Genomic DNA, 68,816 nt, shown 5'->3' with positions numbered 1-68,816 from the left:
ATAGTACCCTTTACCCAGTGTGTATGACGATTTAAAAATCTTTCATGGCAGTATTTTAGACAGCTGATTTATGCAGTTCAACTCTTGTGAAAAGAGGAAGTGCAATAAGTTGACTACACAAATATTGGGACATATTTAAGAGGAAGATGACAGATGCATTATGAGAGCTCATGTTTAATCTCCATACATTCACAACAGGATCTGAACCAGAGTATGACAGTCACTGTGTCGCTGATGTTTTTCACCAGAGGAAGTGAAAGCTCAAACAGTCTACATCTTCCAGCTTAATAGAACTCATATGGTGGCTATAACCTTTAAAATGTAGGCTTACCTGAAACTCGAGGTTATTGGTCATTCCCAATAATTGATGACTGCTTAACATACTTGACTTGTTTTCTGACACTTTTGGCAAATGAAAGCAACATCTTTGTATAACTTAGAGTATAAATGCATATTGCATACATAACAAAAATTCTTAATATTAAAGTAGTCATAAGCTGAGAGTATTGACACACGACTTGGCCTTTACCATCCTCTACATTGGACTACTTTGAATTATTTCAGTTGACCACCATGCCCTCTCATTAGATTTCAGAAAACACTAAGGTCTTTGGGTATGTTTGTGAAAACAAACATCAAGTCCTTTTTCTGGGGGAAGCAATATGAATGGCCCAGCTGGATAGTACATGGTAGAAAATATTTGCCATACAAACCAAAGTCCCTGAGATTAAGCCTTGGGAGTTCTGATGGACGTTGGAAAAAGACAGCCAAAGGCTACCCTACGATCTCCAAACATGAGCGACAGTACACATATGCCCACACCCCAAACAAACACAATAATAACACATTAAATAACATAAGAAATATTAAATATACTCTTTTCTTTTATAAATATTTTTATTTTCTGAGTATTTAATATAACGTATTTTAGTCATATTTACCCCTCTCACTCAAATCCTTTCAGATCTGTACCCACCTCCTCTACTCAGTCAGTACCTCTCTGTCTCTGTCTGTCTCTCTCTTGTATTCCTTTCAAATTAATGTTTAGAAATAATTAAGAAGCGGATAAACAGCCCTCTGCACCCAAATCCTATGGGAGGGAGAGCTAAACCTTCAGAGAGGTAGACACTCCTGGGAAACCAGAAGAGACTACACTCTGCCCACATCTCTGACTCCAGAGGAAAACACCAAATGCCATCTGGAGCCCTGGTGCAGAAAAGCTCCTGGAAAGGGCTGCACACATCTTCCTGGTTGCTGCCGCCACGGAGAGCTCATAAGCAACACCCCGTGAGCAAACTTGAGCCTTGGGACCACAGGTAAGACAAACCTTCCAGCTCCAAGCGACCTGCCTGGTAAACTCAAGATACAGGCACACAGGAACAGCTGAAGACCTGTAGATGGGAAAAATTACACGCCTGAAAGCAAAACACTCTGTCCTCATAACTGGCTGAAAGAAAACAGGAAAACAGGTCTACAGCACTCCTGACACACAGGCTTATAGGACAATGTAGCCACTGTCAGAAATAGCAGAACAAAGTAACACTAGAGATAATTTGATGGCGAGAGGCAAGCGCAGGATCCCAAGCAACAGAAACCAAGACTACATGGCATCATCAGAGCCCGATTCTCCCACCAAAGCAAACACAGAATATCCAAACACATCAGAAAAGCAAGATCTAGTTTCAAAATCATATTTGATCATGATGCTGGAGGACTTCAAGAAAGACATGAAGAACTCCCTTAGAGAAACACAGGAAAACATAAATAAACAAGTAGGAGCCTTCAAAGAGGAATCACAGAATTTCCTGAAAGAATTCCAGGAAAACACAATCAAACAATTGAAGGAATTAAAAATGGAAATAGAAACAATCAAGAAAGAACACATGGAAACAACCCTGGATATAGAAAACCAAAGGAAGAGACAAGGAGCCGTAGATACAAGCATCACCAGCAGAATACAAGAGATAGAAGAGAGAATCTCAGGAGCAGAAGATTCCATAGAAATCATCTACTCAACGGTCAAAGATAATGTAAAGCGGAAAAAACTACTGGTCCAAAACATACAGGAAATCCAGGACTCAATGAGAAGATCAAACCTAAGTATAATAGGTAAAGAAAAGAGTGAAGACTCCCAGCTCAAAGGACCAGTAAATATCTTCAACAAAATCATAGAAGAAAACTTCCCTAACTTAAAAAAAGAGATACCCATAGGCATACAAGAAGACTACAGAACTCCAAATAGATTGGACCAGATAAGAAACACCTCCTGACACATAATAGTCAAAACACCAAACGCACAAAATAAAGAAAGAATATTAAAATCAGTAGGGGAAAAAGGTCAAGTAACCTAAGGCAGACCTATCAGAATCACACCAGATTTTCGCCAGAGACTATGAAAGCCGGAAGATCCTGGACAGATGTCATACAGACCCTAAGAGAACACGAATGCCAGCCCAGGTTACTGTATCCTGCAAAACTCTCAATTAACATAGATGGAGAAACCAAGATATTCCATGACAAAACCAAATTTACACAATATCTTTCTACAAATCCAGCACTACAAAGGATAATAAATGGTAAAGCCCAACATAAGGAGGCAAGCTACACCCTAGAAACAGCAAGAAACTAATCATCTTGGAAACAAAACAAAGAGAAGAAAAGCACACAAACATAACCTTACATCCAAATATGAATATAAAAGGAAGCAATAATCACTATTCCTTAATATCTCTCAACATCAATGGCCTCAACTCCCCAATAAAAGACATAGATTAACAAACTGGATACACAAAGAGGACCCTGCATTCTGCTGCCTACAGGAAACACACCTCAGAGACAAAGACAGACACTACCTCAGAGTGAAAGGCTGGAAAACAACTTTCCAAGCAAATAGTCGGAAGAAGCAAGCTGGAGTAGCCATTCTAATTTCAAATAATATCAATTTTCAACTATAAGTCATCAAAAAAGATAAGGAAGGACACTTCATATTCATCAAAGGAAAAATCCACCAAGATGAAATCTCAATCCTAAATATCTATGCCCCAAATACAAGGGCACCTACATACGTAAAAGAAACCTTACTAAAGCTCAAAACACACATTGCACCTCACACAATTGTAGTAGGAGATTTCAACACCCCACTCTCATCAATGGACAGATCATGGAAACAGAAATTAAACAGAGACGTAGACAGACTAAGAGAAGTCATGAACCAAATGGACTTAACAGATATTTATAGAACATTCTATCCTAAAGCAAAAGGATATACATTCTTCTCAGCTCCTCATGGTACTTTCTCCAAAATTGACCATATAATTGGTCAAAAAACGGGCCTCAACAGGTACAGAAAGATAGAAATAATCCCATGCGTGCTATCAGACCACCACAGCCTAAAGCTGGTCTTCAAAAACAATAAGGGAAGAATGCCCACATATACGTGTAAGTTGAATAATGCTCTACTCAACGATAACCTGGTCAAGGAAGAAATAAAGAAAGAAATTAAAGACTTTTTAGAATTTAATGCAAATGAAGGTACAACATACCCAAACTAATGGGACAAAATGAAAGCTGTGCTAAGAGGAAAACTCATAGCTCTGAGTGCCTACAGAAAGAAACAGGAGAGAGCATATGTCAGCAGGTTGACAGCACACCTAAAAGCTCTAGAACAAAAAGAAATTAATGCACCCAAGAGGAGTAGAAGACAGGAAATAATCAAACTCAGAGATGAAATCAGCCAGGTAGAAACAAAAAGGACCACAGAAAGAATCAATAGAACCAAAAGCTGGTTCTTTGAGAAAATCAACAAGATAGATAAACCTTTAGCCAGACTAACGAGAGGACACAGAGAGTGCGTCCAAATTAACAAAATCAGAAATGAAAAGGGAGACATAACTACAGATTCAGAGGAAATTCAATAAATCATCAGATCTTACTATAAAAGCCTATATCCAACAAAACTTGAAAATCTTCAGGAAATGGACAATTTCCTAGACAGATACCAGGTATCGAAGTTAAATCAGGAACAGATAAACCAGTTAAACAACCCCATAACTCCTAAGGAAATAGAAGCAGTCATTAAAGGTCTCCCAACCAAAAAGAGCCCAGGTCCAGACGGGTTTAGTGCAGAATTCTATCAAACCATCATAGAAGACCTCATACCAATATTATCCAAACTATTCCACAAAATTGAAACAGATGGAGCACTACCGAATTCCTTCTGCGAAACCACAATTACTCTTATACCTAAACCACACAAAGACACAACAAAGAAAGAGAACTTCAGACCAATTTCCCTTATGAATATCGACGCAAAAATACTCAATAAAATTCTGGCAAACCGAATCCAAGAGCACATCAAAACAATCATCCACCATGATCAAGTAGGCTTCATTCCAGGCATGCCGGGATGGTTTAATATACGGAAAACCATCAACGTGATCCATTATATAAACAAACTGACAGAACAGAACCACATGATCATTTCATTAGATGCTGAGAAAGCATTTGACAAAATTCAACACCCCTTCATGATAAAAGTCCTGGAAAGAATAGGAATTCAAGGCCCATACCTAAACATAGTAAAAGCCATATACAGCAAACCAGTTGCTAACATTAAACTAAATGGAGAGAAACTTGAAGCAATCCCACTAAAATCCGGGACTAGACAAGGCTGCCCACTCTCTCCCTACTTATTCAATATAGTTCTTGAAGTTCTAGCCAGAGCAATCAGACAACAAAAGGAGATCAAGGGGATACACATCGGAAAAGAAGAGGTCAAAATATCACTATTTGCAGATGACATGATAGTATATTTAAGTGATCCCAAAAGTTCCACCAGAGAACTACTAATGCTGATAAACAATTTCAGCAAAGTGTCTGGGTATAAAATTAACTCAAATAAATCAGTTGCCTTCCTCTATACAAAAGAGAAACAAGCCGAGAAAGAAATTAGGGAAACGACACCCTTCATAATAGACCCAAATAATATAAAGTACTTCGGTGTGACTTTAACCAAGCAAGTAAAAGATCTGTACAATAAGAACTTCAAGACACTGAGGAAAGAAATTGAAGAAGACCTCAGAAGATGGAAAGATCTCCCATGCTCATGGATTGGCAAGATTAATATAGTAAAAATGGCCATTTTACCAAAAGCAATCTACAGATTCAATGCAATCCCCATCAAAATACCAATCCAATTCTTCAAAGAGTTAGACAGAACAATTTGCAAATTCATCTGGAATAACAAAAAACCCAGGATAGCTAAAGCTATCCTCAACAATAAAAGGACTTCAGGGGGAATCACTATCCCTGAACTCAAGCAGTATTACAGAGCAATAGTGATAAAAACTGCATGGTATTGGCACAGAGACAGACAGATAGACCAATGGAATAGAATTGAAGACCCAGAAATGAACCCACACACCTATGGTCACTTGATGGAGCCAAAACCATCCAATGGAAAAAAGATAACATTTTCAGCAAATGGTGCTGGTTCAACTGGAGGGCAACATGTAGAAGAATGCAGATCGATCCATCCTTATCACCCTGTACAAAGCTTAAGTCCAAGTGGATCAAGGTCCTCCACATCAAACCAGACACACTCAAACTAATAGAAGAAAAACTAGGGAAGCATCTGGAACACATGGGCACTGGAAAAAAATTCGTGAACAAAACACCAATGGCTTACGCTCTAAGATCAAGAATCGACAAATGGGATCTCATAAAACTGCAAAGCTTCTGTAAGGCAAAGGACACTGTGGTTAGGACAAAACGACAACCAACAGATTGGGTAAAGATCTTTACCAATCCTACAACAGATAGAGGCCTTATATCCAAAATATACAAAGAACTCAAGAAGTTAGACCGCAGGGAAACAAATAACCCTATTAAAAAATGGGGTTCAGAGCTAAACAAAGAATTCACAGCTGAGGAATGCCGAATGGCTGAGAAACACCTAAAGAAATTTTCAACATCTTTAGTCATAAGGGAAATGCAAATCAAAACAACCCTGAGATTTCACCTCACACAAGTGAGAATGGCTAAGATCAAAAACTCAGGTGACAGCAGATGCTGGCAAGGATGTGGAGAAAGAGGAACACTCCTCCATTGTTGGTGGGATTGCAGACTGGTACAACCATTCTGGAAATCAGTCTGGAGGTTCCTCAGAAAATTGGACATTGAACTGCCTGAGGATCCAGCTATACCTCTCTTGGGCATATACCCAAAAGATTCCTCAACATGCAAAAGAGACTCGTGCTCCACTATGTTCATCGCAGCCTTATTTATAATAGCCAGAAACTGGAAAGAACCCAGATGCCCTTCAACAGAGGAATGGATTCAGAAAATGTGGTACATCTACACAATGGAATATTACTCAGCTATCAAAAACAACGAGTTTATGAAATTCGTAGGCAAATGTTTGGAACTGGAAAATATCATCCTGAGTGAGCTAACCCATTCACAGAAAGACATACATGGTATGCACTCATTGATAAGTGGCTATTAGCCCAAATGCTTGAATTACCCTAGATCCCTAGAACAAACGAAACTCAAGATGATCAAAATGTGAATGCTTCACTCCTTCTTTAAATGAGGAAAAAGAATACCCTTGGCAGGGAAGGGAGAGGCAAAGATTAAAACAGAGACTGAATGAACACCCATTCAGAGCCTACCCCACATATGACCCATACATATACAGCCACCCAATTAGAGAAGATGGACGAAGCAAAGAAGTGCAGGCCTACAGGAACCGGATGTAGATCGCTCCTGAGAGACACAGCCAGAATACAGCAAATACAGAGGCGAATGCCAGCAGCAAACCACTGAACTGAGAATAGGCCCCCGTTGAAGGAATCAGAGAAAGAACTGGAAGAGCTTGAAGGGGCTCGAGACCCCAAAAGTACAACAATGTCAAGCAACCAGAGCTTCCAGGGACCTAGCCACTACCTAAAGACTATACATGGACTGACCCTGGACTCTGACCCCATAGGTAGCAATGAATATCCTAGTAAGAGCACCAGTGGAAGGGGAAGCCCTGGGTCCTGCTAAGACTGAACCCCCAGTGAACTAGACTATGGGGGGAGGGCGGCAATGGGGGGAGGGTTGGGAGGGGAACACCCATAAGGAAAGGGAGGGGGGAGGGGGATGTTTTCCCGGAAACCGGGAAAGGGAATAACACTTGAAATGTATATAAGAAATACTCAAGTTAATAAAAAAAAAAAGAAATACTCAAGTTAATAAAAAAAAAGAAAAGAAAATAAATGTAGCAAATACACAATTGTAAAAGAAAGTAAAAAAAAAGAAAGAATTAAGAAAATTATGTGTGTACATGATAAACAATGAACACGTAATAATTAATAATCAGATAAATAAAAATGGCATTCTAATGTCCTATAAATTAAACCAAAACATTAATTAACAAAGTAATACTAAAGAAAGCATTTATTACTTAATATTCAGAGAATAATAAAGATTGTCCATGCAGACATAATTTAACGTGTGTATTACATGATACTTATATAGAATATGATCATATATCTGGACTTTTCAATGTCTAGCCTGTTTATTAGAAGTACTGAATGCATGCTATATTACGTTTGTCTCATTAAGATACAGAATATAAATATGCAATAGTATAATTCCAATAAAATATTGAAAACATAAATGATGTTCCTAATATTGCTTTCAAAAGAAAATTACAAGGATCCCCTCAAAGAAGAAAATGTATAATATTAAGGTAATTTGTAGACTAACATCACATGACCTAAACAAATCAAAGGAATTTGTAACAGAAGCATTAAGAACACAAAATAACCTTACTTACATGCTTAATGAAAACTACAGTAGAACGTGTGCATGAATGAGAAAGAGGGAACAGAGACTGCCTCTGTATTTGGGGAGAATTCTCATGTGGGCATGGCTGGGTCAATATGCAAATCTCATGAAGCAGTGAAAAGTATTGACAGACCCAATTCTTACGTGAAAAATTTACTAACACGACTTAACTATGTAAGGTGAGGGAAGGGAAAGTGATTGTGTAAACTATGAAAATGTACGCCAAGGAAAAGTTCATTTCAACAAATGAGTAAATTTGTTCACATGGTACAAGGGAGACCATGAGGAGAAAAGAAAAAATACCAGGTATAACAACCAGGAGTCAATGTACAATCAGTTGAAATAGCAGGGCATAGCATTAAGTAACAGCTAAACCAACAGGTAAGCCAGTACGTAATGAATAAAACATGAAAAGGAGTTTATTCAGTGTCTTAACTTACATGGCAAAAAGTCAAAGCATTTACTTTTATTGAGGAAAAACAAATATTAATATTGAGGTGTTTTGTAGCAAAGCAAGGCTCTAACAGATTTCCTGATGTGTGATGGGTAGGGGCGGGGGGGAGGGCTCAAATACAAAGTTAATAAAAAAATAAAACATTAGCAAAAAGAATAATGGTTTGACCCTTGGGTTGAGCAAAATAATATGCTTTGTGATTCGAAAATAGTATCACAATGTTATGCTATTCAAACAGTAATATAACTGAATCACATGATAAATGCTTTAAAACAGAAAGATGTCCATTTTTTTTATTAAACGTTAGACCTCATGATTTTGTATGAAGTATTCTTTGTGAGACTGACCAGCCTGTGCTAAAAATAAAAACAAAAGTGCATAAATAATATTTTATATTTGTTTCTTATGTTTAAAGCCCCAATAGCAGAATATAGTTTCTGGAAGAGTTAAATACATATACAAGACCCACAAGCAAGAATCACTCACTGTTCCCAAAGCATGGATGGAAATTCAATTAGACTTCCTTGTAAAGCCAAGGGAGATATATTCTTAGAAGTATCTTACCTAACAATAGCTTAATTCAAACTTTACCACATGGAAAATAATATGCCTTTGATGCTTTCTGTTGCTGTTGAATGAAGAAGTATGATTTTCCTGCCCTGACATTCAAAGAAGCACTTGGCATGAACACTGCCTCTGAGTGACACAGCCGCCTCACTCAGGCTTTATACATAAAGCAATGTGTCCAGCCTTATAGTGAAATAAAACCTCATTTCTCCAGTTTGGCTCTTGAAGATCTACTCTTGGAAAAGTCAACAAGTTATGTCTTTCAAGAAATGCTACTTCTTAAACCAAACCCCCGAGATCTGTATTTGGACCACTTTGTCTACCTGTTTCAGTATTATAAGATGCTAGAAGTCCATAATGCTACACAAAGAAATCATGTCACCACTGGCAAGTGCACACTGGGCCATGTCTGAAGCTCATAGTCATAGAAATCTCCATATCTTTGCATTTCTCCTGAAGTCTAATGCCACCATAATTTCCTAGACTGCTGCATGCTGTACATAGAGTCCACCTTCATGGAACTTGGGGTGCCTGACTCACTAGTCATGCAGAACGTATCAGCTTTCTCTATGAGACATGGTGAAAGAACTAAAATAAAAACTTCATAAAAACTGCAAAAGAACAGCAGATAAGGGGACAGGACAGAGCAGGCCTGAGATGTGCCCGGCCAAGCCTAAAAACAAGGTCAAGGGATTGTTCCAGGAACTAGCAGCCACCATCTCCACTGAGTCGGGGGCCATCTGGACAGGCAACTCCCTGTTCCCCTTCTGCTATAGCTAATAGGTACCAAACTCCCTGCTCTACATATAAAGATACGATGCTCTCCTATATTGAGAACTCACCAGCCCACACGTACTGCTTGCAGATGAGACCTTGTACCCATTTCCCTTGCTGAAAACCACGCTGAATCCCCTTGCCTTCCCCTATAAAAAGCCTTAAATTTCGAGTCTTGGGGTCAACTCCTCTGTCTCCTGTGTGAGATACGAGCCGTCCCCGAGCTCTGATAATAAACTGCCTCGTGTGCTTTACATCAAGAGCCTGTCTCTTGCGTTTCTTGGCGTAGTACAATCCCGAGACTGGAGTGGGGTCTCCCGACAGGGGTCCTACATTGTGGGGTCTCGTTCGGGATCTGTACGACCCCCAAGAACCCGGAAGACCCCTTGGAGGTACGTTGGTGTGGGCCTTGTATGTTTGGGAGCGGTGCTGCTGTGTGTGTGTGTGAGTGTGTGTCTGTGTCTTGGTTTTGGTTTGTAAAAGGGAATGGACGTGGAATCCCACTCCGGTTTGTGAAAGGGAGTGGACGTGCAATCCCACTTCGGTTTGTGAAATGGAGTAGATGTGGAACCCTGCTTCAGTTCCTGAAAGGGAGTGGACGTGGGTTCCCGCTCTGTAAGTTACTAGCAGCTGTCGCTGTGGGCTGTAAGGATCCAGAGGCTGTGGAAGGAGACGTCCTAGGACCGCAGGCTGAAACCTTGGAAGATGTTCCAAAGGTGAGAAATAGCCAGGAGGACCTGACTGTGACTTTTCAGAACAAAGGAGACAAAATACTCCTTCTTCTGAAAAGGGAATGGACGTGGAAACTTGCTCAGTCAGAGGTCGCATTTGGCTGTTTGTTTAAGTCCAAGCTTGGACGGGTGTGTTTGGACGTGTTGTTTATGTCTCTTGTCAGTATTCTATTTGTGTTCCTACTGTTTCTTACTATGGGACAAACTGTGACAACCCCTTTGTCTTTGACCACAGACCATTGGACTGACGTTAGGGCAAGAGGATGGAATTTGTCTGTAAAAGTTAAGAGAGGACCTTGGCAGGACTTCTGCTTCTCAGAATGGCCCACATTTGGGGTGGGCTGGCCATCCATAGGGACTTTTGACTTGCCTACCATTAGGGCCATAAAGGTCATTGTTTTTCAGGAAGGACTGGGATCACATCCTGACCAGCAGGCGTACATCACGGTGTGGGAAGATTTGGCACTATCCCCACCTTAGTGTGTCCAGCCCTTCCTCCCTCCTTGCCACCCTGGCCCTAGGATTCTGGACTTCCGGAATGGCGACGCGGATGAGAAACCGAAACTGCAGCCTGCAGAAGGACAGGGACGAGGCTCTTTACCAGCCCCCATTCCTAAGATTTACCCCGAGATAGAGGAGCCCCCTGAATGGCCCACTTCCCCACCCCCACCATATCTCCAAGCTCCCCCACCAGAACCCCAGCCCTCAGCCCTTCCGGCCCCTTTACCGGCTCCAGGGGAAGGGAGGGGAGGCCCCTCGACTGGGACAAGAAGCCGACGAGGAGCTGCCCCAGATTCCATGGCAGCCCTTCCCCTTAGGGCGGTTGGGCTGCCCCCAGATCCAGATGATCCAACAGGTCTACAACTTCTGCAGTATTGGCCTTTTTCTTACTCTGATCTCTATAACTGGAAAGTTAATCACCCTCCTTTTTCAGAAAATCCTGCAGGGCTCACAAGCTTGCTCGAGTCCCTGATGTTCTTGCATCAGCCTACCTGGGATGATTGCCAACAGCTTTTGCAGACTTTGTTCACCACTGAGGAGAAAGAAAGAATTCTCCTTGAGGCTCAGAAGAATGTCGGAGACTCAGCTGGGTGTCCCGTCCAGACCCCGGCTGAAATACATGAAGGATTCCCCCTGGCACATCCCAGATGGGACTACAACACAGCACAAGGTAGGGAAGGGCTCTCCAATTACGGTCGGGCTCTAGTGGCGGGTCTCAGGGGCCCTGCATCCAGGCCCACTAATTTGGCTAAGGTAAGAGAGGTCATGCAAGGGGCAACTGGGCCCCCTTCGGTCTTTTTGGAAAGACTCATGGAAGCTTATCGGAGGTACACTCCTTTCGACCCCATGTCTGAAGGACAGAGGGCCTCCGTGATTATGGCCTTTTCAGGCAGTCGGCCCCTGACATTAGGAAGAAATTGTAGCGAATTGAGGGATTACAAGATTATACTATAAGGGATGTGATGAGGGAGGCTGAGAGAGTGTATCACAAGAGAGAGACTGAAGAGGAGAGACAGGAGAGAGAGAAGAGAGAAAAGAGAGAGGATGAGGACAGAAGGGATAAGAAACAGGAGAAGACTTTGCTACAGTGAAGAGAATACTGGCTACAGCCAGAGAATACTGGCTACAGTGGTAGACAAGGATAAGAGAGATAGGATTAGACAGAAAGGGGACCTGGGTGACAGAAAATGGCAGGGGCCAAGGAGACCCAGAAGAGACATACACAACTGGAAAGAAACCAATGTGCATATTGTAAAGGCAGAGGGCACTGGGCTCGGGAATGTCCCAAGAAGAGACAAGGGGAAAAGGTGCTGGCCCTAGAGGATGACGAAGATTAGGGGAGACAGGGCTCGGCCCCCCTCCCCGAGCCTAGGGTAACGTTGCAAGTGGAGGGGATCCCCGTGAGTTTCCTGGTAGACACGGGAGTGGAATACTCAGTGCTCAAGGCTCCTCTAGGAAAGATAAAAAAAATGAAAAAACCTCTAGTGATTGGGACAACGGGACAGAGGTGCTATCCCTGGACTACTTCTCACATGGTGGACCTAGGGAGAAACTTAGTAACTCATTCATTTTTGGTCATCCCAGAGTGTCCTACGCCCTTGTTAGGAAGGGACTTATTAACCAAGTTAAAAGCACAAATAACTTTTGCCCCATCGGGTCCAGAACTATCATGGGGAACGGCACCACCCCAAACTCTAGGATTGTCTTTACACCTAGGAGAAGAGTATCGGATTTGCCAAAAGAAAACATTGCCTTTGGAAGAGTTGCAAGAATGGCTGGAGTGGTTTCCCCAAACATGGGTAGAGACAGGGGAGATGGGGATGGCGAGACAAGTCCCCCCTGTCGTGATCAAGCTCAAATCTGGAGCCACTCCCATTAGAATCAGACAGTATCCCATGGGGAAGGAAGGTCAGGAGGGCACCCGCCCCCACATCACTAGACTGCTCCAAGAAGGGATCCTGGTCCCTTACAAATCTTCTTAGAATACCACTTTACTACCAGTAAAGAAACCAGAAACAAGCGATTACAGCCCAGTACAAGATCTCAGAGAGGCTAATAAGTGGGTACAAGACTTACACCCTACTGTGCCAAATCCTTACAATTTGATTAGCACTCTGCCACCCGAGGGGGCATGGTATACGGTGTTAGATCTTAAGGATGCTTTCTTTTGCTTAAGACTACACCCTAACAGCCAGCCCGTGTTTGCTTTTGAATGGCACAACCCTGAGAATGGAAGAACCGGACAGCTGACATGGACCAGGTTGCCACAAGGATTCAAGAATTCACCCACGCTGTTTGACGAGGCCTTACATCGAGATTTGGCCCCCTTTCGAGCCAATAATCCACACATAACTCTTTTACAGTATGTAGATGATCTTCTTCTGGCTGCTGGAACACACAAGGAATGTAAATGTGGGACTCAAGGCCTCCTGGCTGAGCTGGGTGAGTTGGGGTATCGGGTTTCAGCACAGAAAACACAGCTGTGCCGCACTGAAGTGACCTATTTGGGTTACACCTTAAAGAATGGACAACGCTGGTTCACTGAGGCCAGGAAACAGATTGTGATACAATCCCGACCCCAACCACTCCTCACCAGGTAAGAGAATTCTTGGGAACGGCAGGGTTCTGCAGGCTTTGGATTCCTGGATTCACTACCCTGGCAGCCCCTCTCTACCCCTTAACTAAAGAGAAAGGAGAATTCATTTGGACTAAGGAACATCAATTAGCTTTTGAGACTCTAAAAAAGGCACTGCTACAGGCTCCGGCCCTGGCACTACCTGACCTTAAGAAACCTTTCACCTTATACATAGATGAGAGAAATGGAGTGGCGAGAGGAGTCCTCACTCAAACCCTAGGTCCCTGGAGACGCCCCGTAGCTTACGTGTCAAAGAAACTGGATCCTGTGGCCAGCAGATGGCCCTCCTGTCTCCGAGCAATAGCATCCATCGCTGTTTTGGTAAAAGACGCTGACAAACTAACTATGGGACAGAATGTGACTATAGTGGCACCCCATGCCCTTGAGAGTGTTGTTCGACAGCCCCCAGACCGGTGGATGACCAACGCACAGATGACTCATTACCAGAGCCTGCTACTGACTGAGCGGGTAACTTTTGCCCCTTCTGCCATCCTTAACCCCGCTACCTTACTACCTGAAGCTGATGAAGCCCTCGTACATCGCTGTAAGGAGATACTGGCAGAAGAAACTGGAACTGGACCAGATTTGACTGGTCAAGCTTGGCCGGGGGTAGAGACTTGGTTCACTGATAGAAGCAGCTTCGTGGTAGAAGGTAAGCGCAGAGCCGGGGCGGCGATAGTAGATAGAAGGTCTGTCATATGGGCCAGTAGCCTGCCTGAAGGGACTTCAGCTCAAAAAGCAGAACTTATTGCTTTAACTCAGGCTTTAAAGTGTGCAGAAGGGAAGACTATCAATATCTATACTGACAGCCGGTATGCCTTTGCAATGGCTCATGTTCATGGAGCAATTTACCGGCAAAGAGGATTACTGACTTCAGTTGGAAAAGACATTAAAAATAAAGAAGAAATCCTTAGCCTACTTGAAGTCACCCATTTGCCCCACAAGGTGGCGATCATTCACTGTCCAGGACACCGAAAAGGAACTGGACCAATAGAAAGTGGGAATCAGATGGCCGACCAAGTGGCTAAAGAGACAGCTCAAGGGCCTCTGACTCTAGTAATTGGAACCTCATCTCCTCCAGGAGGAATCCTAGAAAAACAGACTCTCACAGAAGAAGAGGGGCTAGAATATTTAACCACTATACATAGTCTTACTCACTTAAGAGCCAGGAAGATGGTGAGGCTAGTTAGTAAATCCCCTTATCACATCCCTCAACTACAGAAAACTGTGGAAGACCTCACAAAGAACTGTCGAGCATGCATGCTCACTAATGCTGGGTCTAACAAGATCATGGAGGAAAACGCCTGCAGGGGGACAGACCAGGGACTTATTGGGAAATTGACTTTACTGAGGTAAAACCAGCCAGCTTGACTAAATGCACTCGAGACTGTGAGAAAAGAAACCTACGCTGCAGGCGATTTGTTGGTGCCACATCAGTTTGAAGTGGGGGATGCTGTACTAGTGAGGAGACACCGAACCAGAAACCTTGAGCCACGGTGGAAAGGACCCTACCTGGTGCTATTGACCACTCCTACGGCTGTAAAGGTAGAAGGGATCCCCGCCTGGGTTCATGCCTCCCATGTCAAGAAGGCTCCCCCTGGAACTGATCAAGATGTATGGACCCTGGAAAAGACTGATAATCCTCTTGAGCTGCGTCTGCGCCGCAGAAAAGACTCTGAGCAGTGATTTCAATCCCCATTCCCCAATTTGCCAAACTTGGGAGCTCTTTAATGAGGAGGGAAATGTCGTTTGGTCAGCCACCGCAGTTAATCCCCCTTGGACCTGGTGGCCTGATCTTTTATGCGATCTCTGTAAGCTAGCAGCAGGATCACTCTCTTGGGACATCCCCGATCATACCGATCTCCTTCAACCCCCAGCTGAGGAATGGTGTGTCCCAAATGGAATAGGAAGCACATATGGATGCCCAGGACAATTCTACTGGGCCAACCTCCGGTCCACAGAGTTTTACGTTTGTCCGGCCCAGGGACGGGATAGGAACTCCTGATATAAGTGTGGAGGAGCATCTGATTTTTATTGTGCTGCATGGGGTTGCAAAACAACAGGGGACGTTTACTAGAATCCAACTTCTACTTGGAACTTAATCACAGTAAAAAGGGGCAGGGGCTATGATGGGCCAAACCAGGGGGAGAGGGACAGTTCTAAGTATCCGGAGAGTGGATGTGCACATAGCAACAGCCCCAACGGGCCTTGCAAAGGTAAATATTGCAATCCAATACTTATAAAGTTCACTAACAAGGGGAAACAAGAACGTCAGAGTTGGTTAAGGGGAAACAGTTGGGGTCTGCGCTTATATGCGCTGGGAAAGGACCCTGGACTGAATTTTAGGATCAAACTAACAGTAGAAAAACCCCCGCCAGTGTCCATTGGGCCCAACAAGATCCTCCCAGAAAGAGGTCCCCCTGCCAGGCTTAAGCCTCCACCTCCTACAATGGTTCCATCAACCTTAATAAGACCTATTAGTACTGGTATTCCTTATGAATCCTCCTCTGCGGATCTTGCTCACCCATCAACGGGACAAAGACTCTTTAACCTGGTTAAAGGAGCTTTCTATGCCCTTAACAACACTGATCCAGAGGCTACTACTGAGTGTTGGCTGTGTTTATCGTCAGGTCCCCCTTATTATGAGGGAATTACAGACAATGGTGACTTTAATAAAACCAACGATCATGCTTCCGGTTCATGGGGGTCGGGAAAGAAACTGACCTTAACTGATGTAACTGTATCAGGAGGGGGTCCTTGTCTTTGTCTAGGAAACCCCCCCCCCTTCTCACCGTCACCTGTGTGGTCGAACTCTCTCCATAGCCCGAACTGATGACAGCTATTATCTTGTGCCATCTCCTGTTGGTTGGTGGGCCTGCAACACAGGGCTTATCCCTTGCCTGTCAACTAATGTTTTTGACCCCTCTCGTGATTTCTGTGTCATGATCCAGCTCCTGCCGTGAGTATATTATCATCCTGCTTCCCGCCTAGAAGATGAATATTTCAGTAGAAGGTTTAAAAGACAACCTGTTTCCATTACCTTAGCCATGCTCCTGGGAACGGGACTTGTTGTAGGGGTAGGAACCAGAGTGACGGCTTTAGTTGAAGGCAGACAGGGAGCTCACTCCCTTCAGTCTTTGAGAGAAGCCATGACTGAAGACTTAGAGATGTTAGAAAAATCTATAGGTGCCTTAGAAAAATCCTTAACTTCCTTATCGGAAGTGGTATTACAAAACCGAAGAGGTTTAGACCTGTTGTTCTTGAAGGAAGGGGGACTATGTGCTGCCTTAAAGGAAGAGTGCTGTTTCTATGCAGATCATACTGGAGTAGTCAGGGACTCAATGCAGAAATTAAGGAAAAGACTTAAAAAAAGAAAGCGAGACCGTGAAGCACAACAGGGATGGTTTGAATCATGGTACTCCAAGTCTCCATGGGTCACTACATTATTTTCTGCCCTTGCTGGGCCAGTTCTTATTATTTTCCTGCTCTTAGTGTTTGGCCCCTGTTTGATAAACAGAGGGTTAGCTTTTGTTAAAAATAGAATAAATGCTGTACAACTAATGGTCCACCAACGCCAATACCATCCTATAGTCATGATGGAGGAAGAGGACGACTACCGTTCCCCGTATAGAAATACCAATGTCTAAGAATTCTAACATTAGAATTAGTAAGTAGAAGAAGAGGGGAATGAAAGAGTTAAAATAAAAACTTCATAAAAACTGCAGAAGAACAGCAGATAAGGGGACAGGACAGAACGGGCCTGAGATGTGCCCCGACAAGCCTAAAAACAAGGTCAAGGGATTGTTCCAGGGACTAGCAGCCACCATCTCCGCTGAGTCGGGGGCCATCCGGACAGGCAACTCCCTGTTCCCCTTCTGCTATAGCTAATAGGTACCAAACTCCCTGCTCTACAGATAAAGATACGATGCTCTCCTATATTGAGAAAACCCCAGCCCGCACGTACTGCTTGCAGATGAGACCTTGTACCCATTTCCCTTGCTGATAACCACGCTGAATCCCCTTGCCTTCCCCTATAAAAAGCCTTAAATTTCGAGTCTTGGGGTCGACTCCTCTGTCTCCTGTGTGAGATACGAGCCGTCCCCGAGCTCTGATAATAAACTGCCTCGTGTGCTTTACATCAAGAGCCGGTCTCTCGAGTTTCTCGGGGGAGTACAATCCCGCGACTGGAGTGGGGTCTCCCGACAGGGGTCCTTCAATGGAAGACAGGTGTCTCCCAATACTGTCGCACATCTGATGTTAAAGTCTACAGCAAAGTCTGATTTTCCCTTCTATGTAAAAATTCTTTCTGCACATAATTTTCTCAGTGAATTTGCAAAAAAGGTGATGGGAGTAATATGAACTGTTCTGCTTTTTCCTTTCTTTTCTTTTCTTTTTTTTTTCTGGAGCTGGGGACCGAACCCAGGGCCTTGCGCTCACTAGGCAAGCGCTCTACCGCTGAGCTAAATCCCCAACAACTGCTTCTTCTTTTCAATGCATTTTTGTTAATCCTGTAATGCAGCCATGTGATGTGATCGCACCCTTTGTTTCTGAATTCTGGTGAAGCTACTTCTCTCAATATCTTAAAGCAATGATTTCCCCATCCTCATGAAAAGAAAAGACACCAGTCTCTATGCTTTGAGTACCTTCAGATATCTGGAAGATTCTTCCTAAGAGGTATTAGCTCAACCTGAGGTTTTTAACAGGATTTAAAAATAATCCTTAAAATTTACACATAGATGCTGTGTGACTACTTTTTAAAGTTCTTTAAATTTTACCATTTATTTATTGAAATTGTTTCTTTGGGAGTGCTGCATGCCTTTAATCCTACCACTCAGTGCAAACCTCTCATCCCAGCAATCAGGAGGCAGAGACAGGCAAATCTAGACCAGCCTGGTCCACAGACCTAGAAAGCAAGTTCCAGGACCACCAGGGCAACCCTGAGAAACTCTCTCTCAAAAGCCAAAACAAAAAACCAAAACCAAAAGCAGAAACAGAAACAAAAGCAAAAACAGAAACGAAAGCAAAAACAGAAACAAAAAGCAGGGAAAAAGAAAAAGAAAAAAGAAAGGGAGAGAAAGAAAAAGTTTCTTTTAAATATGAGGTTTACCATGACACCATTTCCCACTCTCCTTTCTCTCCTACAACCTTCTCATACACTCCTCTGTCCCTCTTAAATTCCATGTGCATATGCATGCCTGAGTGTATAAACATACAAGTGTCACATGCATGCAGAAGGCTGCAGAGGAGAGGCAGGCATTGTAGCAACTAAAGTGGAGTTATATGAGGCTGTGAGCAGACATATAGGAGCTGAGAGCCAAACTCAGGTCTGCTGTAGAAACCTCAAGCACTTCTAACCATTGACCCAGCAGTCCTGCCCCAAACTGTCTTGCTGTATTTGATAAGTTTTATATCTAGACAAGAGAGTTCCTTTTCCTTTCTTTTTCTATGTATACAACACAAATGCTTGCTTTTATTTTGTCTTTTATACTAGAATCTATTGGGACTAATATTCTTTGAAATAGGTTACTCTGCTTAAGGAAGCAAAACAACTATCAATGTGTCCCGGAAAGACGTTAGCCTTCACTCTTACATTCCTGCTATAAAATTAAAGCAAAACATCCATTTCCAATTGGATTAAGACATAGAAGTCAGGTTAAATGATTCAGAATGATGTAAGACTTCAGATGAAATACTTCACAAATAATAATAATAATAATAATAATAATAATAATAATAATAATAAAACATTGTGATACAATAGTAACTAGACAAAACATTTGAACTTAAGAACATCTTTAATATTAGAAACCAGTTCTTTCTGGGTGATTATGAAAGCAGAATATATTACCACAAATATATATTTAAAGCCCATTCTAGCTTTTGTAAGATTCTATATCATAATCCATTTATTATAAATTACATCTTTTAACACTATAACAGCTCTCTGAAGTTACATTAGTTGCAGCTGAGCAGAAAGAGAAAAACCTACTCAGTTTTTAAAAGAGCTAGGCAGCATGGAACTTGACAACATACTTAAAATAAAGAGCTAAAATGTAAGCTCTGTGTAAGAAAGTAAAAAGAAAACAATAGCTGTGATACCTGGCCTTGTTGTTGCCAAGGACACCAGAGAGGGAGAGGATTAAACAATATATCAGCAATGGTTCATATGTGAATTGTTCATTTTTCATCCTTAAATCTTTAAAATGATATAATACTTATGACATATCATGTGCTGACAGTCACAAGGAACATTTGCTATAAATGAAAGGGCCACCCCAGACATGATAACAGTTTACTTCGATGAGGAACAAAATGTTTCTAGGAATATACATTCTTGAAACTTGCCAACAGGAAAAAAATATCAGTAAATTAGAACCAAAAAAGATAATTGGTTCTGCGGAAATTGAAGTCCACTCAGTTGCAGATGATGGACTTAACAAAATACAAGATTTTATTAAAAAATATAGGCTTAGTGACATATTAATCTTTTTGAAATATGCTGTAGCTTATTGCAATATATAAATAAATATATATCTGCAATAAGAGAGAGAGAGAGAGAGCGCACACCACCATTTCTTCAACTACAGATAGGTGTGTTTTATAAAAACAAGCATGTATTAAGTCTTCGTTTTGGAGATTGGTTTTACCAAAGATGTAACTAGTGCATAATGTAGGCTCATCCACTACCTGTAAACAGAAGAGGCATTACCAATCAGAGAGCAGTGAGATATTAAACAGGCAAAATAGCCTTATATCACATATATCACATCTTACATATCATATTGTATCGAGGTATGATAGTTTCAGTTATGCAGGACAGTATCTCATGCTAAAGAGAGAAGTCAACTTTCAGTTTCCTTATAAGGGAGATACATGTTCCTCCTCAAGAAGGACACGTAGAAAGCTGCATCCTTAACTCCCAAGAGGTAAGCATACTGAGAGCAGGGAGGGTAGTCAATTAAATTGGCTACTGAGGACCCTCATACACTCAAGACTGCCTTCCGTGAAGAGATATACATGTACAGCTTTCAACTGAGCTTACTGTAGTCTCCCCAGCAGCAAGTCACTTTCTCCCTAGCGCGCTACCTAACTCCATTTTTACATCCAACCCCCCTTAAAATCGACACAAGTTTTCTCAGAGACATAACTTTTAACATATTACAAAATGATTGTTTCAGCAAACCTGAGTCTCATAATTGTGGGTCTAGTAGAGTTAAATTATTGCCAAGGAAGAATCTGTTTTTTGAAAGCACGGTCTTTAAGAGGTGATATATTTCTGTCTTTAAAACGGTGGAACGCATGAATTAAATAGACACTTAGTGATATAGACACTAAGAGCTTTTAATTCTGTTATTAATTAGTACAATATGAACCTAAGAAACCTTATATTCAAGGAACATTAAACAATGATGAAGTTATTCATTTAACTAAATAAACCAATACCTTATGTAGACTCGCTTTTGTAATTGAGCAGGGATTTGATACCTTTCCAATGGATATTCTGTTTAATCTATGATATTGATATGTGTACACATGCGTTCCATTATAACCCTGATGGGCTAATGAGAAATATTAAAGTTTTTTAACTTTGGAGGAGACATTTTTCTCATATATTATTGAAAATAAATGTCTTTCATACAACAGATTGAGAAGTTCTCATTTTATATGCGTGGGTATTTTGCCTCCATGTCTCTCTGTCCGTCGTCATGCATGTGTCAATGACTGTGGAGGCCAACAAGTGGTACTGGAGTTAGCAGCTACCTGCTGGGAAAGGGTCATTTGGAAGAGCAATGGTGCTCATAACCAACTGCCATGTCTTTGCCTTTTATTTTAAGCATTACATTGTTCATATGTCTTGTTAACATTTTAAACACATGGCGCTCAAAAGAATTTTAGAGTGAAACAAATGATCCAGAACAAAACACTGAGTTGCTTTTTCTACAACATAAAGATGCTCAACTCCCATACAATAAATACTGTTAGCTAACTTCCACATTACTTTAGAAAACATTGACATGGTTATCTTAGACTTCAACATGGACAATGTGACATTTGTTCTAATTTTATAGAATGTCTCCAGGGAATATCATAGTATTTACTCCAGGTTACTGGAGACTTACATAGGGGTGATGTGATAATTCATGTAAAATATTTAGCATTATCAGTATGTGTTCAATATTAGTTATTGGGATTAAAATCAAAATTCCTGCAAGACAAAGGTTATGGTTAATTTTTGGCTTAAGTAGAATACAATTACAAACCAAGCATTTTCTCCTCATCATTTTTTTCTAACAGGATTGGAAATTTATATTTCAAAGTTTATTTCCACTTAGGCTAGGGGAAGTATGCTAAGCTTCCCTTTCTGTTCATGTAGAGAAACATGGATATTGATATCTAGTCACAGTGGCCATTACAATGTAAAACACCCTGTACAATTTAGCCAAGACTCTTATGTATTTATCCACATTTCCATACTTTCTCTCTAAACTGAGTGACTCAGTCAATTAATTATACTATTATCTTGTAATTTTTTATTCTAATTCTCAGACAATGACTTTTAATTCATCATCAGCATGTCATGCTATTAAGCTCTACTTGGGAATAAGAAAGGCTAGCATCTACAATCATCCACCCAGGGTTTATGCTAATAATTCCTTTTGCCTCTGTTAATCAAAATCTATATATTGCTACATCTACATCTTGCTCTTATAAATTTCTATCTACTAAAATTTTTATAATTGTAATTTTTATAAGGTATAATTTTAATAATTTTTAAAATAAAAGAAATTAGCAAGTCTAAGTTTGGACAAAAAATATAATTGTGCTCATTTCCCTGTGGTAGTGATGATTTCAATCATCATTTGCTTCTTAATTTACTTTACAACAATAACATCAAAAGTTGGGATATATTAAGGCGTTATAGCTGGCTAAACACGTGCAAAAATGTATAATAATTTTGCTTTAATGTATAATCCCTTCTTGATGAGATGAAAACATACTTTGATTAGATGATACATACTTTGATGAGCACTTACTTATTTTCCATTCTTAGATCTGCAAGCACAGTATGAAATCATAAAAGCCACAAACATCAGTACTCCAACAACAAGTAAGACCCTCTCTACCAGGTCCAGGAGGTTTATTTTCCCAGTCACTTGGTTTCTGAATATTTCCACTTTCTCATCGCCAATGGTCCCAGTCTGCAATCAAGATAAACATTAACGTTATTTTGTTAAATTAATAAAACAAAATAACTTTATGCCATTCTCTCTTTTAAACATTCGCATAGCTGTCATCTACCTGTCTCAGTAAGGCAGTAAAATTCTCTTCCTGTCCAAAGTTGACCTAGTGCACATGCTGATGTGCGAAGTGAGTCCCTTGCCACTTTGATTAGGCTGCCTAGAGCTCGGCAGTGCATGTGCATCCATTTGATCTTTCAGATTCTTTGAACTATTTCACAACTTTTCAAATGTTTCCCGGTGTCAGGGAGAAAGGGCAAAGGTCAACAGCTGTACTTCCTTTGAAGGTTTGTGCAATGCATTTTCAAATTCTGTGACTAATGAATTTAGTAGCTTACAGCAAGACAGTTTACCAGGCGATAGGATTGTGAGTCTAGTCTAACCTGCCCTGATTAGGAATAATTGGTTTTTATCGTCACGGTTACATTCAATGAGTCATGAATTCTGTGCTATTACATATGTGTATGTTCTTGAGTACAAGTAAACATGTAAAATTATATGTCTGTCTGAAAAACAAACCATAAAATTTAACAAACAGTTCTATGTAATTTAGTTTTCTTTCTAATAGATGTATCAAAGTGTATAAGCATATGTACAGGCAGTGTAAATACATTATATTAGAGTACATATATATTATATGTACTATATCTCATTTTATTTATCTTTTATTTTTATTTTTTAATGATCATTCCAATTTGCATCTTAAATGATACCCCTTTCCTTGTTACCCATCCACCAACCCCTCCTCCTATACTATCCTTCCCTCTCCCCTTTGCCTGTATGAGAATGCTCCCCCACACACCCACACTCTCCCACCAACTGCTGCAGCGTCATTTTAAGTAACAAAATTATTTTATGTAAAAATTATTTTAATGAATAATGAAGCACTAACCTCATTTAGCCACAGTATAGGTACAATGTAAGGTCTCTTCAGATTCCTCAGTGCTCTATAATATACATCGAAAATAATTGTGAGTATGCTTATGCATACCTAAAACACACTTATAGTAAATAAGCTATCAGAAATCAATTATTCATGTATATCACTTAAGATCTGATTTTGTTCTAGTCAATGAATCAATTTTTTTTTACTAACGAGTATTTCTTATTTACATTTCGAGTGTTATTCCCTTCTTTCCCGGTTTCCAGGCAAACATCCCTCTAATCCCTCCCACTCCCCTTCTTTATGGGTGTTCCCCTCCCCATCCTCCCATCATTGCCGCCCTCCCCCCAACAATCTAGTTCACTGGGGGTTCATTCTTAGCAGGACCCAGGGCTTCCCCTTCCACTGGTGCTCTTACTAGGATATTCATTGCTACCTATGAGGTCAGAGTCCAGGGTCAGTCAATGTATAGTCTTTAGGTAGTGGCTTAGTCCCTGGAAGCTCTGGTTGCTTGGCATGGTTGTACATATGGGGTCTCGAGCCCGTTCAAGCTCTTCCAGTTCTTTCTCTGATTCCTTCAACTGGGGTCCTATTCTCAGTTCAGTGGTTTGCTGCTGGCATTCGCCTCTGTATTTGCTGTATTCTGGCTGTGTCTCTCAGGAGAGATCTACATCCGGCACGTGTCAGCCTGCACTTCTTTGCTTCATCCATCTTGTATAATTGGATGGCTGTATATGTATGGGCCACATGTGGTGCAGGCTCTGTGGGTGTTCCTTCTGTATCTGTTTTAATCTTTGCCTCTCTATTCCCTGCCAAGGGTATTCTTGTTCCCCTTTTAAAGAAGGAGTGAAGCATTCACATTTTGATCATCCTTCTTGAATTTCATTTGTTCTAGGCATCTAGGGTAATTCAAGCATTTGGGCTAATAGCCACTTATCAATGAGTGTGTTTTTCTGTGCAGTGAATCAATTTTAATGGAGATGTCTCTCATAGTCTCAATTTACATATCTAATGTAGATTTCTAATTACATTTTATGGGATCACAGGTACATATTTTAGTCTACAAACGTACATGACCTAGAAGTTACAGTACTAATAATTGGATATAGGGTACATAAGAAGTGCCCTCAACAGTATCCAACTAATAGTAGTTAAAATAGACTATTCAATAAGCATCAGATCTGATTCTCCTTCAAGTAAAATATGTCCCAGATATTTAACAATTCCATATAGCATAAAGATGAAAAACCATAAGACATTCTTTCCATTTTTCTTCATTCACTCACAATCTTATAAGAAAGTGCTACTAATGCATTAATAAAAAACATTGTTAGGGAAACTCACTCTATTTTTCTAGCTGGCTTGACCAGTATGTTGACCTGCAGTCTTTTTGCAAACTGTAGAGTGAATCCAGTTATCTGAAAAGAACAAATTTAAATAACTATAAACTTCTAAAACATTCCTTTAGAATAGTCAGATTTTGCCTTTTCTATTATTCAAAGAGAGTAATTTTGTATTTAAAAATGAAAGAATTCTTAATGCTGAAAAATTAGAGTATTTAAATGAACAATGTACATAAGTTGTCATGTTCTACCTGCATTTATATTCACAATTGTACCTATATACATAATGTTTGCATGTATATATATATAAATATGGTGAAAGAATTTGTCTTAGCTAACTATAGTTTCCTTTAGATTGTGAAATAAACACAATTTTGTTCAGAAAGAAAGAACATTAGTAAAACAATACAAAAAGGGCAACGCAGTTCATGTAGTTGCTGAACTATATGTCCAAATATTTATTTCTTCATAGTCCACATATCAGTAAAGAACAGTATTACAGACATCTGTTATTTAAGGAGAAGTGTAAGTCCATAGCTCGCAGATGCTGAGGGTCAGTTCCAGAGCATGGTTGCTTAGCAAGCGTTAGACTATTCAGTACATCCATAGTCTCCTTTCAAAGGTTCAAAAAGATAATTATCAACGTAATTTAAATGCTAATAGTAGTACTAGAGCAACTGTTATATGTTATTCTTGTTATATATTTTGTCTGAAACTTGCATATAATCACAATGTGCTTTCATCTACAATAGCAGTGATTCCTTACAAAAGCAAATCCAGCTAAGTGGAATAATAATAATACTCATAGTAGTAGTAATAATAATAATAATAATAATAATAATAATAATAATAATGATGATGATGATGATAAGGGACAACTACACTAACTTTTATTATTAGAATTCCTTGGTTCCAGGAAAAGCCTTATAAAGCTCCATTTGCTGAAACCAAAAATAAATTTCATGCCATTCATATATCAGAATAGGAAGAAATGAGTTTTATTCTCCTTGACAGTTTCACTGGTCTTAAGGGTATGATCCAAAGATAATTATTTTAATTTTAGAGAAATATTAATTAAGTCAGTGAGACAATGACTTACGGGTTCCACATCCAAGTATGTCCTATGTTCATCTTCGTTAGGATTCAAACCTTGGATAGGTTCTGAGACATCAGGACTTGCATGTAGGAAATGTGGAAGAGAAATGTACACAGGCTTTCCTGAAGACAATTGGAAGTAGATTACTGCACAGCTCACATATGACTTAAAATATTTGCTAGAGGATAACCTTTGGTAGATTAAAATACACTCGTTTCTGGAATGCTGAGAGTAAGAGCATTACATGCAGTTAGTATTTTGCAAAATAACATAAACAACTGTGACATTTTATTAAACAGTCAGTTGTCTGTTTTTTCACACACTAATTTCCAAAATTCTAATGTTCACTGTTGAACCCCATTGGAATATGTTCAACCGTCGATTAGTCCTACTGGTACACTGAGCATCTCAGTAGTTTGTTCTTCTTTATCATGATTATTCCACGATGAATACAAACATGACAAGGATGACTCTGAGGTCTGTGCTTTTCCCTTCTTAATGTAGGGGCACAAAAACAGCTTAGTTTATTCTCTGCTTTCTAGAGGCAGGGGCACTGTGATAATGGCAGATGATTAGAAAACTTATTGAATACTGGGAATTTTTCTTTCTCCATAACCATTAAAACAACATGGCATAATGCCAGTATGGTTTTCCTAATAAGTCCACTTTACAGTACTAAAACAAAACAGTAGCTTCAGGAAAAAGAGCAGAAAGAAAGCATGGGAAAAAAAACACATAAAAGCAAAACAGAATGTGCTACCACTAAAGATTACGTCCCATGAGCATTGCTTTCTTTCTTTTTAAATGTCCCATAAAAAAGGGTTATGGCTTAATATTATATTAGGTGTTAAGATACGTTATTCTCATTCATCCATTTCCTTCTCTTTCCTCTACTCTTTCATTCAACTAGCAGCCCTTCTCTAAGCTTTCTTTGCAAGTGAATTTCAATACTAATTCTTCCTAGCTTAAGATCTCATCCTTTCCTTTTATGGTCCCTATTGTAGTTTCAAGACCACAGAGAGACAGAGAGAGAGAGGAGAGAGAGAGGAGAGAGGGGAGAGAGAGAGAGAGAGAGAGAGAGAGAGAGAGAGAGAGAGAGAGAGAGAGAGAGGAGAGAGAGGAGAGAGGGGAGAGGGGAGAGAGAGATATTTCAGTTTATATTCTGCAGGTAAGAGAATATTTGTAATATTTATCCTTCTGAATATGGCATATTTTGCATAATACAATGTTATCTAGACCTATCTAAATTTACATGTTACACGTTAAAGAATAAAATCCCCAAGTGTAAGAAATACAAGTTCACACGGACTTTGATAACGAGCACATCTACATACCTTCTTTGCACTTGCCAATGTCCAGCACACCATAAGACGTACAGTTATTTGAGATTACTTTTTCAGTGCAGAAACAGTGGTTGTCTGGGTTCTGGAGTGGGGAGGCAAAGGCGTTGGCTGGAAGAACAAATCTGTACACGGGGATTCCTTTAAGGTTCACTTCAGATTCAAACACAGCATAGATGGACCTACATGGGGTTTCAAGAAAAGAGCTTCATATTAGAGAAGTAGGTCCTCTTCTGGAATTCTGATCCTTTTGCTTGAATCAATTTATATTCTTGATCTAAGTTTTAAAAATGTCACATATTCCTCATAAAATTTTAAACTCTTTTTTAATTCGAAGGGAAAACCGTTGATGCCGCTTTTACATTTTAAGGCATAACATGGTTAAAAGCATAAGTTTACAATATACATCCTTTAGTTCTTAAAAATCTTTCAAGGTCAAGTCTACATGTGAACTGTCATGGGGGATAAATGTCAGAGAAGGTTTGTATGCTTAAATTCTTCCATCTAACAATATTTATGTGTCTTAATCAAGTTATACATTTGTGCTCAATTTAGACGTTTCCAGCTTTCAAAAGAGCTTAAAGAAAGAACCACTTGGGGGTGGGGAGTGGGAGAAAGAACCATTCACTTGGTTGGTTATGTGCATGGTGGGCTTGGATCAGATCTCTATCATTTACCCTGTGTCTACTATGAGCAATTCTTTGTGTCAGAGCTCATTCAGGATTCTCCAGCTACTCCTATGTGACATATCACTGTCCTCAGCAATCATTCTGGCATGTCTAATCAATAAATCTATCATCTCATCTTCACGGAAAAGACTGTAGATTGAAGGTAGTTGTACTCATGGATATATATATATATATATATATATATATATATATATAACCCCACCATTTCAAAACTTTTACTGTGTGGATCTTCAACATAGCTCTGTAACAAATGTGTCATTTTCTTTGGATGTCTTCAGAAAGATAAGATCCTGTTGTTTACACTTGTTTTCTGTATCTTGAAACTTTCTCAGCAGACATGATGAATACTACTCATAAAAGTCAAAGAAAATGGTTTGTACTATAGTGTCGAAATCTGTAAGCTAATTTGGAAGAATCAGTAAATATAAATTCCATTTTGTCACATTTATAATTAAGAAATCAAGAGGAATATTTGTCTAGTTTTTACAAATAGTGGACATAATTATGCTTCCCGTTTTTTGTTTTAAGACGGGAAAGGGAAAAGTCTAATATTTACATTCTTGAAACTTACCTGCAAATGTCAGGGGAAAAAAACCTCAGTGTTCGAGACTTCTCAACAAAAGGTGGAAAGGAGGCTGCATCTGTTAAAAATCAAGCCAGTGACAAGAGTTTTATGTGATCTGAATTCTAGAAAAAAATCTGTAAATCTCTTTCTAGTATAGTCTAAAGAAATAAAGCATAAACTGCATACAAATTTTAAAGTTACCTACTAGGACAATTACTTTTAGAAAATAAAGAGGTATATTTAATTTACTCAAGTACATACAGGTTTTCATTTTCAACATATAATCAAAGTATCTTTTATTGCTAATGTACAGCATATGAAGTCTTACAGATCATTTCAATCATAACAGATATTCTAGCTATTTTTATCAATACAACACAGCCTAAAATGACTTGAGAAGAAAACTTCCATTAAAGAGCTCCTATTGGCCCATGAGCATGTCTGTAAGGGAGTAAGATGATTTGAATGAGAAACACCACATAGATTAAATTTAAATGCTAGCCATCAGGAAGGAAGGTATTAGGTATGGCCTTGTTGGAAGAAGTGGGTCTCTGGGGGCTTTCAGGTTTCCAAAACCCAAGCCAGATCCAGTGTCTTTCTCTTCCTGTTGCCTCCTGCACTGTCAGCCAGCAGTCATGTGCCCCTCCAAGACAACAATGGACTAAACCTCTGAAATTGTAACAAGCCCATAAATTTTTTTTCACATAAGAGTTGCCATGGTCATGATACCTCTTTATAGCAATAGAATATTCACTAAGACAGATCTTGGTGCAAGAGAGTGGGGTGTCAATTTGACTGCTTGTTGGTCAAATGTGGACTTTGGAACTTTGGACTAGAAAAGCAGGTGAATGCTTCAAGCAGAACCGTGCCAGTAGAAACATGGAAGCTGGTGCTAAAGAAGACTTGAACTGTGGGACTTGACTCAAGATATTTTAAAGGAAAAGAATATTAGTAAGTGGCATAGAGGTCATTCCTATGATATTTTTCAAAGATTATGACTGATCACTGCCCTTCTCAAATACATATATATCTGCCTAAGGCTAAATTGAAGAGTTTTGGCTTAAAGGCTATGGAATGGCAAAGGAGATTTTGTCATGTGGTTTGTAGTGGTGACACTTACGCAGAGCTCTTCTGAAAAGGAGCGAGGAAATGCTCAAATTCAGTTTGAGGAGAAAAGGAACGCCAGAAAGTGCAATGAGTAAAGTCCAGTGATCAAGGAGACTAAGAGTTTAAGGAAAAGACTGATGCTAAATGGAATAAGGGGGCGATGACCTCAGGGAAAGACTCACCCAGCTTTACTTCCAACTCGTGCAAAGCAATTACAGAAAACCTCACACAGTGAAGGAAACCATCAACTACCAAAATTGATAAAAATGTAACTGAAATAGAGGGCCAAATTCTTGTCCCAGCAATCAGCAGACCTTGGCATCTTCAGTCATCTCCTGGTACTAGGTTTAGAGTTAAAGTTATAAATCTCGTTTTGCAAATAAACAAAGTTGCTGGTCAAGAATATACCAGGGCTGTCCCTGCATGAAGGCCTATAGAAGCATTGCATAAATCTGTGACAGTGAAGTTTGGTTTGCCTTGCTGATGCCAAGACGTTGGAGATGCCAGACCTGGGACAAAGTCCAAGGAGAACTGCAGTGTGGTGCAGAACCGGAGAGAAGTATGTTACTAGCAACAAAGCTGATAGGAGTCAGTCTGAAGTATGCTTTGACATCAGACATGGAAATGCAAAATTTGGAGTTTTCTCATCTGTTCTCAGTCTTGCTTTGGTCCACTGTTTCCTCCTTATGCTCCCCTCCCATTTGCACTGGTAACATATTGGTGTCCCTGTTTGGAGGAAATATGTGATCTGCTATTTTATTTTGCTTTTATAGGGACTTATAAAGAGCTGTCCCTGCCCTCACCAGCTGCAGCACTTGGGAGAATGATCCTTGCATCTTGCCGGGGCAGCATAGTAGAGCTGGCCCTGGATGTGGGAGTTGCAGGTGAGCTGGTCCCGAGGGTATGAGCACAGGAACCTGTTCTGCCTCATATCTGCTGAGATGTAGCTCAGACTAGAGCTCTCTACGCCCTCATACTTTCACCTCTATGCCAGGTGGGAGAGCTCATGCTTTGGTCATGAGAGTGGCAGAACTGGCCGTGTCAGTTACCAACTGTAATTCCTGGCACGGAAGGCCCTGCACCCTGTTTACAGCAGGGTAGAGCACGCCCTATTTGTGGCAGTTGCAGATGAGTCAGCTCTGTGGTGTGAGAGTAAGAGAGATGGAGGACTAACTGGCCTTGACACCTCTCAGGCTCAATTCTAGAGTTTTGAATTAGCCCATCACAGCATCTACCCTATCAACGAATCCTGGAGTACATGAAGTTCCTCGTCCTACAGATCAAAAACTACAGGATCTCCACGACATAGGACAACAACAGGATATCCAAAATGAGTCCTGAGGTTCCAGTGTTGATAGCGTATCAGAAGTCAGATGCTTCATACCGGACTAATGAGTATATTTGCAACGAATTTTTGCAAGGAAAGAGACTATGTGGAAACCAAAGGCCACATGGCAGGATACACTGTGACACACTACAATTTCCAAAATGCACGGTTGCAAGGGAGGGAGGGTGTGTATGAGGGATGTGGGAAATGAGTGGGACTGAGGTACATGGTGTGAAATTCACAAAGAATCAATAAAAAGTTTAAAAAGGGGAGTAAAGAGAGAGATAAACTTTAATCTCAGAAGAGACATTGAAGTTTTAACTTAAACAGCATTGAGACTATGATAGAGTATTGGGGCTTTTAAAGTTGGACTTAATATGCTTTTACATTTTGTGATATGGCTGCAAGTCTGTGGGTGCAAGGAATGGAATATGGTGGCTTGAATACGAATGCCCCCGCAGCCTTATAATTGAATGTTCAGTCATCAAGGAGTGGCACTGCTTAGAAGGAATTAGTAGGTGTGGCCTTGTTGGAGGAAGTGTGTGAAGGAGGTCAGATTTCAAAACCCCTAGGTAGGTCCGTTGTCTTATACTTCTGACCTAGTATCCATCCAGATGGAGAACCCTCAGCTACTCTCTTGACCCATGTCTGCTTACGTGCTATCATGCCATGATGATAAGGAACTAAACTCCAGCTACTGTAAGCAAGCTCCAATTAAATACTCTCTTTTATAAGAATTGCTGTGGTCCTGGTGTCTCTTCACAGCAATAGAACACTGTCTAACTGTCTAAGACACAGAGTGTCTTGATTATTATTCAATGGAGGAGGGCCCAGCCCACTGTCAGTACTGCTATTTTCTAGGATGATGGTCCTGGCCTATATAAGAAAGTTAACTAAGTAAGATCTTAAACATGAACTTGAGAGCAAGCCAGCAAACATCATCCACACATAAAGTTTTGAAAAGTAGTTCCTGCCTTTAGCTCCTGCTCTGAGTTCCCTCAGTAGCGAAATAGAAACATATGATACATCTTTTATTCCCCGTGTAGCTCTAAATCAGAGCGTTGTATCATAGCAATACAATGAAACCAGAATTTCAGGTATAATTCAAGTTCCTAAAAACCACACATGGCTGGAGACTATATAAATTACTGACAGATATATGCAATGTCTATTTACTGGTATGAAATAAAAAACCCTAGTAAAGCCACTGTTAAAGTTGTGAATGTGTTTCTGAAGCATCCAACCCTATTATCAGCTTGGCACTTTTCTTGGCATAAATGCTTTTAGTATCCCTAGTGTATCAGCATTGTTCTAGCATTTAACATTAATCAGACTTAATAATTTTTAATTTTTTTCCTTGCTAGAATTTCTCATAAATGCTTAAAATATTTTTATACTTAAGATGATATTGTATTGCTTATTCAAATTTCAGTATAATTTTCATGGCAGACATTGAAGAAGTGAAGTTATCACAGAGAAGATAACTCTTCACTGTTCCACTAATGAATATGTCCAAAGTGAACCACCACTGGTTGTGTTTGGGTAAAATGTTCTGGCATATCATTCCATTACATGTTCATGTGTTTTTCTCATAAAGTTTTATTTTTTAACTTTATAAATTTTATTCTTGATTCATGCTTATATGAATAAAGAATCAAGAAAGTTATAGTGCTCTTGTTACCAATGTTTGATTCTTTCATTTCGAGGACTAGATAGTTTAAAATTTCCAGACCAGTAGGCATTTGTCTACACTTGAGCATCCAGTGATTGATCAACTAAAAGGTTATATATTGCAAACACTTAAATTATTTTTTGAAACATCACTACAGATACAGGATAGTTAAATCTGCAAATTTCCATAGTCAAGAAATATAAAATAGTTATTAGTGGAGTCACAGTTTTCTTTTGTTTACACAGTCATGTATGTGTGGAGACCAGCGAGAAACTTTGTACATAGCACTATAGATAATGTCCATCTTTAATTTTCTCTTATTGGGACCTGAAGCTTACTGGCTGGGCAGGCCAGTGAAGGAACTCTAGGTATCCACCCATCTCAGCCTACTCAACTGTAGAATTACTACTACACTTAACTATGTTCAATGTTTCCATTCATGGTTCCTAAGACCAAAACTTGGGTTCTTATACTTTTTATCATACTATTTCCTAACCAAATTATATCCCCACTACCCAAGAGATGCTTTTCTGAAAACAAACATTCTAAATGTGTATCATTCCTTTTAGTGGATGTGCTTCAAACCACAAGAAGATGCGATTTTAAATTATGATGGACACATGTTAGCATCTTTGTTTTACTGTCATTTGTCCCCTCCTAGTCCCATATCGAGAGTCCCTCTCACAGGGACCATCTCCTCGTTTCTCATCTCTCTTCCTGTTATGATTACCTCTGGAGTCTGCCTCTAGATCCCTAGTTTCATTACTCACGTTCCAGTCCTTATCACTAATAAATTCCCAAAGCTCTGTTCTCTTCAGTTCCTGAGACCAAAAACAGAGTTCTTAAGCATGAAGCATTCATCGTTCATGACTGTTTAGGGACAGCATAGTACAGGAGTGTTAGGCTTATATAACAAAGTATTAAAATACTTAACTATTTGTAAAAGTGACCTTGGAAAACATTATTGTCACCACTCTTTCTTTTCTACTCTGTGAGAAAGAACATAAATAAACCTGTGTTTCTCAATTGTGCCTTTGGAAAGGTAGTCCTCGGTTTCCTTTGTTATGTAAACTTTCATCATCTTCATTGTATCATAGTCCTATTAAGTATTCCCTCACCTACTTTGTAAATATTATGTATGTGCTTCTTACTAATTAAAGGCTTTTCTTTGATTTAGATTACTTCATGGTATCTGATTACCATTGTGTTGTACAACCATAAATCATACATGGGAGAACAGTGTGTACTTTGTTTTTCATTAAGGACAATAATAACCCTTACCTAACTATATCCTAAAGCAAAGATATTGTTTCTTTGCATTCCAGATCTAATGTAGAACACATTTTTGCATATATTCTTCCTTATAGTAGATATTTAACCTTATTTTATTTTTTCCTTTTCTCCCTCATGCTGACCAACATGTCCAAAATAGGTTGTTTCTGCTCTCCAACCTTGTTGCCTCTACCTAAGTTCTGCTTCTTACTTGGGGTGGGGTGGGTAGGTTTTCCTTTGTGAAATTGTATTTCTTCACATCTTCATTGTCAGTCTACTACTGAAGAATAATTGACTAATAACTATACCTCTACATTTGTTTTTACCTACTTTTTAAATGACAAATCCCTAAGAGAGTTACTTTACAAAGAAGAACTGTTCTTTTAATGAAACAAGGCTTATTTTCCATGGTTGATCTGAAAAATCCTATCTCATTTAGGACATATCCTATTCCCACCCTACCCAAAAATAGACTCTGAATTATACTGACTGGTAATCATAGCCCCTCAACCTGGATTTTCTTGGCTAGAAGAGGGGTAGATTTGTGGGAAAACGTGAAGTTTTTCTCACTATGTTTATGACAACAAAGATTCTTACCTGTGCCATTAATCATGTCGCAATAACTTTTCCAATAGGACAAATTCCTTAGGAATGAAAGAAAGAAGATAAACAAATACTCTCATTTCAAGAACACCATACTCATATTACTCTTTCAACTTTGAAACACTTCTTTCTTCAACACAGTACAGAACAGAGGCGTTGACACTAAAGGTTTAGTAACTATTCAACCTCACTCAATCCATATTTGTTTTCTCCCCTAATCTTATCACTATGAAGGAAATACTGGGCAACAGAAGAGGACAGACCATAAACATAAGCAGCTAGATGCCAAGCTCCTTAGAAAGCACTCTTACAGACATGGTTCTGGAAGAAAATATGAGAGATGTAGATCTCCAAGCAGGAATTGTTTTCCTTGAGAGAAATCAATTATGTGGTAATATGTTCAGTGTTCATCCTGATAGAAAAAAAGGTATTAAGGTCATTTCTGACATGAGCTTCCCATCACATAGAAGTGGGAGAAAAAAAGAAGAATGAGAGGGGAAAGGAGAAGAAGGAGAAGAAGGAAAAGAAGGAAGAGGAGGAGGAAGAGGAGGAAGAAGAGGAGGAGGAGGAGGAAGAAGAAGAAGAAGATGAAGAGGAAGAGGAAGAGGAAGAGGAAGAGGAAGAGGAAGAAGAAGAAGAAGAAGAAGAAGAAGAAGAAGAAGAAGAAGAAGAAGAAGAAGAAGAAGAAGAAGAAGAAGAAGAAGAAGAAAGCCAAGTATCAAGGCTGTGGATTCATAGAATTCAAAATACGTAAATATTTAATGTTTACTTTTCCTCATTTTACTTTTAACATGTTTTACATTTTTCCCAGTTTTGTAATGTTAGAAACTCAGAAACCAGTATTAAAATGGGACAGAACTTATTTATCTTTTATTATCTAAATTATGTATATTTATATATCGATCAGATTAAAAATATTAGCACTAAATCTCCATGAATATTTTAATCATTTGAGTAAGAAATAAAAAAACACTAGTGCCATCTCCTCCTAAAAATGTCTACTAGTATATCATATACAATGTTGATTAATCTTTTTAAAGGAAGTGGTGCTAGTTATACTTAATGAGGATACAGGCATCTAAATCAACTGCATGCACAATCTGACAACCTCAAGGATTCTTTTTCTTCTGATATTTATTAGTTTTCTTCCTATTTTACTGATATCAATAACTAGTATTCTTCCAGATAAATTGTCAGGAACGGAGATACAGAAAAGTATAGATTCATGAATCTATTGTGTTCTTTAACCTTTTCAAAGGTGACATTATATACTATGTTAATGTTCCTTGAAATACTAATTTCATTTTCTATCAGTAGGAAAAATTGGCATGGCAGTAAAATTATAAAGGTGTACGAATTCACTTTAAACACTCACCTGTTTTGAGTCATTTGGAAAAGATTAGTGTAAGGTATAATTTTTTCATATGGTCATTTTAAAAAGCACAATGTTTGCCTACCTCATAGACCTTTTGATGTTTCAACTCATTACCACCTAATTGTATGGATGAACTGTAGTGTTACACATGCTGCAGAGAAAAAAATTAATGCTGCATTTCTCTAAGAGAAGCTATGAATAAAGGCAAAGATTTTATATGTTTATGCTGCGACTGTCAATCAGGTTGGTTATGAACAAGACAGTGCCATGAGGAGTATAATGTCTGGCAAAAAAAAAAGTTGCTAAGATTTCCCTTTAGCCATGTCTGTTTTATAGGCTGATGCTTGTGCCTTAAGTGTAGTAGTAAAGTAATACTAATAACTCATTAGAATACCCTAGTCTGCCTGCCTGCCTGCCTGCCTTCCTTCCTGTCTGTCTGTCTGTCTGTCTTTCACCCTCTGTGTCTATTTTTTCTCTGTCTTGCTCTCTGTCTGTCTGTCTGTCTGTCTGTCTCTCTCTCTCTCTCTCTCTCTCTCACACACACACACACACACACACACAGAGTTCCTTACCTTTTCCCTTTATAGGTATCAATTATGGCAACTTTGTTTATGTTATCCTTTCCATTGAAAACTTTATAAACTCCATCTACAGTGTTATTGTACTGAAAAAATATGAATAAAAGATTACTCATGGATCAACATTTATTTACTCCGTCATAATACGTATGCGTACCTTACTTTCACATTTTTCAAAAAGGGATCAGTCATTCAGCATCATTTTTTTATCATTTGGGATATATGACACAACATGAGTTTTACATTTCGAACTTAATGTATTTTAATGTTAAAATATAAAGGTTGTCCACAAATAAGTGTTATATGCTCACCCAAAATATAAGAAAATAAGTAACAAGGCTAACAGGTACCTTTCCAGCATTGCTGTGAGTTATCCGGCTGTCATGCTCTCAGGTAAGGACACACTGAGTTAAACTTAACAAAGCTTCTACAGATTCCTAAGTATACTCTAAATTCTGAAGTCATTAGTAGTGGTTACTAACATGAACAAGATCATACAAACACAATTAAAAACATCTCTCAGCCAAAGAAGGAGCTGCAATGATTTTGTCCAAATAATAATAGACTTTAATTCCTTCAGGCTTCTCTGTCAATGTTTAACTAATATACAACGAGTAACCTGAAACATTAGCCACAAGGAACGGAAGAACCGAAGCAGCACTGCTGTCCAGTGTCCAGTATACAACCATCAAAACAGAGACATGGGTTAGCCGTGTTGCTCTTATCACGCTGGGAATCTAAAACTTAAAGCTGAGGCTAAGTAGAGCAGGAATCACCAAGCTGGACTTCTCTCTTCTTCCTCTCAGCTCTCTCTGTGAGCATCCCCTTCTCTCTTTCTCTCCCTGCCCCTACCCTACTCCTTTTATCTGAAGATGTAGACTTCCCTGGCCTCAGTCCTTGGGGTCAGTGAACTTGCCTGCGAGTATCTTCCCAATAAACCTGCATTTAATATATATATGTAAAAGAATTATATATATAATTCTTTAATATATATAAAATTTATATATATATAATTCTTATATATATAAGAATTCTTATGTATATATGTGTATATATATATATATATATATATATATATATATATATATATATATATGAATCACCAAACTGCCATTCTGCGAAGTTCACTGGTAATTCTCACTAAGAGAAGCTTGCTGAGTATCTCAAGTGAAAATTCACAGTAACTTATTCATCGAAACTTTAATACAATTAAGGCTCTAGAAAATGAGGAAAGATATGATTATTATGTCTGATTTGTATACAAAGACATATTAACCTTGATTCTTTAGAAAAATTAAAAGTAAATATATCATGCAAATATTTACAAGTAAATTTTTAATTTTCTATAAGAGTAAAATTTGACTAATTTTTAAAGTAAAATTTAGTCAAACATATTAAGTAATTATTCACTATGAAAACTGATAACATGAAAGATTTTGTCTTTAAAAATAATGATATGTTCACAGATTAACTAGTAAGGCTAATAATATGTGAAATTATAAATGTTTCCATTAACATTTTATTTACATACTTAAAAATATAACAAACATTTATATTTGGTACTTACAGGATAAAACACACCAACTGTGGTACTTATAGGATATGGAATCAAACTCAAGAATGGATCTTTGTAACCCCACAGGAGTTCCTTCAAACTTCGTGTTTGGAACATAGAAGACTTGGACTTTTTGATAAGGTTGTTGAGCACACCTTGAATAAATGAGTTTTGGTAGATATGTGGTGCAGCCTACAAAAAAAAATCAGAGTCTGAGAAATCAGTATATTACATTTCTTAATTAAATGGATTAAATGAAACAATTGAGTTCAATTAAAATCAAAACAAACCTTTAAAATCTGCCAAATCTTGCCTAACCTAAAATTATAATTTGTGGCATTTTTTTCAAACCCCTTATAAGATTACTTTTTATAAGAGCTAGTTTTAAATTATACTAATTAATCAATCAATTAAGTCAATTGATTATGCTGATCGGGTCATCTCTCCAGATTACAAAATAGTACAAAACAGTTTTAGTTTTTTGAAGTGATAAAACAACTCAAGCCAAATGATGAGGATACTTCTGAGGTTAATTGTGACATGCTCCGAAATGGTCCACATAGCATCTGCTATTCACTTACTGCCACAGCCAGATTGAGAACTGTGAAGTTGTCATTCTCTGTTCCAACAGACAGTGAAGGCTCAAAGATGGCTCCATTGGGTTGTACAAAAGAGACAGTGCTGTCTTTGGGGTCCTGAGTTATATTTTCCTTGGCTAAATAACGAACTCTGAAACAAACAGAAGTCAACGAAATGGGGGGGTGTCAAAGTCTTGCTGCATGACAAATGTCTCAATTTATTCAACAAAATCTATTTGAACCCAGAACAAATCACAATTTACACTAAGAGAATTTCATGATAAACATTAGCTATTACCACATCTCTGGCAATTGAACCAAAGGGTATTAAACCTGGAATAGAAAGTAGACTACCATGAACTGGGTTAAAATAGACACTAGGCCTTGTGCTGGTTAAAATGAAATGGGTTGGAAACTCATTTTGGTAGCCATTCCAGGTGGTGGTTGGTCTAAGTAAGGGTAAGTGTACATACGAAGGACTAATCGTAGCAAGGGTAAAATACTGAAGTGCTGAGGATGTGGTTTGAGAAATGCAAGGGTTGGGGATTTAGCTCAGCGGTAGAGCGCTTGCCTAGCGAGCGCAAGGCCCTGGGTTCGGTCCCCAGCTCTGGAAAAAAAAAAGAATGAGAAATGCAGGTGCTTGAGTGTTGTTTAATAAAAGAATGAGAGAAAAAAGAGGAAGTGGGAATGAAAGGCACAAAGTGAGATTTCAGACATACAAGGGCTATATGATTAAATGGCAGTCTTTATCCTAAAATAAAGAAGATCAGAGAGTATGAATATATTTTTTATATTAGAAAGACCTCTCCAAGGCTCAGGCAGAGCATGTAAAACACAGAGGGGAACGCTACCATCAAACTGCTGAACTGAGAACAGGGTCCCAGTTGGAGGAGTTAGAGAAAGGATTGAAGGAGTGGAAGGGGCTTACAACCCCAGAAGAACAACAATGCCAACCAAACAGAGCTCCCAGGGACTACACATGGACAGACTCATGGCTCCAGCTGCATATGTAGCAGAGGATGGCCTTGTTGGGCACCAATGGGAGGAGAAGCCCTTGTTCCTGCTAAGGCTGGACCCTGTGGTGCAGGGGAAGGGGTTGGAAAGTGGAGGTTGGGGGAGGGGTTGGAAAGAGCGTGGTTGGGGAGGGGGCATGCCCTCATAGAAGAAGGGGAGGGAGATGGGTTAGGGGGCTTATCTCCAGGAAACTGGGAAAGAGAATAACATTTGAAATGTAAATAAAAATATCCAATGAAAAAAAGAAGAAGAAAGTCGATCCAACCTACCTGTTCTTGGGTACATACATGAAACCACCATTAGGCAACCAATAGTCATTTCTTATTTAAAGGGATCCAGATCTAACTCCATTCATCTTATATATTGATGCCTTAGTTCTAATCTCTTGGCTTTAATGCTTGTAATAGTTTTCATGACTGTGTTAAAAGGTGATTGTTTGGTGGAAAAACATTTTGTCAGAACAAAGTAGACATTACAATGAAATAGGATAGACCTCACAGCACAATATTCTGTTGTTAGATATCAATAATGGGAACTGAATTACAACTATAGTTGAAAAATCATGAGCTTACAAGTTTCACAGGAACTTTTGAATTCCTATCAAATACAGATTATGGGTCCCCATAAACATAATGAATTTGGACTATGTTCAGTGTTTTCTTACTTTTTGGTATGTTTTAGCCCAAGCTTGAACTAGGTAGTTCAGCTGGCTGGCCTCAAACTTGCTATGGGCCCACCTTCTCCCAAGTGCTGTAATTATAAAGTGGGTCAGCATACCTGGTTCTCACTTCTTCATAAAGTAGCTGTATTATTTCAAAAACATGCTCATGGTATAAAAAACAAGAACAGTATTTAAATAGATGTTGTAAAAAGCTTTATCATTTATTCTCCATTGAGTAAGATACTTAAGCAACCTAACACTGAAACAACCCAAGGAATTAAATTCCTAGTAATGCCTTTTTCATAAAATATCTATTTAAAATTCAGGTACCATCAGTACTGATTCAAGTAAGGCTACAGCAATTTCAGAGACTTCAATGCAGGGATGACTAAGTGAAACAAAAGCTAAATAATTCCGATTCATTTTTTTTCCTAACTGGCACTTACAACATCAAACAAGTAGATGGCACTCAGTAAGAGAAAATAAAATCAGTAAAGCATGCCTCATCTTAGGAAAGTTATTTTGAAAGAGCATAATCACTCAATTTCTTTTTTATTGGATATTTTCTTTATCTACATTTCAAATGTTATCCCCTTTCCAGGTTTCCCCTCTGGAAACTCCCTAGCCCTTCCTCCCTCCCCCTGCTTCTATGAGGGTGTTCCCCCACCCACTCCTCACCCACCCCCACACTCACTCACTCATTCACTCCCTTCCACCTCCCAGCCCTGACATTCTCTAACAGTAGGGCATCTAGCTTTGGAAGTGCCAAGGACCTCTCCTCCCATTGATGCCCAACAAGGTCATTTTCTGATACATCTGCAGCTGGAGCCGTGGGGCCCGCCATGTGTACTCTTTGATTGGTGGCTTAGTCTGTGGGAGCTCTGGGGTGTCTGGTTGGTTGGTATTGTTGTTCAAATTTTAAAATAAAAAAATGGATGTCTTTGGATATATTTGTTAACAATGTCAAGAGAAATAGCCTTCTGCACATGCTTACATGATGCCTTCATTACTATTCTTGCCAAAGAAAATATAAAATTTAAAAGGTAAAATATCTAGAAGGAATTATAGTATCAGAATTATTATAGATTGAGATATAATTATGATATTAAACCATGCAATTTTATGCTTTAATCATGTCTTATCCTGACAATTAATGCCTCATCTATATCATTTTAACAGTCATTGGCCAAACCAACCAGTGCTTCTGTTTTAGGGGACATATTTTCCAACATCTTCAATTTAAAATGGATTCAAATATCATCAAAGGCATGTATGTCATACTCTCACCTAACACACAGAATACCTCCATATAGTAAACTTTTTTTTTGAGATTTCTTAAATCTGATTCTTCTTCCTTTGTTTGAGGCAACTAGGCCAGCTAAAGAAATTCCAGTTTGATGAATTCTTGAGACTAGAAGCATACTTCATCAAGGACAGTTTGTAATTGCAATACGAGAAGAGCTTGCTGTAAATCCTATTCCTTCCCAGCTTTCTCTGTTGCCTTAAGAAGCAAAACAGATGTATAATCTATCCTTTTATAGTTCTGTACAGAAATAGGTTATAAGTTATAGGCATAAATCCTATAGTAGAATAGTTTTTTCAAGTGCCTTTGACTACTCTAAAAGTGGAAAAGAAGAGAGTCTATAATTTAAATATAAAAAAACTGTATGTAGAAATATGACTACCAGCTCCTATCTATCTCTATATGGATGTGGACAACATTTGGTGGTATCATTTTGTGCCCCCCTCCTCCTCCTCTCCCTCTCCCTCCTCTCCTTCCTCCTCCTCTTCCTTCCTCCTCCTCGTCTCCTTCTCCTTTTGCTTCTTCCACTTTCTTTTTCTTCCAACAAAAGGTGCTGAATTATTATTTCCCCTAGATGCACATATTTCAAATTTTATTTATAACTTTATTAAATAAACTATTAAAATATTTAAAAGTATAACAGAGTGAAACATTGTAAGCTTTAAATTGCTATTTCAATCTCAATGCATATCTGACTTCGACACTTAGCAGGGGCTGCAGCTATGCACAATCATTTCATTTCTGTGGTTCTCAACACTGAACTCATATCTGATTTCCACAAAGGAGTTTGAAATAACCAGGTCGAGTCTGTTCCATCCACTTGTTGTAGCAGTTGACGGGTGTTACGGTTGTTTCTGACCTAGAGGCCACACCAGGATAATCACAGAAGTAAGATACCTGTTTCCTTCTAAGATGTTCATCATGTATTCATAAATCTCTCAGTATGCCAACTGGACATTTTGGAACATGACTCAAGTGTCAAACAACCATCCATAAAGTTTTTAGTAGGGGAGCTACTTAGTAGCTTTAAACTTGCAATAAATTCTACAGCTCTTTTTCATATAATATATGGTAACATTTGGGTAGCATATATTGGTAGAACCTAAATCTGTAGACTAGGATCCTTTACTTGTAGGGAAAACATTTTGATGTAAATTTTGTTGGCAAGATTAAGTACACTTCAATGCCATGGAATTCCTTAGGAGGAAGCGTTCTCAGAAACAGAGTGAGACCACTACTCTTGAAGAGTCCACTCACCTGTATGTGTAAGGACCTCTCTGTTTAACCTTGATCTTGCTGCTATTCTTTGCCACTTCCTCTGGGTTTTGCACGTCAAAGATCCAAAACTGTCTGTACACAGTGGTGCCCGTTTTCACCCAGTTTTTGAAAGCAATGGTTCCTTCTTCAAGGACAACTTCCTGCAAAAAGGAAACAAGTTTGGTTTGTTTCTTGTAGTCAACATGGAAACTTCTAGGACCTTGTTATGTTTAGTCAGAATAAAAGGAGCACCTTGTGAGAACTTGTGTAACTTTGTCACACACTTGAAGCAGGAATGCTGTCCACAGAAAGGGTGCTCTCTTGGTTAACGTTTATGAAAAGGATCAGTGTGTAAAGGATGGAGTCATCCTTGTTGCTTTTAAAGTAACCTTTCAAGTGAACCTGTGGCAATATTCCCTTAGTCAATAAACAGTAAGTTAAGCTACTTCTAAATGTTATTAAACCAAAGCTTTCAACAATAACGACGACAACAGCAACAACGATGACGACAATAGCAGCAGCCGAAGCAGCAGCAACAACAACAACAGCAGCAACAAAATCCCTTTTTTCTAAAGTTGGGCAATTCAAGGTATTATAAGTAGTATTTATTAAATGAAGATCATAAACGCTTGAGGAAGAATTACATAAATATGGATATTTCCTCTTTGGGATCCTGTTCTATATAACCCCTGGGAACCATGTTTGAGGATTGCAGGATTGAGTTTTTACACATAATACAACTCCTTAATCAGTCATGGCATCACTACTTTTCAAAGAGCAAAATTAAGAAGGGAAGTGTGGTATGGTGTGTGTGTGTGTGTGTGTGTGTGTGTGTGTGTCTGTGTGTCTGTGTGTCTGTGTGTCTGTGTGTCTGTGTGTGTGTGTGTGCATGTACGCGTGTGTGCATGATACACATTAGAAACCATGTATACCAGCAGTGCTGAAAATATGAAACAAGAAAATATACAGCCTCATGACTGGAAAGCCTTTTTTTAGAAACTGCCTCCTGTTTAGGAGCTTTGGGACCAAGTGGAAAGCCACTAAACCCATTAGGGTTCATTGTCTGCAAAGTAAGAGAGTTACCATAGATGCTTGCCCAGCTTCTTTCTAGTGCTTTTACTCTCTGAACAGGAACTCTGTGTAGTCATAGTAGCTACTGCAAACAAAGAGAGCTTATAGCTTCTAATTAAGTAATTTGAGAAGAATGCCCATATTCAAGAGTGTTCAAAGAGAAGAGGAAGAAACGTATTTCATAGAAAATTAGCCTAAGGGAGTCCATGAACACAAGAACAACCTAACCTACTTTCCTCACCTGGAAATATCAATTCACTGAATGAGTCAGGAAAGGATAGAAAGATGTGACATGCTTTTTGAAGTTGAGTCTCCTTGAAAGCACATGACTGGAATAAGTTGCAACTTGGCAAATAGTAGCTCAGTCTTAGGGAAATTTGCACTATTGGGCCTTATACCAGTCGTCTCTTGGTTCATGCTGTTACTGGTTTCCCTCACATATGCATACCCTGATCACCTGTTTAGTTAGTAGGTGTGAATTGAGTTTCCTCTCTTCATGAAATGATACTGCTTAATGGTGGGAATGATGGGATTAGATAAAATCAAAGCAGAAGGTGAGGATGTCTTTGGAAATGCTGTAGCACTGTAACCCATGCACACAGGAACAAGAGCTGATCATGTGAGGTTCAGATAGCTATTGCTTTTCCAAGGTAATTTCCTTTAAAAAAGATATGTAGCCAAAATGCTTATTTCCACACTAGCCCCGTATCAGAGCAAAGTTGCAGAACTGACTGTACCCAGTTTTCTTTAGATAGTGTTTGTGAATATTAAAGCTGAAATCTGTATTGACTTATGTCACAAGACTATGGATCTACAGGCCATAAAATATTTAAGGCCCAACTTAATAGTTATTGTTACTCAAAAAGCAAAATTATGTCAGTTCTTAGTGAAAATCAGTCAATATACTCTTATGAGATCAGAAATGACTTCTGACCACACTTATCATTTTGTTCTTTGAACAGAGAAGCTAGTAGACGTTTAGGGTGGGGCAGCTATCACTGAAAAGCAGAGGTGTGCACTCTAACTTTGACAGTTGTGTGGGTGAGTACTCTTTTAGTACTTTTTTTCCATTGGACACACATTTTTCTTAGATATTTCTAAACTTTTTGATTTATTCATGCTACCAATTATTCCTGCTACAAAACTGTGCTTTGATACAACTGATTGTCTCAAAGATTATGAAAACTAGCTTGGGAAATGAGGCCAACACTCATGAATATGACATTTGGGCACTGTTAGTTGATACTTTTTCAAATGAATGTGGGTGCCATTGGGCAGGTCAGAAACCCTTTCTCTACCGTTCATTTTGTTCTGGGTAGGTTTCCTTCATTTGTAACCACTATTTTCAAACTCTCTTTTTACGGGTTCTCATTATGAGCTCATATCAAATTATTAAAGATTTGATTCAGAATGATGCTAGCACTCACATGTTACTCAACAAAGTTTATATGAACAAATTTTGTTGAAAAAAATATTAACTGATCAGTACCCAGCCATTGTTCTTGTTGGATATAATATTGTATCCTAGAAGATTGTGACTTTGTTTTTTCTCCAAAGGATAGTTCCAGTCTATGGGTTAACAGAGACAATAATCTATGATGGACTGTATGGAAACCACAAGTAATAAAATAAAAAGACCTGGAGCAGTGGCAGTTCCCTTTCCCCCACCCCCATCATCAGCCCTGGTCAAGCAAGCCTCTTCTGATCCACCCTTTCCCTTCTTTGTAATTTTATATTAATAATACTACCAAGAAAGATAATCCTACCAAAAATTGTGTTAAGGATCATATATAGTATGTATATATATTAGTATGTATATTTCAAACCATTTATTGTACAATATAATATGTTTTCCATTACATGGAAACATGTAAGTGATGACTGTATAATTATTGAACAATGTAGTGTGTGTGTGTGTGTGTGTGTGTGTGTGTGTAGGAATGCTTACCTTTAATATTCTACACAGAGAGATGACAGGTAAATACAGGGAGAGGGAATATTTCAACTTAAATCCTCAACACTTGTAATGAAACAAGTAAAATGACAACGTAGTAACTTCTATTTGTGAATAACTATATTTGAGGGTTTTTATATTAATTATATTAAGCCAGTGCTCCTGTGAATTCAAATACTGCTTGGTTATATATTCTTTTTCTTGAATGATCATATTTTTTTTTGTCTGCTGTGTGAGCGCATGCTTAAATTCTACCTGTCTTTAAGAGTATAGATTAAGGAGTAATAACAACCACTTAACTACTTGCTTGATTAGCATTGCTTACCCAAACAATTTTTGTACCCATACTATTAAACATTTAAACATTTATTTTAGGGATTCTATCTTCTCAGGCCCGTAAAATATTTCATGCGTCTAGTTTTATATATTTATTTTTTAATGAAATAGGTAGTTTGTTACCTTTAGTCTAGAATAAGGGTACTTTAATAAAACAGTATACATAGAGAGACAATTAATAAAGTAATTCCATTAACTGCTTTGTTGCTTCAGGAGCAAGAAGGTTTCTCCCTAATAAACTTGCCGCGATATGACTGGGTGCCAAACATACTGGTTTTATGTTACTGGGTTTTGAGGTTACATCTTGATGAAGGTGATGTAGCCAGAATTAACAAGTAGATAAGAGACTGAATGGTCTTGGCAATAACAGAAGTTTCAGTGCACATTAATACAATTAATTCATTGCTCTGGTTCTCTGCAGTATAGTTACCGTCATTCTAGTTTAGTAGAGTCAAACTAACTTGGAAAGTGAGGCCAGTACTCCTGCATTTGGGTACTGTTGTTGATACTTTTTGAAATGAAAATAGGTGCCTCTGGGCAGGGCAGAAACTTTCTCTGTACCCTTGACTTTGGTCTGGGTAGGTTTCTTTCATTAGTAACCACTAATTCCAAACTACTGAATTTCCTTCAGGACCACAGCAGAAAGGCTTCCTTTAATATATCTTCAATTCACTAAAAGTTCTTTGAATTTGAAGCACAGAACAATGAACCAAGGAGGGAGAGGATTTTGTACATATTCATATATTTATATCATTCCAATTAGAGTTTATGATCCAATTTATTGATGTTTGCCAAAATGTGTCCTACAGAACATTTTCCCTGAACGTTTGACAAAGTCAAATCCTGAAGTGAGTAAACAGAGACTCTTTATTAGTAATGACAATTATACCTGTTTAAATGATCAGTTTTCAGAGCTCCTCATTAAATGTTAGACACTTTTTGACATGCTAACACACATAAATATGTGCATTTTTCATGGTTAACTAAAACGCAACTACTTTTATAAACATACTCTTACAAAATACTCACTTGAATATTTCTATCCAAAAGCACGTCAGTCTACTCCAAAAATGAAGAAAATTGTTTCTACTAAACTACATGATTATAACCTGCAGTTTTATCACATTTGATACATTTAAGATTAATAATATCTTCCAGTCCATTTTAAGTTGTACTCCTAAGAGTGTATGAGTTCCTTTTGTATACATTGTAATGTTTCCCACAGGCTTACTTTATCTTGTGGGGTTACAGTGACTCACAATCACCTTCCTTACTCAAAGCATAAAGTTACCAGGCAACATAGAACAAGCAAGCATCCAGAACAATAACACAGTAACAAGAGACAAGGTAGAAGAAGTAAATGGCACAAAAGATTCTCTCAATCATTTTTACCCTTTTGATTGTCTTCTCAATGAGCAGGTCTCCAACCGGCATGAGAATGCCTCCAAACACAGCCAGGACAGCACCAATAATGGCTCCAGTAATGAGCCCACAGTTCAGATCACAGCCCATTCTCCTCCTCGTGCAGCAGAATCAAGGGAGAGCACTTGCTTCTTGCCAATTCACAGGTACAATTACAGTGCTTTCTATGTGGCCTGGTTCAACTATTAGAAAGAGGACCTAAAAAAGAATCTGGAGTATCAGCACGAAAAGAACAAAGTGCAAAGAATTCATGCAACTGATACAGAACATTTTGCCAACTAACCACAAACAAATCTTTTGGTTTGCTACGACATGCTGGTTTTCTAGGTCCTACTCCTTCTTTTTGTTCACAAAAACCCACCAGAAGCGGAAGCAACATCAAATAATATGCTCGCTTTAAAAAAAAAAAACTTTTCTGTTTTATATTTTCATCCCGGGGTGATTGACATACTATAATCTTACCTAAGGAAAGCTATATAAACATCCCCATCCTAATACTCCTCACCACAGGATGCATGATTTTTTATACCTTCACTCCCTATCTAGTTTCTCCACCCACACAGAACCCTCAATGCTCTGCCAGAAATTCTCCTGCAAAACAAGTGTGGCTGGACTGATATGCCTTGTCTACTAAGCCATGGCGGTAGTGGTAACATACCTAATTCATGCATGAACAGCAGTATCTGAGTTGTGTGAGAAATAGTCCATTGAGACTCAGAAAGTTTCAAGACTTCGAATCCCTTGTAAGCTACTTGTCAAGACAAAAATGCAGAGGAAACACACATTATCACAAAATTAATACTAGCATTTCCTTTCATGTCATCATAGCATTAGGGAAAACTCTATTTCTTTTCCAAATTTTATGCTCATGTCTGACATTTTTGCCATACAGTATGGAAGACATTAAAGAAACTTTTAAAAGTATATGGTTTCTAATCTCATTATCAATGATTTTGACAAAACATAGGTTAAAGGATTTGAAGATGCACACACACACACACACACACACACACATATAATGTCAATGCTCTCAAATACAGTAGTATTGCTATTGTACACTCCATGTGGTCAGTTTAATTTGTGACATCTTATTTTATGTGGCTACTGAATACATTGAAAGGAAGCAATTTACAGAACCACTGAATTCTGCTGCATCAAAACTAATAAAATCGTGTCTTCTTCATCAATGCTTGAAGACGAAGTTGGGTTTCAGTGACAGCTTTATGATGTGTTTTGCCATTCATAGTGTGGTATACCTGTGGTTTGCACTTTGTAACAGTTTTGTGTTACATCAAAACACCTGCTGCCAAGAGGAACACAGATGTCAACAGAACCAAGAAAAGATAAGGCACACAGAGAGCACTTATAAAACACTCTGTGTACAACTATAAGCCTTTCTCAAAAATGGAGAAGCATAAACAGTCCAGACCCTTTCTTGGCAACTGTTCTCCCTCTGCAATCCCTGGGGCTTCCCTTTACTTAGGCCTGCTCTCTTCATGCAACTGGAAGGTCCAAGATGTTTCCTGAAACAATCTTTCAGGTACCCAAAGGACTGGGGAGGAGGCTGGACTTCTTCCAGCTGTAAAGGAAGAAGTCATACCTATGAGACAGAAATCAAACAGAAGGATCCAGCAGCCAGCACAAATAAAAGGTTGGAGATTAAATAAACCTGACCTTTCTGCACCCTTCTCAGAGGCCATAAAGAACTACTCAGTCTCTCCCTATCTTGACTTTACTAATGTTTCAAAATCAGATCTAAAGTGAAAGTGGCAACTTAATATGTGAGTAGCAGAAATGGTATTCACCCCCCCCCTTTTTTTTGGTCATTTTCTAAGTTGTTGCCTGCGAGATCAAACTGGGAATGCACAGCAAGGCCTTCACACCCAGAGACATTTGTCCCCGACATACTTCATATCTGCCTAACACTTCTTAGAGAAGTTGAAGAGAACCTCTTTAGGAAAGTGGGGCCCATGATCTTAGAACTGGGACAGGAAATCCTGTGTGTTCTAGAAGTTTGGTAGATACAAATTAATTAGATCTAAGTCAAAGCACATACTGAGTCACTTCATATGGGAAGTTATTTAATGCCAGTATGAACATCATTAAAATTATTCATTTGGGGCCGGAGATGGCACAGTGCATAAGCCCAATTGCTGCCAAGTTTGATATGTTGATTGGCATCTACAAGGCTGAAATAGAGAATTAAACCCTGAAAGTTTTACACACACACACACACACACACACACACACACACACAAAGAGAGAGAGAGAGAGAGAGAGAGAGAGAGAGAGAGAGAGAGAGAGAGATTTTAATAAATGCTAGAAATTATTCAGTAAGGTCATTTACAATTCTGACAAGTAGAGTATAAAGTGACCTTAAAATTAGAATAATATCTCTTCTGAACTTGATATGCACCTGTGAATTGTGAGTATGCCATTTCTACATTTTTTTTCTTAGTGAATATTCCTATGCATGTCAGCAAAGAGTTTCCACAAGAATAGCAAAGTTAAACAGCATCTACTGGAACATCCAAGAAACAGAGCCTGTTCTCCATTGCCAAGAAATCAATCATGAAACATGTACACCAGAATAGCAATTAGCAGATAGAGGAGGGTATGGTTTGAGTTGTGTCTGCTTCAATTGTACATATCCTACTGATATTGAGTCAGACTTCTTAGAAAACAAGAGTATCAAGAAATATATTTAGTTAGAGTATGATGTTAAACCTTGATATAACTATTTATCTAACATTCTTTCAACCATGTGCTGATATTTGACAGGATGGAAGAAGTTAGCTTGTCCATTGGTTCATGTTTTTAATGACTGAGTCACGATCATTCCATCATGTCATGGAAAGTTTCTGGGTTTGCCCTAAAATAGGAAAGATCCTTTTTTACTAGGTTCCACTGACTATCATTTATTTAGTCCCTTAACATTATGAGGAAGGAGGGATTTTTAGTGTGATCTTGGCTGGTTTTTCATACATGACTAAATCTGAAGGTGTTTCATTACCCTGAGGACACAGATACTCAGGTTAGCTCATTCTAGTCAGCAGCTTGTCCATCCAAACTTATCTTCAGAGAAATGTACAGTCTTTTTAACTCCTGTCTATCAATTTAGCTATTAAGGATCACATAATAAGGATCTGAGAAGATTACATTTTCTCAATAGCACAGCTGCTCATATTTTACATTGTCTATTTTCTAACTTTACATTAATTTTGGTAATATTCTATAGTGAAGATATTATTTGCAATCAAACTTTCCTGCTTAAAGTATTGAAATTTAGAAATCAAAGAGTAATCAGTACAAGAGAACTGTTTGAACTAATCTAAAAGAGGAGAGGGACTCAGATGGCATATTTTAAAATGTCACCAGCTACAAATCTGTCAGCTGCTATCTTTTATTCAGTGTATAAAATACATATAGATTTGTTTTTCAGAACTTCATAGTGACTTCTATATGGTAAGTTGTATTATTATTATTATTATTATTATTATTATTATTATTATTATTATTATTATTATTATTATTTTCCCGGAGTTGGCAGAAGTACTCCTATTGTGAACTTTGAAGCACAGTCTCCTTCCTTTACATGGGAAACTTAGTAGAACCCAATAGATTGGTCAAAGCCTGAGGTACGATGAACTATAAGCAGCCTCCCTGCTAAGTAGGCTGAACAGCAGAGGAAATTCCCAGGAGGAATCTCTAATTATTTCCACGTGTGTTTCAAACTTTGTTCCCTCAGAAACTCCACCTAGAAAAGGCATGGCCCACAGGCAACGTTTGCTGACACGTGAACATCGAATATGAAAATGTTTCAGAGTCACACTGCGGCATGGGTTCTATCTTTTCCTCCATCACCCAACAGCTAAAAATTTTTATTCTACATATAAAGCTCCTCCCACTTCTTAGCATAGGAAAACCAGGCCATAGAACTCTGTTGAAATTGTTATCTTTTCATACACTATCTTCCTTACCCAAGAAAAGAGCAGCACTTACCCATGATAACCTAATGTGGAAATACAACTAGGGGTAACTTAGTGAATAAATTGAATTTACATTAAATGTGAGTATAGGACTTTTTCAAAATGAATTGATTATGTCCTTTTCACACATTTTCTCTCCACCCTGTCTATTGGTATTTACAAAGCCATGATATATGTTCTATAAAGCCAACATACACATTTAAGAATAGATTCATAGTAAGGTGTAAATGTAATTTTTATTTGCCAGATGTAATTGTCATCTCAGAGGCCTACTGTTGAATAAGTTTACACTTTCTAGCTCTTTCTGAATTCTGGCTGGCTGGCTTAACTCAGTTTTCCGGGCCAAAACTCTTTTCAGGACTGACTGATTCAAAATGGCTTCTCTCAGCTTGTAGCTGAATTTCTCTGCTTAGCCTCAAACTAACTCTGGCAATCTGTTCTCATCTTCCCTTTATCATTCTTTGGCTCCTTCTCTCTTCACCTACAACTTTTTTCTTTAAAACTATCCCAGTAAAAGTGACTCTGAATTCCATGAACTAAACTGCCAAGAACTCTCTACTGCAGGGCCTCTCAACTCATTGATACAATGGAATTGATTGACTTTCAGAACCCAGAGTTTCTGCAAGCCTCTGTCTCCTGAGTGCTGGGATTGAAGGCATTTACCTAAGTGCCTGGACCTAAGCTTTTTATTTTTTTTTTAATGTTAAACTTGCTCTATCCCTGGCTGGTCTTGAACTCCTTGAACCCAAGAGAGCTGCTTGTCTCCTGGGATTAAAGATGTGTCTGTAATTCCAGCCAAATCACACAGATATAGGAGGACTTTGCATATGATCTCTTGCTAAAGCAGCCATGTTGCTGGATTAAAACTTCTCTATGGGAAGGTGTTCCGTTATCTGATAGTACTTGATCATACTAGAACAAAAGACCTAAGGCCAATCTTTATAAAATTATGTGTGGATATAGAACTCCTTGGTTTAATAGCCCGTATGATTCAGTTTAGAGAAGAGCTAAAACATAGAAGGTAAGAATTATGATCTTGCTTTCAGCTGTGCCTCACAGCGGCTTTCAAATATCACTTCAGGATTCAAGGGCTCTGCAGAAAACTTGTAAGTATCTTGATAAGGTGACCTCCAAATTCTCATCCAATTCAAGTCATCAGAATCCTGTCTTACTCACATGTCCATTTGCATCCTAATAGATTATATGTGGGTGACATTTACAGCAAATAATAAATAAATCAATAAACAGGTATTTATAGTGTCAATGAATCATTTCACTTAATTAAACTTATTGAATTACAATAAAAACTTGTCTTGGGGATAACCTTTTGTAATTAATAGATTGTATTACACATATAATGGCCCAAATCCTTCAAAGCTTAGTCTATCTTTTAGAGGCTTAACTTGGAACTACTGTAGGTTTGAACTGATTCCTTTTGACAAATTGGCTTAAACGTAACAGCAGGAAAATTTCATTAGTGAGCAACGAACTCCAAGAACATCCAATGGAAGATCCAAGAAGTATCATCTGCTTCCCTAAGCTTGAGAATCAATTTTTATAACTTCTGTAAACTGTGTCCCCAAATTGTTAACAATGAATACAGCTAGGAATTAATTGGATTCTGTCTGATTCAACCTTAGAAATTAAGTGAAACTATATATGTGAGCCATTTGTACAAATATTTATTTGAACCTAGGTAGCATTAGTATTTCTTTCTATACTCTAAATTCTACTATAGTTAGAATATTACTGCAAGGTTTTCAGGGCTTAAAATCTGAAGTTAGGAAATATGTATTCAGTTGTGGATTTTTTTGCAAATTATTTTTTATTCTATTTTCTCTGAGTATGACATAGATTAAGAAAGATTGCAAGTGTGCAATGAAATCAAACACTGTAAGAAGTTAAATTTGCACACAACGAGTTTAAAGCATTATGCAACATTATTTTAAGCAACTTTAATGTAGTAATGACTAATTTCATGTTGCCCAATAATGTAATTTGGAAAACTGTAGTAAATGTGGTTATATAAAAATTACATAAATATTTTCAAGTTTCAATAGTGTCTGGTTTGTACACATTGCGTGTGTAATATTAAATTTTTGTTCAGTGGTGAGAGAGCCACTCCATCAGATCATGAAACTTGAAATTTCTAGTAAACTAACTATAAAGTCTTGGATTAAATCACAAAGCAGTAAAATAATTGGTTCCTTCAGAAAATAGCAAAATAGGCAAAAAAGAAAGACAAAACTTTCAAATTTAGAGAAAATAATCATAAGTTTCACTAATGGTAAGAGCATCAACTGTGACTTTCAAAATGAATTCCAAAGTTGTGGGTACACTCTGTACAAATGCCCCATCCACTGTTAACTTTATTGCTTTCCCCAGGGTGCCCTGATATCTGTTAATCTGAATCTGGTTTATTGTTCTGGCTCAATAATGATTTTGGTAGAAAGGCTTCTTTTTTTTTAATATTGTTCATTTATATACTCTAAAAGACTCTTGGAAAATCAACTAGTAATTTTTTTTTGAGAATTTCATTTTTACTTATTGACAAAGCAATATGTCCTATAAGATTTTCTTAGAATTTTCAAAAGAAATTTACAGCTTAAAATTACCTATGAAAGAACTGGAAAGTCCTGGGATCCTTCTATGTTCAAAAACTAACTTACTAATATTTGAAGCAATTTTTTTTAATTTTCAAAGGCATTCATTTACTTTTATTTTTACATTTGAGGTGCATACTGACTTACACTAATTAAATTACAGTCGTCTTTTGAAATAATCCACTTTTTGGGTAATAAAATAACTTTGTTCATTAAAGAAAAGTGTTTGGTAAATGTATATGTAATACCCTCCTCCCTTCTAACTGTGTAGAGAAAAATCAAGTTTACCCAAAATTGTCCATGGACACTTCAACAAGCTTTTGACACAGAACAGCAGCAAGCGTGTTAATAAAATTCATTCAAGACAGTGTTGCCATAAGATTTACAAATCATTTGTATATTAATCTCACTGTTTCAATACTCATTAAAAATATTCTTCATCATATTTTAATATAAAATCATGTTTAAATAGAGAAATTTGAATAAAACTCAACTGGCCTATAAATCATTTTAAATATTAACAAATGAGTGTTGGAAAATACACATGATATCAAAACGCATAAATTAAAATATCACTGGTCACTAAACACAATTTTAATACTATCCAGCAAAAATGTAGGAAGATCTGTAAAAAACACATATAACAATTCAAATAAAGCCTAGAGTGTGTACAAAAGCAATGGATTAACTTTTTCATTTTAACATTTTTCATAAGAAGTGTTTTAAAATATTATCATTTCCTATCAGTGTAAAAGTAGAAAAACTAATATTTTTTTATGTAAAGAGGGAAAAATCCCACACAACTTACCTTTGAAAAGCTAGGAAACCATTCACCACTTGTTCCATACATTTCAGAAGGCGGCTGTGAAGAAGAAAAGGTCCTCAATAGAAAACCCCTACCCTGTTCTCCTCACTACTTATGTGTGGGAGAGTTGAAATGAGCTTTTAAAAAAAATTCAGTGTCAGAGGCCAGTTTGTGGTTTGTTGCTAACAGAATTGAAAAAGAGAAAAGAAAAAAAAGCCACACTACACTGCTAGTTTAGCTCATAGGGGTCTATTTCTGGTGAAGACCCATTATCTATATCTGAAATACTCAGCAGTCTTTTTTTAAGGCCATGTTCCCATCCAAGTAAGTCAGAGGCCAGGGAACCAAGGGAACTAAGTGGGCCACCCCTTCGATGCTTTTTTTCAAATGTAATCATTATTCCAGATGCTGGGCTGCAGCAAAGGGGAAGTAAATTAGGGAACTGTTGATCTGTCACAATTAAGCTTGCAAATCTCAGATCATAAAGTGCAAAGAAGAGTGCCCCCCCCCCCCATACTACAGAGCATGAACCTGAAGACTCTTGGATTCATAATTTGGAAAACAATTGGAAACTCTGTCAATCAACAGGGATGACAAACAAACTTTACAAATGGAAATGGCCCATTGTTCTAAGTGGAAGTTCTTATCTATTTGTCTTTTTCTGTTGTTGTTAATTTAGCTGAAATTTCAGGAGGATAGTGACATGATTTAAAAAAAAATTAGCCTAGATATTTTCATTCAAATCGAAGCAGCAAGGACTATACAAGTCTAATTACTACTGAGCATGGCATCTCAGGTACCGCAGTCACTTCTAGAACCACAACGTGAAGAATATTCTCACAAAGACACCAGAAGCAGACAGAAAAACCCTCATAAGGTGATCCTGCCCAAAAGCTGGCAGACTCCCTAGAAAATCATCTCCAAATTGCTCCTGAAGTGAAGTAACCTGAGAGTCCCAGGCAAGAATATATTTTGCTCCTAAGCTCAGGGTTACTCCAGTCCTTGGTCTTACATTGTACTTGTGGGTGTGTGATGCTGGCCCAGCTCCCTCCCCCTTAGAGGGGTGAAAAGTAAAGAGAGAGAACATCTGAAACTCCTTCTTAGCCTTACGCTTTGCTGACGCTTCCTAGAGGAATGGCACCAATACATCCATTTAACTATTACCAAGAGGTCATTAATCTACTCTGCTTTATTGGGGTTTTGACTTGGATTTCAATGGGTTAAGAGATGAAACCATCGTGTCAAACCTCACTATAAACTACTGACCTTTTCATATCGAAGGAGTTACTTATAGGAAAGGAAACCATAGGCAATCCTTTTAAAACTATGAACATTTTATCTACATTGCATGACAAGACAATGGAGAATAAAGAATATCTTAATAAATATTTTGACTGAGATTTTCTACATTCCTATTATGGAATTCAATCTTTTTAATATAAATGCTTTTTTCTCAGATTTAATTCTCATGCATATAAATATTAAGGCAATCATCTAGAGATAGATTTTCAACATAAGGGCAGATAAAGTAAGTCTTAAAGAGAATATTTAACAATATTGGCAAAGGCAATACAAAATGTGGAAAATATGGGCACTAACAGAAAAAGATATGTCATAAAAATGGATGTGTACGTGAACACTGCATTCACTTGGGTGATTATTAGTTAACACTCTAATGTCATCTCTATCTTATGACTTTCTCTGGAGAGTAAAATGTCACATATTCCATTGAGCAAACACCAAATGTACATTTGCAGAGGCCACTGAGAGATTTTGTTCAGCTTCATTACCAACAGCTCTTGCTATTTAAGACTCAAAAGACACCCAGTGGAATCGAATCCACAGCATGAATTTTCAAGAAATTGCAATTTGAGTACTAAGGCAGTGCATGCTATGTTCATTTAAGAGTAAAGACTTGGGTTAGTTTCATGTGGGTGTGTATGGAGAGGGAAGGTATATACATATATTTGTAATCATGTATGTGCATCAATATGGATGCATGTGTCCATATACACACATGTATGTGGAGGATAGAGTATAACCATAGGTGTTATTCCTATGTATGCTATCTACTTCTTTTTTTGTTGTTTTATGAGAAATGTTTTACATTGGCATCAGGGGCTCTGTGACTATGAGAGGATACCTGGCCATAAAGCTCCAGGTTTATGTCTATCTTGCCCGCCCCCCACCTCTGAGACTAGAAACATCAAGCCTGGCCTTTTCACATGGATCCTGGGATTTTCAAGTGCTTTACTGACTGAACTCTCTCACCAGGCCTAAGTTTTCATCCTTAAATATTGCTTGAAACAGTATTTTGAGTCATAGTATTCCACATGAAGTTCATCTAGCCCTCTAGATATCCATTCCAGCAATAAATAAACAGATATGAATCGTGATCTAGAACCATCAATGGCAATGAGTCGACTGAGGTTCAATTCTTTGGGAAGTCTCCTTGCCATGAGAATGCGAACAGATGTTCATTTGAACCCTGTTCTTATTAGGTATGAATATTTAGTGTGCGACAGGACTTATATAACCATCCCTTATAGTCTGTTTTGGTTTGTGACTGTCAAACTTAATGTGACTTTTGCTTTCCTTCTTTTAATCAAAAAACGATGAAAATTAAAAATGATATTGAACACTAAGTTGTGTAGCGTCCAGCACTTGACAATGCTTGAAGCTTCCTGACAGTCAGTCAGGGTTCCGTTCCTGACACTTTCATTCCTGAGCCTGTAAATCTTTGTTTCTTCCTTGCTTTGTTTTTCCAAAGGTCACTTATCATGCTTGAAGAAGTCATACAACTGATTAGTGTCTATGTCCTGATTATTTAACTGCTGGTATGGTTTGTTTTTGAGGAAGGAGTTACGTTCTTTTAGCTATCACTCCCCACAGTACTGAGCAGGATCATAAGCACTCTTCAATATGCAAGAAGCCTTCAAACACTGTCCACATTGACTCATACAAAGCTCTGAGTTTTAACAAGTACATTGGTCAGGCTCTGTTTTGGACTTCATGGTAACTATTTAAATAAATTTTAACCTATTTTCTGAAGCCTATTAGCCATTTTTACCTTAACGCTAATAATATTGCAATTTTTTCCTTCAGAGGTCCTTTATATTTCTCTCTTATTTATTAGTAGGAAAGCAGAAAATCTTTTGACATTTGAGATTTTAAAAACATTCAACTAAAAATGTCACACTTTTAGATGGACCTAGACACATATTCACGAGTTGTGCTGCTGGGTCTTCATATAGCACTCCTACAATGGCAGCAAGGGCTTTCTCTGACTTCATTGCCTGTCTTAGGATTCCTTTCCCTCTACTGGGCTGCTTTATCTAGCCTCAATAGAATAAGATCAGATAGTCCTACTGCAGCTTGGTATGCCAAAGCTGGTTGATACCCACAGTAGCGCTCCCTTTTATGGGAAGAAAAGGGGAAAAGAGGTAGATGGAGGATGGGATGGGAGAGGGAGAGACTGAAAGGATAGGAGGGAAGGGAAGTTACTATCTGGGTGTAAATTAAACAAATAACTTAAACAACAGTAAAGAAAATGAAAATTTTACCCCTTTAAACTATTTTTTAAACTATAGAATTCAGTATTTCAGAATTCATTAATGTTCTGTCATTTGCTTTTAGAAGTTTTGACCCAGTTACAATGTTTCTCCTGTTTTGGGATTATGAAAATAGTACCCTTTACCCAGTGTCTATGACGATTTAAAAATCTTTCATGGCAGTATTTTAGAGAGCTGATTTATGTAGTTCAGCTCTTGTGAAAAGAGGAAGTGCAATAAGTTGAGTACACAAATATTGGGACATATTTAAGAGGAAGATGACAGATGCATTACAAGAACTCATGTTTAATCCCCATACATTCACAACAGAATCTGAACCAGAGCATGACAGTCACTGTACTGCTAATGTTTTTCACCAGAGGAAGTGAAAGCTCACACAGTCTATATCCTCAAGCTTAATAAAACTCTTATGGTAGCTATAACCTTTAAAATGTAGGTTTACGGCAGCAGCTCTCTGTTCCCAAACCCCTTGGGAGAGAGACCTCACCACCTGGTCAGGTGGGCACTCCTGAGGCTGCAGAGCAGAAGAGACCACCAACACTGCCCCCCCCCCCCGCTCACATCCCTGGCCCAACAGGAAACTGTATACGGCCTCTGGGTTCCCTTAGAGGAGGGCCCAGGAGCAGGAGGTCCACTGCGTCTGAGACACCGCCAGAACCTGAAGGGACCTACCGGATAAACAGTTCTCTGCACCCAAATCCCGTGGGAGGGAGAGCTAAACCTTCAGAGAGGCAGACACGCCTGGGAAACCAGAAGAGACTGCACTCTGCACACATCTCTGAAGCCAGAGGAAAACACCAAATGCCATCTGGAACCCTGGTGAACAGAAGGTCCCGGAAAGGGCAGCACAGATCTTCCTGGTTGCTGCCACCTCTGAGAGCTCATAGGCAGCACCCCACGAGCAAACTAGAGCCTCTGGACCACAGGTAAGACCAACTTTTCTGCTGCAAGTGACCTGCCTGTTGTTCAAGACACAGGCCCACAGGAACAGCTGAAGACCTGTAGATAGGAAAATCTACATGCCCAAAAGCAGAACACTCTGTCCGCATAACTGGCTGAAAGAAAACAGGAAAACAGGTCTACAGCACTCATGACACACAGGCTTATAGGACAGTGTAGCCACTGTCAGAAATAGCAGAGCAAAGTAACACTAGAGATAATCTGATGGCGAGAGGCAAGCGCAGGAACCCAAGCAACAGAACCCAAGACTACATGGCATCATCGGAGCCCAATTCTCCCACCAATGCAAACACGGAATATCCAAACACACCAGAAAAGCAAGATCTAGTTTCAAAATCATATTTGATCATGATGCTGGAGGACTTCACGAAAGACATGAAGAACTCCCTTAGAGAACAAGTACAAGCCTACAGAGAGGAATCACAAAAATCCCTAAAAGAATTCCAGGAAAACATAAATAAACAAGTATAAGCCCAGAGTGAGGAGTCACAAAAAATCCCTGAAAGAATTCCAGGAAAACACAAGCAAAAGTTGAAGGAATTAAAAATGGAAATAGAAGCAATCAAGAAAGAACACATGGAAACAACCCTAAATATAGAAAACCAAAACAAGAGACAAGGAGCTGTAGATACGAGCTTCACCAACAGAATACAAGAGATGGAAGAGAGAATCTCAGGAGCAGAAGATTCCATAGAAATCATCGACTCAACTGTTAAAGATAATGTAAAGCGAGAAAAGCTACTGGTCCAAAACATACAGGAAATCCAGGACTCAATGAGAAGATCAAACCTAAGGATAATAGGTATAGAAGAGAGTGAAGACTCCCAGCTCAAAGGACCAGTAAATATCTTCAACAAAATCATAGAAGAAAACTTCCCTAACCTAAAGAAAGAGATAACCATAAGCATACAAGAAGCCTACAGAACTCCAAATAGATTGGACCAGAAAAGAAATTCCTCCTGTCACATAATAGTCAAAACACCAAATGCACAAAATAAAGAAAGAATATTAAAAGCAGTAAGGGAAAAAGTCAAGTAACATATAAAGGCAGACCTATCAGAATCACACCAGACTTTTCACCAGGAACTATGAAAGCCGGAAGATCCTGGACAGATGTCATACAGACCCTAAGAGAACACAAATGCTAGCCCAGGTTACCGTATCCTGCAAAACTCTCAATTAACATAGATGGAGAAACCAAGATATACCATGACAAAACCAAATTTTCACAATATCTTTCTACAAATCCAACAGTAGAAAAGATAATAAATGGTAAAGCCCAACATAAGGAGGCAAGCTATACCCTAGAAGAAGCAAGAAACTAATCGTCTTGGCAACAAAACAAAGAGAAGAAAAGCACACAAACATAACCTCATATCCAAATATGAATATAACAGGAAGCAATAATCACTATTCCTTAATATCTCTCAACATCAATGGCCTCAACTCCCCAATAAAAAAACATAGATTAACAAACTGGATACACCACGAGGACCCTGCATTCTGCTGCCTAGAGGAAACAAACCTCAGACACAAAGTCAGACACTACCTCAGAGTTAAAGGCTGGAAAACAACTTTCCAAGCAAATGTTTGGAACAATCAAGCTGGAGTAGCCATTCTAATATCAAATAAAATCAATTTTCAACTAAAAGCATCAAAAAAGATAAGGAAGGACACTTCATATTCATCAAAGGAAAAATCCACCAAGATGAACTCTCAATCTTAATATCTATGCCCCAAATACAAGGGCACCTACATACGTAAAAGAAACCTTATTAAAGCTCAAAACACACATTGCACCTCACACAATAATAGTAGGAGATTTCAACACCCCACTCTCATCAATGGACAGATCATGGAAACAGAAATTAAACAGAGACATAGACAGACTAAGAGAAGTCATGAGCCAAATGGACTTAACAGATATTTATAGAACATTCTATCCTAAAGCAAAAGGATATACCTTCTTCTCAGCTCTTCATGGTACTTTCTCCAAAATTGACCATATAATTGGTCAAAAAACGAGCCTCAACAGGTACAGAAAGATAGAAATAATCCCATGCGTGCTATTGGACCACCACGGCCTAAAACTGGTATACAATAAAAATAAGGGAAGAATGCCCACATATACATGGAAATTGAACAATGCTCTATTCAACGATAACCTGGTCAATGAAGAAATAAAGAAAGAAATTAAAGACTTTTTAGAATTTAATGAAAATGAAGGTACAACATACCCAAACTTATGTGACACAATGAAAGCTGTGCTAAGAGGAAAACTCATAGCTCTGAGTGCCTGCAGAAAGAAACAGGAGAGAGCATATGTCAGCAGCTTGACATCACACCTAAAAGCTCTAGAACAAAAAGAAGCAAATACACCCAGCAGGAGTAGAAGGCAGAAAATAATCAAACTCAGAGCTGAAATCAACCAAGTAGAAACCAAAAGGACCATAGAAAGAATCAACAGAACCAAAAGTTGGTTCTTTGAGAAAATCAACAAGATAGATAAGCCCTTAGCCAGACTAAGAGAGGACACAGAGAGTGTGTCCAAATTAACAAAATCAGAAATGAAAAGAAATAACTACAGATTCAGAGGAAATTCAAAAAATCATCAGATCTTACTATAAAAGGCTATATTCAACAAAACTTGAAAATCTGCAGGAAATGGACAATTTCCTAGACAGATACCAGGTATCAAAGTTAAATCAGGAACAGATAAACCAGTTAAACAACCCCATAACTCCTAAGGAAATAGAAGCAGTCATTAAAGGTCTCCCAACCAAAAAGAACCCAGGTCCAGACAGATTTAGTACAGAATTCTATCAGACCTTCATAGAAGACCTCATACCAATATTATCCAAACTATTCCACAAAATTGAAACAGATGGAGCACTACCGAATTCCTTCTATGAAGCCACAATTACTCTTATACCTAAACCAAACAAAGACCCAACAAACAAAGAGAACTTCAGACCAATTTCCCTTATGAATATCGACGCAAAAATACAGAATAAAATTCTGGCAAACCGAATCCAAGAGCACATCAAAACAATCATCCACCATGATCAAGTAGGCTTCATCCCAGGCATGCAGGGATGGTTTAATATAGGGAAAACCATCAACGTGATCTATTATATAAACAAACTGAAAGATCAAAACCACATGATCATTTCATTAGATGCTGAGAAAGCATTTGACAAAATTCAACACTCCTTCATGATAAAAGTCCTGGAAAGAATAGGAATTCAAGGCCCATACCTAAACATAATAAAAGCCATATACAGCAAACCAGTTGCTAACATTAAACTAAATGGAGAGAAACTTGAAGCAATCCCACTAAAATCACGGACTAAACAAGGCTGCCCACTCTCTCCCTAGTTATTCAATATAGTTCTTGAAGTTCTAGCCAGAGCAATCAGACAACAAAAGGAGGTCAAGGGGATACAGATCGGAAAAGAAGAAGTCAAAATATCACTATTTGCAGATGATATGATAGTATATTTAACTGATCCCAAAAGTTCCACCAGAGAACTACTAAAGCTGATAAACAACTTCAGCAAAGTGGCTGGGTATACAATTAATTCAAATAAATCAGTAGCCTTCCTCTACACAAAAGAGAAACAAGCCGAGAAAGAAATTAGGGAAACGACGCCCTTCATAATAGACCCAAATAATATAAAGTACCTCGGTGTGACTTTCACCAAGCACGTAAAAGATTTGTACAATAAGATCTTCAAGACTCTGAAGAAAGAAATTGAAGAAGACTTCAGAAGATGGAAAAATCTCCCATGCTCATGGATTGGCAGGATTAATATAGTAAAAATGGCCATTTTACCAAAAGCAATCTACAGATTCAATGCAATCCCCATCAAAATACCCATCCATTTCTTCAAAGAGTTAGACAGAACAATTTGCAAATTCATCTGGAATAACAAAAAACCCAGGATAGCTAAAACTATCCTCAACAATAAAAGGACTTCAGGGGGAATCACTATCCCTAAACTCAAGCAGTACTACAGAGCAATAGTGATAAAAACTGCATGGTATTGGTACAGAGACAGACAGATAGACCAATGGAATAGAATTGAAGACGCAGAAATGAACCCACACACCTATGGGCACTTGATTTTTGACAAAGGAGCCAAAACCATCCAATGGAAAAAAGATAGCATTTTCAGCAAATGGTGCTGGTCCAACTGGAGGTCAGCATGTAGAAGAATGCAGATCGATCCATGCTTATCACCCTGTACAAAGCTTAAGTCCATGTGGATCAAGGACCTCCACATCAAACCAGATACACTCAAACTAATAGAAGAAAAACTAGGGAAGCATCTGGAACACATGGGCACTGGAAAAAATTTCCTGAACAAAACATCAATGGCTTATGCTCTAAGATCAAGAATCGGCATATGGGATCTCTTAAAACTGCAAAGCTTCTGTAAGGCAAAGGACACTGTGGTTAGGACAAAACGGCCACCAACAGATTGGGAAAAGATCTTCACCAATCCTACAACAGATAGAGGCCTTATATCCAAAATATACAAAGAACTCAAGAAGTTAGACCGCAGGGAGACAAGTAACCCTATTAAAAAATGGGGTTCAGAGCTAAACAAAGAATTCACAGCTGAGGAATGCTGAATGGCTGAGAAATACCTATAGAAATGTTAAACATCTTTAGTCATAAGGGAAATGCAAATCAAAACAACCCTGAGATTTCACCTCACACCAGTGAGAATGGCTAAGATCAAAAACTCAGGTGACAGCAGATGCTGGCGAGGATGTGGAGAAAGAGGAACACTCCTCCATTGTTGGTGGGATTGCAGACTGGTAAAACCATTCTGGAAATCAGTCTGGAGGTTCCTCAGAAAATTGGACATTGAACTACCTGAGGATCCCGCGATACCTCTCTTGGGCATATACCCACAAGGTGCCCCAACATATAAAAAAGACACATGCTCCACTACGTTCATTGCAGCCTTATTTATAATAGCCAGAAGCTGGAAAGAACCCAGACGCCCTTCAACAGAGGAATGGATACAGAAAATGTGGTACATCTACACAATGGAATATTACTCAGCTATCAAAAACAACGAGTTTATGAAATTCGTAGGCAAATGGTTGGAACTGGAAAATATCATCCAGAGTGAGGTAACCCAATCACAGAAAGTCATACATGGTATGCACTCATTGATAAGTGGCTATTAGCCCAAATGCTTGAATTACCCTAGATGCCTAGAACAAATGAAACTCAAGACAGATGATCAAAATGTGAATGCTTCACTCCTTCTTTAAAAGGGGAACAAGAATACCCTTGGCAGGGAATAGAGAGGCAAAGATTAAAACAGACACAAAAGGAACACCCATTCAGAGCCTGCCCCACAGGTGGCCCATACACATACAGCCATCCAATTAGACAAGATGGATGAAGCAAAGAAGTGCAGGCCGACAGGAGCCGCATGTAGATCGCTCCTGAGAGACACAGCCAGAATTCAGCAAATACAGAGGCGAATGCCAGCAGCAAACCACTGAACTGAGAATAGGACCCCTGTTGAAGGAATCAGAGAAAGAACTGGAAGAGCTTGAAGGGGCTCGAGACCCCATATGTACAACAATGCCAAGCAACCAGAGCTTCCAGGACTAAGCCACTACCTAAAGACTATACATGGACTGACCCTGGACTCTGACCTCATAGGTAGCAATGAATATCCTAGTAAGAGCACCAGTGGAAGGGGAAGCCCTGGGTCCTGCTAAGACTGAACCCCCAGTGAACTAGATTATTGGGGGGAGAGCGGCAATGGGGGGAGGATGGGGAGGGAAATACCCATAACGAAGGGGAGGGGGAGGAATTAGGGGGATGTTTGCCTGGAAACCGGGAAAGGGAATAACACTCGAAATGTATATAAGAAATACTCAAGTTAATAAAAAAAATGTAGGTTTACCTGAAACTCGAGGTTATTGGTTTTTCCCAATTATTGATGACTGCTTAAGATATTTGACTTGTTTTTTCTGACACTTCAGCAAATAAAAGCAATGTCTTTGCATAACTTTGACTATAAATGCATATTGCATACATAACAAAAATTCTTAATATTAAAGTAGTCATAAGCTGACAGTATTGACACATGACTGGGCATTTACTATCCTCTCGACATTTGACTACTTTGTTTGGATTCTTTCTGTTTACCACCATGCCCTCTCATTAGATTTCAGAAAACACCAAGATTTTGGCTATGTTTGTAAAAACAAACATCAAGTCCTTTTTCTTGGGGAAGCAATAATGAATGGCCCAGCTAGATAACACATGGTAGAAAATATTTGCCATTCAAACCAAAGTCCCTGAGATTAAGCCTTGGGAGTCATGATGGAAGTTGGAAAAAGACAGCCAAGGCTACCCTATGATCTCCACACATGAGCGACAGTACACATATGCCCACACCCCAAACAAACACAATAACAACACATTAAATAACATATGAAATCTTAAATATACTCTTCATTCATTTAAAAATATTTTTATTTTCTGAGAATTTAATACAATGTATTTTAGTCATATTTACCCCTCTCACTCAAATCCTTTCAGATCCGTACCCACCTCCTCTACTCAGTCAATACCTCTCTGTCTCTCTCTGTCTCACTTTTGTATTCTTTTCAAATTAATGTTTAGAAATGATTAAGAAGAAAATTATGTGTGTACATGATAAACAATGAACAGGTAATAATTAATAATCAGATAAGATAAAAATGGCATTCTAATGTCCTATAAATTAAATCAAAATATTAATTAGCCAAGTAAAACTAAGGAAATCATTTATTACTTAATGTTCAGAGAATAATAAAGATTGTCCATGCAGACATAATTTAACGTGTGTATTACATGATACTTATATAGAATATGATCATATATCTGGACTTTTCAATGTCTAGCCTGTTTATTAGAAGTACTGAATGCATGCTATATTGCGTTTGTCTCATTAAGATACAGAATATAAATATGCAATAGTATAATTCCAATAAAATATTGAAAACATAAATGATGTTCCTAATATTGCTTTCAAAAGAAAATTACAAGGATCCCCTCAAAGAAGAAAATGTATAATATTAAGGTAATTTGTAGACTAACATCACATGACCTAAACAAATCAAAGGAATTTGTAACAGAAGCATTAAGAACACAAAATAACCTTACTTACATGCTTAATGAAAACTACAGTAGAACGTGTGCATGAATGAGAAAGAGTGAACAGAGACTGCCTCTGTATTTGGGGAGAATTCTCATGTGGGCATGGCTAGGTTAATATGCAAACCTCCTGAAGCAGAGAAAAGTATTGACAGACCCAATTCTTACGTGAAAAATTTACTAACATGACTTAACTTTGTAAGGGGAGGGAAGGGAAAGTGATTGTGTAAACTATGAAAATATACGCCAAGGAAAAGTTCATTTCAACAAATGAGGAAATTTGTTCACATGGTACAAGGGAGACCATGAGGAGAAAAGAAAAAATACCAAGTAAAACAACCAGGAGTCAATGTACAATCTGTTGAAATAGCAGGGCATAGCATTAAGTAACGGCTAAACCAAGCATAGAGCCAGTAGGTAAAGAATATAACATGAAAAGGAGTTTATTCAGTGTCTTAATGTACATGGCAGAAAGTCAAAGCATTTACTTTTATTGAGGAAAAACAAATATTAATATTGAGGTGTTTTGTAGCAAAGCCAGGCTGTAACAGAGTTCCTGAAGTGTGATGGGTAGGGGCGGGGGGGAGGGCTTAAATAAAAGTTAATAAAAAAATAAAACATTAGCAAAAAGAATAATGGTTTGACCCTTGGGTTGAGCAAAATAATATGCTTTGTGATTCAAAAATAGTATCACAATGTTATGCTATTCAAACAGTAATATAACTGAATCACATGATAAATGCTTTAAAACAGAAAGATGTCCATTTTTTTTGATTAAACGTTAGACCTCATGATTTTGTATGAAGTATTCTTTGTGAGACTGACCAGCCTGTGCTAAAAATAAAAACAAAAGTGCATAAATAATATTTTATATTTGTTTCTTATGTTTAAAGCCCCAATAGCAGAATATAGTTTCTGAAAGAGTTAAATACATATACAAGACCCACAAGCAAGAACCACTCACTGTTCACAAAGCATGGATGGAAACTCAATTAGACTTCCTTGTAAAGCCAAAGGAGATATATTCTAAGAAGTATCTTACCTAACAATAGCTTAATTCAAACTTTACCACATGGAAAATAATACGCCTTTGATGCTTTCTGTTGCTGTTGAATGAAGAAGTATGATTTTCCTGCCCTGACATTCAAAGAAGCACTTGGCATGAACACTGCCTCTGAGTGACACAGCCGCCTCACTCAGGCTTTATACATAAAGCAATGTGTCCAGCCTTATAGTGAAATAAAACCTCATTAATCCAGTTTGGCTCTTGAAGATCTATTCTTGGAAAAGTCAACAAGTTATGTCTTTCAAGAAATGCTACTTCTTAAACCAAACCCCCGAGATCTGTATTTGGGCCACTTTGTCTGCCTGTTTCAGTGTTATAAGATGCTAGAAGTCCATAATGCTACACAAAGAAATCATGTCACCACTGGCAAGTGCACACTGGGCCATGTCTGAAGCTCATAGTCATAGAAATCTCCATATCTTTGCATTTCTCCTGAAGTCTAATGCCACCATAATTTCCTAGACTGCTGCATGCTGTACATAGAGTCCACCTTCATGGAACTTGGGGTGCTTGACTCACTAGTCATGCAGAACGTATCAGCTTTCTCTATGAGACATGGAAGACAGGTGTCTCCCAATACTGTCGCACATCTGATGTTAAAGTCTACAGCAAAGTCTGATTTTCCCTTCTAGGTACAAATTCTTTCTGCCCATGATGTTCTCAGTGAATTTGCCAAGAAGGCAATGGGAGTAATATGAACTGTTCTGCTGCTTCTTTTCAATGCATCTTTCATTAATCCTGTACTGTATACATGTGATGTGATTGCACCCTTTGTTTCTGACCTCTGGTTTAGCAACTTCTCTCAATATCTTAGAGCAACGATTTCCCCATCCTAATTAAAAGAAAAGACACCAGTCTCTATGCTTTGAGTACCTTCAGATATCTGGAAGATTCTTCCTAAGAGGTATT

The 68,816-nt window shown here is 38.4% G+C and overlaps 1 protein-coding gene across 11 annotated transcripts; it reads right to left on the bottom strand.

The window, feature by feature from the left end:
• Positions 1-19,271: 19,271 nt before the first annotated feature.
• Positions 19,272-55,463, bottom strand: LOC134486712 (platelet glycoprotein 4-like). Of its 11 annotated transcripts, none has more exons than XM_087659673.1 (15): positions 55,136-55,463; positions 48,394-48,486; positions 47,706-47,945; positions 42,953-43,113; positions 38,721-38,868; positions 38,152-38,331; positions 36,579-36,670; positions 34,626-34,672; positions 28,657-28,726; positions 27,391-27,578; positions 26,060-26,178; positions 24,962-25,035; positions 23,627-23,681; positions 22,531-22,695; positions 19,272-20,182 (listed from the first exon to the last, which is right to left on the bottom strand). In XM_087659673.1, exons 3-14 carry the CDS (start codon positions 47,823-47,825, stop codon positions 22,531-22,533), a joined length of 1,419 nt encoding a protein of 472 aa, XP_087515799.1. In that variant the 5' UTR covers positions 47,826-47,945; positions 48,394-48,486; positions 55,136-55,463; the 3' UTR covers positions 19,272-20,182. The 11 variants fall into 11 exon arrangements, with proteins under 11 accessions (XP_087515799.1, XP_087515804.1, XP_087515795.1 ...); XM_087659678.1 differs by having other exon boundaries at positions 22,515-22,695; positions 47,706-47,933; XM_087659669.1 differs by having other exon boundaries at positions 47,706-47,933.
• Positions 55,464-68,816: the final 13,353 nt, after the last annotated feature.

Source organism: Rattus norvegicus, chromosome 4 (assembly GCF_021556685.1).
Source record: "Rattus norvegicus strain SHRSP/BbbUtx chromosome 4, alternate assembly SHRSP_T2T, whole genome shotgun sequence".
In the NCBI taxonomy this organism is placed as follows: domain Eukaryota; kingdom Metazoa; phylum Chordata; class Mammalia; order Rodentia; family Muridae; genus Rattus; species Rattus norvegicus.
Note: the sequence above shows the minus strand (reverse complement) of the source record. Positions and strands in the feature narration are given on the sequence as shown.

What these genes read in the sequence shown, in the direction of transcription:
- LOC134486712 (XM_087659673.1), bottom strand. Translation starts at nt 47,825, where the DNA reads ATGGGCTGTGATCTGAACTGTGGGCTCATTACTGGAGCCATTATTGGT. An exon ending in TTGAGAAGACAATCAAAAGG is followed by an intron (nt 43,114 to 47,705) that starts GTAAAAATGATT and finishes TCCTTTTTGCAG; the next exon opens with GAAGTTGTCCTTGAAGAAGG. An exon ending in CATACTTGGATGTGGAACCC is followed by an intron (nt 25,036 to 26,059) that starts GTAAGTCATTGT and finishes TGTTCTTTTCAG; the next exon opens with ATAACTGGATTCACTCTACA.